Source organism: Sinohyriopsis cumingii, chromosome 7 (genome assembly GCF_028554795.1).
Source record: "Sinohyriopsis cumingii isolate HCF-2022 chromosome 7, ASM2855479v2, whole genome shotgun sequence".
NCBI classification, from domain to species: Eukaryota; Metazoa; Mollusca; class Bivalvia; order Unionida; family Unionidae; genus Sinohyriopsis; species Sinohyriopsis cumingii.
In genome coordinates this window covers 11747256-11819344 of record NC_142967.1, presented here as the reverse complement: position 1 = coordinate 11819344, position 72089 = coordinate 11747256, and the positions used below count along the sequence as shown (strand labels likewise).

General features: G+C 34.6%; 1 protein-coding gene across 1 annotated transcript; it reads left to right on the top strand.

Moving 5' to 3' along the window:
- Positions 1 to 13463: 13463 nt before the first annotated feature.
- On the top strand, positions 13464 to 51753 carry LOC149794739 (ionotropic receptor coreceptor Ir25a-like). The gene is made up of 14 exons (XM_089966229.1): positions 13464 to 13575; positions 14146 to 14406; positions 14951 to 15129; positions 16709 to 16762; positions 17517 to 17657; positions 20742 to 20897; positions 21879 to 21998; positions 22640 to 22738; positions 32255 to 32440; positions 32956 to 33298; positions 48267 to 48516; positions 49978 to 50162; positions 50792 to 50924; positions 51249 to 51753. Exons 1-14 carry the CDS (start codon positions 13464 to 13466, stop codon positions 51640 to 51642), a joined length of 2613 nt encoding a protein of 870 aa, XP_089822355.1. The 3' UTR covers positions 51643 to 51753.
- The last annotated feature ends 20336 nt before the right edge of the window (positions 51754 to 72089 follow it).

The following is a 72089-nucleotide window of genomic DNA, read 5'->3' as shown; positions in this document are numbered from 1 at the left end:
AAGAACAATGTAAGAAAAATCACCGAAACAATGCATTTCTTTAAGTTAAAAAGTTTAAATTTAAGAGACACTTACAGTATAATGAATTAAATCCTAACTAGTCCTGAATGTCCTATAACAAGTCCAAAAGTTTAGAATGTTCCGAATGAATTCCAATAGTCTTGAACCACAATGACTAGATTCAGACGGTTTTTGAAAATGTTATCATTAATTCCATCAAAAACACGTCTTACACCAGTCATTGCACACTTAGCAATTGCAATGAATAATTTAAACAAAATATTACTCGCGAATTATACCTGAACCTGTAAATATGAGCAATGAATTCTACAGAATGATCTTGAAACAGGAATGAATTATTTGTTTACCAAGCACCTATGCATCAATATTTTAACTTAACACTTAGCCTATAACGTAATATAATGTGAAATTTTCGACTGAAAAACCTAGACTAACTGCAAGCAAGATTGACCTTGAACGTTTGATACGTAATCAAGTATGTTTCTAGAATGTTCCGAACTAAAAACGTTATGTCAACATGTTATTTACAACTTACGATATGTAAACATCCTGTTTCCAAATTTGCGTTATCTTAAAGTGTAATCTACAATCATTGATGATCATGATCATCATCATCATCATCATCATCCTTATTAAATTTTTATGATAACATGATCCTATATTTGTTTTAGGCAAGATGAAGGTGAAATGAAGCATAAACCAAATGTGTATACCTGCCCGAAACATATCATTCCCGTTATCACCCCTGTGTTGATATTACGGATGAGTAAGTTTAGCTTCATGTAGATTTATGACTTTATTCTCCATATAAATCATCAGTACATGTCGAGATTGTATATATCCTTCATTTCCCTTCATGCTAGCTTTACGACAGCAAACTTGTAAAAAGGAAACTTAGACCTTTGCGAGAATCACGTTAGAGTCTGGTTGAATGAGATATTTAATTACATAATTAGGTTAAAAGGGATAGTTTCGTAAATAGGTCCCTGGTTGAATGAGATATTTAATTACATAATTAGGTTAAAAGGGATAGTTTCGTAAATAGGTCCCTGGTTGAATGAGATATTTAATTACATAATTAGGTTAAAAGGGATAGTTTCGTAAATAGGTCCCTGGTTGAATGAGATATTTAATTACATAATTAGGTTAAAAGGGATAGTTTCGTAAATAGGTCCCTGGTTGAATGAGATATTTAATTACATAATTAGGTTAAAAGGGATAGTTTCGTAAATAGGTCCCTGGTTGAATGAGATATTTAATTACATAATTAGGTTAAAAGGGATAGTTTCGTAAATAGGTCCCTGGTTGAATGAGATATTTAATTACATAATTAGGTTAAAATGGATAGTTTCGTTAATAGGCCCCTGTCAAATTTCCTATCTTAAGGTTATGATGTGAGTTTTCAGCTATTAATGTTTATTAACTACATTACTTATACATGTATACATATATTTGGTGTATACGGCATGGGAAAGGGCTTGCTTTTGCACTTTGGGCATTACCTGTTGTCAAACATGACCTACAGACGTGAAGATTTCAGGTATAAATTTGTGGTTGGGGTACATACGAATAATATTCTTATACTACGTTTTATTACAGCAATCCAAAAACAATATGGATCTTTGACGTCACTTGTGTATTTCGTATTTTTGAATTAATTTTTATTATTAGGCAGGTGAACGCGGCCTTAAATTTGTGTACAAACGCTGTCTCTTGCACCTTTACACTACGTAGTGTACGAATTCACAAGGGGACATAAATTTTATGATTGATATAGAAATTGCTGTCCACATAAAGAGTTGACTCCCTTCAATGTACTGTTATTATTCTATTAATCTCCTTAGCGAAGATAGATAGACAAGATAGCTCGAAATTTGATAGTGAATTTCATTCAGACAGGCACATTATATTAAATTAGTGATACTGATTAGACGATGCACGCATATTCGTCTATAGTAAATTTAAGAAATTAGCTAAGATTTGATAATTTTGCATTCAGTTATTGCTAAGATTTGATAATTTTGCATTCAGTTATTATCATTATTATTATCATAAGACCTATGTATATGCGCACGTACATACATACATACATACATACATACATACATACATACTTTGGTTCTTTGTGTAATTTCACGCAAATCGATTCTTTTGATTGCTGTTATACAATTTTGTTGGGCTGATGGCAGCATCGAAAGGTACGTAGTTTTCCAGTTTTAAGACAGTTTTACAACTTTAATCTTTTTTCTTTCTTCTAGTTCTTTTTATCCTTTGTATCGTTAACTTCCTGTCACTCAAACATGCAGGAGAAAAGACTTCCTCTACACTTTAGTTTAGTGAATGTAAATAGTTTATTCCTCTGCCGACTTGCATGCTTAGTTCGAGACGTTGAGAATCTGTTTTTATGTTCCCGCCGTTATATTTAGAAGGGCAGCATGATCCTATGAATGACACGCGATAGCATCATCATATCTGTTGACACACACGCACACAACAGGCCACGAATGGTCTTTAATTGAGGAATGACACGGAAAATAGTTATCAGAATATATTGGAACACGTGTCACACAGTCTCATAACCAAAATCCACTCAAAACACAATTGCTAGCGGGAAGTAATTTATCAATTGATATAATACATTATTCATGTACAAGATGAAGCAATCACTACACCTGATCAACATTTTTAATCTCAATGAGCAAGATTTTAAATATTAGTCCCTAGGTAAAATTTATTCTAGTATCATCGGCTAAAAGTCGATACGGTAGGCACTTATTAAACATATTTAAGTCATTAATCACAAATTTTACCAGAAGTGGTCTTAATGCAAATAGCTGAATGTTTCCGAATGTTTCGTACTTAACAAATTACGTTGTGTATTGATATGCTGGGATTCTGATATTTGGATACGCTGGAATGTATTGCACTTGTTTGTATGATGTAAACTGTTTGTCGCAAAAGAATTTAGTTGTATAAAAACACACAGTTGTAACATTTCTTACTTCCAATCCAGTTAATGTCTTGTTAGCAATAACACAGTTCCATTCGGAATGCATCATTGGCGGATTTGAATTTTTCATAGAAGTTTCTGTACAGGACTTTGCTTCTGTTGTTAAGAACGTTAGTTTGTTAAGCAGAAATCCGCATATTAGAGCCTTAAATACTTTCTCAGAATAGGTGACTGATCAATACATCAAAAGCATCTGCCAATAAAAGACATTGACGTATAGGTGCTTCAGTAAAACTTCGAAGAGTCTGCTTTTCCATAGACTAAACTCTCTTGTGACCTTATCAAAAGGATGATGACAGAAGTATAGTGTTATATTTGGAGTGTTTGCACTCAGTGTCCCTGTGAGTAACATTATTCCAAGTCGAATAAACAAAGGCATTGAAAAATAGAGACCTAGAAACTAGTGGAAAAGATTTTGGTTTGGTTTAGTAATTCTTTTCTAAAACAGTGGAAAAGAGAATTCCAACTAATGGAGTAAAATGGAACTCCAACTATTGGATAAATAAGAAGTTTCAACTATTGGAGGAAAAGACGTTCATGGTCAAGGTTTGAGAATAATTATCCAATAGCGTTGAAGTCTTGATGCCATTGCATGCGCCGACATGGGGATCGTGACATTTATTTGGATAGCTGTATTCATAGGAACGCAAGTTCAAGGAGTAAACATCAGTGAGTAAATTATTATTATTATTATTATTACTACTACTACTACTACCATCACCACCACCGTCATCACCTTTGCATGTAGTACTCCGTATAATACATCACTGCTAACACATCAATTCTACTAACACATCAGTAGCATCACGTTATCCGTAGGCTACTACAGTCTCACTAGCAGCATCACATCCCTACCACCATATCACTGTCTGTACGTATTATTTTGATTTTTACGTGGCTTTAACAATTTTAGTAATATCGCTTCGATGTCTGCAGTGTGGCTGTCCTAACACTAACCTCTTAATGATGAGCGCCAATCGAGGCAGTTGCTAGTATATTTTTGTAGGTCTTTGGTATGACTCGGCTGGGGTTAGAACCCGCGACCTCCCGCATCCAAGTCGGGTACTCCAATCACTTAGCTAACCGAAGTGGTCAAACCATATCACTAGCATCACCACAACCAAACTTATTTGTATTATCCTACTACAGTAGCTAACTGTTTTTGCTGCTGTTGCTTCTATTACTACTAACACTAATTTGTACTTCAGTGTCAGAAGTTTGTTGGATGCAGATGAAGGTCATTGCTTGCATGGTTCAGGACAATTGCGTCGAAAATTAGAAAATTTAATGTGATTGTATATTTATATCTCTTACAACTAGCCATGTAGTTTTGTCATTTTACGTTTTGCTGAGTGCGTATACATATCACCTTTATCAGCCTGAGAATTGGTGTAAATTAAAGTTTAAACTGAAAATTTCGGGACTACGAAAATGGAATAAGTATTTAGTAGCCTCACTTACTCGGTTTTTTTGTTGCTTTATTCAAGCTCTTTATATGTTGTAAAATGCCGTAATCTGACATGACTCGGAACATTTCAGTAATACCGTGTTCATATTGCATGCCGTAATCTGTATGACTCGGAACATTTCAGTAATACCGTGTTCATATTGCATGCCGTAATCTGCATGGCTCGGAACATTTTTAGTAATACGGTGTTCATATTGCATGCCGTAATCTGCATGACTCGGAACATTTCAGTAATACCGTGTTCATATTGCATGCCGTAATCTGTATGACTCGGAACATTTTCAGTAATACCGTGTTCATATTGCATGCCGTAATCTGTATGACTCGGAACATTTTCAGTAATACCGTGTTCATATTGCATGCCGTAATTTGCATGACTCGGAACATTTTCAGTAATACCGTGTTCATACTGCATGCCGTAATCTGCATGACTCGGAACATTTCAGTAATACCGTGTTCATATTGCAGGCCGTAATCTGCATGAGCAGATCATACCAGGCAGACTCTATATTTGACAAACATATTTCAAATAGCTTCAGATGAAAACAAAAATGTTTCTTTGCCACAGTTTACGCGGCTGCTGTAAGCAACCCTTTTTAAATGTCGACCTTTTAACAAATGCACGTTCTCTAACAAAAGAAATTTTTCATCCAAAGTTTCACTGATGACGTCAAAAAAGTTGAACTCATTAGTAATGAATATATTAATAACAAGCAAACATTTGTTGTGCATTTACACATGTATTTTGTATTTTAATTGACAAAAGGACAAGGTTGTTCATTGAAAACTCACACATGCAAAAAGCACGGTAAAAGTACAACAATATTTGAACACACTTACACAAAGTCTTTTTGTTCATTTGCTCGTAAAAACAAGAAATAAAACAAAAAAGCTGAATTCAGAAGTTTGTAGACTACAAGCATATAATTGCACATTATACAAAGTCGGGATTGAGTTCTGTATAATAATATTTAAATTTAACTGAAATTTTTAGTACTGGATGATATTAAAATTGATTTTTGTACTGGTGTACATTATCATTTAGCTTTAGTACTGGAAGAGATTGTCGTTAATTTATAGCACTCAAGGAGGACATCATCGATTTATTTTGTACTGGACGAAATTATCATTGATTTATATTACTATATTACTGGGATTACTATATTACTGGGGACGTTATGGTTGATTTTTAGTACTGGAGAAGACTATCATCGATCTGTTGTACTGGGGAAGATTATCATCGATTTTTTTAGTCCTGAAGGAGAGTATTATCGATTTATAGAGTTGGAAGAAATTATCATCAGTTTTTAGTAATGGAGGCGATTATAATCGATTTATTGTACAGGATGAGATTATCACAACTATTTTTCAAATATTCTTTGCATTCGTAGATGTCACCAGAGTCTTCAGATTTCGTAGTGTCAAAACATCTGAAAAACTAAATTCTGAGGTACGAAAGTAAGAAAACAAATACCTATACATTCTAATAACAATACATTTTCTTAAAATGAATAATACTCATTTCAGGAATCGTCCAACAATTAATGTTATTAATTAGGTATCCAACAGTGTAAGCTTTCTGCATGTCACTCCGAAAGCCAGGGGGCGTTGTAAAGATCCATCAGACTTCAAATAATATGACAAGGTCGTATTGCTTTGTTTGGGACGAAGGTATGCATTTACTGTTGTTTGCTGTTGGGAAGTCATTCCAAGAGTTCCTAGGGCTTAGCTCTTTTTTTAGAACTTGTTTTTGCACACACTGTTCGTGGACCACTGAAGTTGTTGCAAGAGAAGCTTCTTTTAGCAGATGTGCAACTTAATAAATAGTTTAATTAGTTTAAAAGGAAAATTTAAGAGGAACTTACACTAACGTGAATTTAAACCGAAATAATCCTAAAAGGTTCCATTACAAGCTCAAAAGAATAGTGTGTTCCGAATGAATTCAAGGTCTCGAATATACAGAGGCAAAATGCCCTTGAAGTGCCAACAGTCTTGATGTATTACACTGGCGTTGTCCAAAATACCTAGAATGAATTCACACTTATCCCTAAATAATATTTTAATCTCAAGTAAATAAGCACATTGTAATTCCAATAAATAATCCAAACAAATGATTCTCCTCAAATTAAATCTTAACATTAAATAAGAATAATACTAGGACATGGTAACTAGTAATCAAAATAATTGTTCAACTTTTTCCTTATTTACCTCTCCAAGACTGTATTACGATTTCATGTCGCAATACCTCCTACATGACTTATGTCGCAACACAACCCACCTGATTTAAATATCTAATGGGAAATCATCCCAAACAGGTTCATTATATAAAACACAAACTCAAATAATAATAAAAACGTATGTATAGCTCATTGTAATATATAGTCATGGACCAAAAGTTAAAAACAGGAAATAGCTATACATAGCATAACGAATAAAAATGCTTAGTGGCCGTGTTATCTGTGTTTACTTTTAGACCCAATCTTTTTTTTCAGCGATCGGATGTAGTACTGCCCCTTTCATCATCGCATCGTGCTTAACATGACATGTCTCATATATTCTCACTTGTTTTACTCATGACCCTTTTAACTAGTTAAGTTAAGGGTTTATCATTACCACGCTAAGAACTTGTGCATTATATAATTACATTACCATACCATGAAGCCTTAAACAGAGACCTTAAATGACACTGCAGTCGATTTAAAACGTAATGTTTCGTCAATTTTTATATCTCTGACGTGTAAATAATATGTAGGGATATATCCTAATCATTTTTTGCTACAGATTTTCTACCCGTCTAAAAACATTAAGGAATCATATTTTACAATTCATTTGCGGCTGACAACCGCCAAAGCTCGTACAATTTTGCTACATTTCTAAAAATTTATACTATAGAGGCGCATGGGACCTTACGCTAAACAAGTTTTATTAACGTATTCATAATTACTACTGTTGTTGTTACAGTGAACATATTTTATATATGTATTCATACATACTGTGTTTCTAGTTACAGTGAACATGTTTTATTCATGTATTCATACATACTGTTTTTGTAATTACAGTGAACATAGTTTATTCATGCATTCATACATACTGTTTTTATAATTACAGTGAACGTAGTTTATTCATGCATTCATACATACTGTTTTTGTAATTACAGTGAACAGTTTATTCATGCATCCATACATACTGTTTTTGTAATTACAGTGAACATAGTTTATTCATGCATTCATACATACTGTTTTTGTAATTATAGTACACATAGTTAATTCATGCATTCATACATATATTGCTTTGTTAGTTATAGTGAACTTGAACGGTGCTACAAAATGAGTGAGACAGGAAAATATTTGCTGATTTTGATTATTGGCCTTTAAAGATTTTCAGTTTGAAACCGTTTCATTCAGAATCATGCAACAAAAATAAGATTCTAACAACATTTGATAATGTTCTTTTAAGTAGGGCTACCAACCTGTATGGGTGACATTAGAAGCTTTATAAGTTTATGACGATTTTAAAGGTTAAACAGAACCCTATAACATCCTTAATATTTTATAGATCGTTGTTAATCATCAATTCAAGTTTGGAAGCCGTCAATTGCTATAAAAAATATAGACTGGCACAAAAACAAGAAAATGTTTGATACAGTAGTCCATATATTTGTAGAATAAATCATTAAGTAGTCTGACTTCACATGATGTTCATTTACATAGCTTGAACCCTCTGAACTCCATAGAGTGTAGAGCACGAACACGGGTAATTTATGATTTGTGTCTCAAACGTTTACGGATTATATATTAGCTAAATATTTTAATGGCGTTACGAAGCCCAACATGGTCGGTCGTAAGTCGTATTTAGAAATAATTTAGTTTGATTCCGTTTCTATTTCATTTTTATTTGTAAATCATATGTCAAGGTAAAAATTGCGATGATGGTGGCCCAGAAAAGGAATATTTTAATAAAAACTTGGTGTCTTTATTTTTACTTGACTAAATGTTTTTCATAATTGATTGCTTTCAGAATTTAGTACACGATTACAGGGCCTAAAAAAGAAGTCATTTTGGGGGGTTTAGAATTTCAGAAAAATAAAATCTCATTCTCGCCTAGCTCAAAACCGCTTTACATTTATGATAATTTTAAGTTCTAAACCTCGCATTGTTACGGTCAAAATAGATCTCATATACAGATAAATTTGATTTCATCTTTCCGATGGAATGGATTAGGTTGGTAATCAAGCCCTATAAAACAGAGTACCGCCAGGTCATATAGAACTTGAAATGAATAGTACCCCGAGGGTCCTTTCATTTGTCTTCTTTTAATTGAACTGCGTACATCCATTGAATTTTCATAACGCTAAACCCGTCATCCTCATCAATAATTTAGTTTTAGGTCTAGAGCATGATCGTTATTCTTTGTCTTCTGTGAAACAAACTTTGTATTAACTGTCGAAGAAGCAACGTGACAAACGGAAACCAATAATTATTCCGAGCGCAGTTTAACAGAAAGGGAAAACAATTATAGTAATATTAACAACCAAATCCATATCTTCATAGCAACTAATGAAAAACAAACACTTAGAAACCATGCCGTATCATAAATGTGCATGTTTTTTTTCGATTTTTGCAAATCAGCGGATGTCATTGGAAGCTGTTTTGGGTGTGTTAGGTGCCAACACATTGGCAATTCGTCCTAAGTCACTCCCATGGAAAGACGCAATGTTTTTAAGTAATAGTGATGGATACCATTTTTGTATTGCTTAAATACGATGACTTCTCAGTCCATTGAAGTCAGAAAGTATAGTATACATTTCTGACAAAACTAAAGCAGAGCAAGTAGCTGTCGAATTCATTCGGTTTCTTAAATTACAGTGGTTGATAGAAAGATTATAGACGGATGAACTGAATCGTTACAGTATTATACTATATTTATCTTATCTTTATCTTGAAATTTCTACATGTATGTGATACACACAATATAAAGACATCTCCTATTTTAATCGTGCTTATTATTTGCTACTGAACATTCGTTAGAACAAATTATATCAGTATTTATAGTGTATAGTGTTAGAAAGACTACTGACAAAAGTATAGCTACTAAACAGACTACTGACAAAGTATAGCTATTAAAAATACTTATCACAAAGTATATTAAATAGACCACTGACAAAGTATAGCTATTAAATATTGTATGGGCAAACTATAACTAGTAAATAGGCTGCTGGCAAAGTATGAATATTAAATAGACTACTGACAAAGAATAGAGATTAAATAGACTACTGACAAAGTATAGCTATCAAAAAGACTAATGACAAAGTATATTAAATAGACCACTGACAAAGTATAGCTATTAAATATTATATGGGCAAACTATAAATATTAAATAGGCTGCTGGCAAAGTATGACTATTAAATAGACTACTGACACAGAATAGAGATTAAATAGACTACTGACAAAGCACAGCTATTGAATAGACTACTGACAAAGTACAGATATTAAATAGACTACTGATATAATACAGATATTAAATAGCATACGGACAAAGTATAGCCATTAAACATACTACTTACAAAGTATAGGTACTAAATAGACTACTGACAGAGTATAGCTATTAAATAGACTACCGATAAAATATAGCTATTAAATAGACTACTGACAAAGTAAATCTATTACATAACATTCGGAGAAAGTATTATCATTAAATTGACTGCTGACAAAGTATACTTATCAAATAGACTACTGACAAAGTATAGTTATTAAATAGTCTACTTACAAAGAACATTTATTAAATAGACTACTTACAAAGTACAGTTATTAAATAGACTACTGACAAAGTACAGTTATTAAATAGACTACTGACAAAGTACAGTTATTAAATAGACTACTGACAAAGTACAGTTATTAAATAGACTACTTACAAAGTATACTTATTAAATCAACATATTTTGCAGATAGTAGTCTAGACATTTATTAGGTTTTTACCTGAACACATATTAATTCCCTAAATATTGTGACGTTATGGCGTATATTTTAAAATAAAAAGTCATTGTTTATTTTTCCATCAGAAATGTTTACTATTCACCTGATTCAAGATTTATGAAGGAGCTATTGTGAAGAAAGCAAGTTTGGTAAAACAATCTTGGTACGATACAAGACAACCGTGGTAAACAAATATTTATGGAGCACATTGTATCGTCAATTATTTATCGAATTATTTACCAACCACCGAGTAATTGAACTTTGTCATGGAAATAATAGCCGTAAGACATATACTAATTCAGGGACAAACGGAGAATCGACTGTCGAGTCTCATAATGTGTAAAGTTTGGTGTTATACCCGTATATGTGTTATACATGTTGGTATCACAAGGACAAAGGTATTATTGATTTAATTTGCATGGGAGTATATCATAATTCTTGTTTGAAAGAGTTGAAACCTTGTTGATTTAAAACATTAACACATTAAGTAGGCCACTGGTACATTCTCTTCCTACTATTGAAATGGCACATTCTTAGAAAGCAACTATTCACTGAATTTGCTATTTAAATGATTATGTCATAAATTTAATTAAACAAAGAACAACTTAACATCCGTAATTGTTCCTTTTTGTTGCTCTGGAATGTTTGCTACATGAGCGTGGGGCGGGGGCTATGTGAGTATTCTCTTTTTGTTGGGATTCGAGGGTGAGTTGGGGAGGGAGAGACTGTAACCAAAAATTCTTGCGAGTTTCACATAATCCGACTGAATTATTAAAATGTTCAAGTCCTTTAATCTTTCACATAATCGGGCAGGTACGTACTATCTGTTTTAGAATAAAGGTTTTTCTAGTCTGATTATCCAACGAACAAATAATAAATAAACCTTATTTTATCTCTTTATAAATCAAAGTGAAGACTCTAATACTTGATAAACCTGCATCAATAAACGTGAGATAAATTTGCCCTATAATATGACTTCCAATTGAAAATTAATTCACTTTGATAAATAAACAAAATGGAAACATAACCGCAGTGGCAAAACATAGATATAAAATTTATTAAATATCATGTGTATAGATTTTACAGTGGTGACAATCAAGATTTGTACGAATATGTCAATGACATCAAACCGTTTAAAATATTATTCGATAAATTCGCAAGATTGGTTTTGTTAAAGTACACAGACTCCATCTGTTTTGATATCTGTTGGAAAGATACAAAAGCAAGGCTCCATCAAGGTTCAGTTTGCGTGTTATCTCAGTTGACAAGAGATCAAAAGAAGACTCCATCAGGGCTCTGATTATGTGTTTGTTTGTTATATCAGTTTACAAGAGCTAAATACAAGACTCCGTGTGGGCTTTGCTTGTATGTAATACCAGTTGACAAGGTATAAAAAAACAAGATTCCACCATGACTGTTTGTATGCTATACCAGTTGACATCGTATAAAACAGGACTCCGTCAGGGCTCTATTTGTATGTTATATCAGCTGACATAGTATAAAACAGGACTCTGTATTTGTAATTTCTGTCAGCTGACAAGAGATAACAGCAATAGTTTACAGACTAATAAATTGTGTCAAATTATCTTACTACACATACGGGAAGATCGCAGACTGGTATAGGAAGAACAGAGGAAGATAACAACTATTTTAATTTAATGATACGTGCCATATTTGTGAGAAAAATAGTTAAATACAAAATTAGAGACTATGGACATTTGACACATGAGTACAGAGGTGACGTACATAGCGAATGCAATTTTAAATATTCAAGCACAAAAAAATTTAACTAATTCGATTTGCTTTGGATTTACAGTATAAGACGTACCTAACTGGTTAATGTAAAAATTGTATTACAAGAAGTTAGAAAAATCAACAACAACTATATATATATATATATATATATATATATATATATATATATATATATATATATATATATATATATATATATATATATATATATATGTGTGTGTGTGTGTGTGTGTATGTATGTATGTATATATGTATGTATATATATGTATGTATGTATGTATATATGTATGTATGTATATATATGTATGTATGTATATATGTATGTATGTATATGTATGTATGTATGTATGTATGTATATGTATGTATGTATGTATGTATGTATGTATGTATGTATGTATGTATATATGTATGTATGTATATATATGTATGTGTGTATGTATATATATATGTATGTATATATGTATGTATATATATATATGTATGTATATATATGTATGTATGTATATATATATGTATGTATATATATCTTTGTATGTATATATATATGTATGTATATATATATGTATGTATGTATATATATATGTATGTATGTATATATATGTATGTATGTATATATATATGTATGTATGTATATATATGTATGTATGTATGTATATATATATGTATATATATATAGTTCAGCTGTGTAGATAAATAGCTTTCTCTTGTAATGTATTCATGAATGAAAGCTATTCAAATTTTCGTATTTGTCATTTACTGGACAAATATGATTTTAAATGTTATTCTAAGTTTAAAATCCCTAGGAAATGCACACACATACAGTGTAACACTAATATTAAGAGTTTACTGAACGACCTTGCGCACATGGACCTCATAGACTTTATTAAAACGCTTACTGACGAACCAGAAAGCATTATTATTTCCTAGAGGCAATACTTATCAAGTTATGAACACTGTTATCTCATACTGCTAGTTGTCACCAAAGAATAACGAAAGTCACCTGAGTACATTACTTAATGGGATTTGGGACGCGTATATTTTAAATAATTATCCCGTAGAACATAATTCAAAACGATTCCAATGATGAAAGAAGGAGAACAGATACTGTATTAGTTTGTTTTATTCAATTTCAATATTACTTAGTGTATATTTATTTTATAAGTTACAATGTAATAAAATATGATGAGACTAATACTTGAAGTTCTCGTGTTTCAATCTGCAGTCACTGTTTTGGACATGGGCATGTACACATGGAGTCCATATGTTGATGATTTACTTCCCCTTACTAGAGCTACTGTCAAGACAATACAAGCCAACGATACAAACGGTTTGCATGTAATTAATCAAGGTATGACGCATTTCATCATCTGTATTCTTTAGTCATTGTAACTGGACAAAAACAAAAATGTAAAATTCAACAATCGAACAAAGTGATGCAGTATTCAAATTTTTTAAGTAATCAATATTTGTACTGATTCTAAATCAAGTGTGCCATAATAATTTACTGTATTACTAAGCTCGGAAGATTGAGAAATTATAGAAACGTCGAAATGTACCAGACTGTATAGTAATACTATTTGATGACATTCATATGTATCATATTTAATAATATTGACTCATTTATGGCGCTTTTATGGATCTTGTTTCGTATAAACAGTGCATAACAATTCTTATATATAATTCAAAATATCTTTATACTATTTTGGGTTAGTTATAAGTAGTTCATTACAATCAGGTACTTGAATTATAAAATCGTTATAAAACTAAACACGTTCAATAATATTAATTCATTGTATTCTACTTTACTTGAGTCAGATGTAATTTATTTACAAAGAATGGGGTAAATCAGTTCCAAAGGGCTAAATTTGTGTATGGTTATCGAAGATAATCTAATACTATTCAACAATCGTGTTTTCAGCTTGCGACTATCTGAAAGAAAATGGAGCAGCTTTGTTGATAGACATGTCGTCTGGTCCGATAGGTCCGATACTGACGTCATTTGCGAGGGAAAATGGACTTGCGGTCCTAAGTTTGAATGCCGAGTCCAAGATCTACAGCAGTGTCTATGATACATATTTATATATACATTCACCGGAAATAGTTTTTCTTGAGGTCATCGCTGATATTGTGGGCTTTGAGAATCTCAGCAACATTGCTGTTTTACATGATGATATATTCAGTTAGTGTGACATTTTATTGCTACTCCGTTTCTAAAAAGACGTCTAATTTTACAAATGAGTGATGAGAGACAGAAATGTTTATGATATATTAATAATATATTAATCTAAAATACGAAATACGAATCTACAAACTTTGGAACATCTACAAATTTAATGAATTGACCGTAACATAGTCGAGGGCTGACAAAAATTTAAAATGGAATGATTTGATATTAAATATAACATTAAGATACTTGTAAAGGTTGACAGAAGAAAAAAGGAACGACACGAAAGGAAGCCATATAGGTATTTAAGATCCACGTAGATCAATAAATAATTATTGATAAATGTTAATTGACTTAAATCAAAGGTTTTTCTTACCTTTGGATGGATATGTTACACCAAAAGCATGTTGATTTTCCCATGAATAAAATCAAATATCTCCATATCAGTCGAGAATTTTTCAATAATGTTCTTGTGTAGTTTTTTTTTTTTAAATTACACTTCTTGTCTCTATTCCTTATGCCTGTTAAACATTTCAACTTTATCCATGTATTGTTGTAGGTTATGAAGAGATTCCGAGACGAATACTTAGCGGGAAAACAGCTTATCATATATACCAGAAAATTAATCTGTCCATAGAAAATATTCGGAATGCGCTTTTCAGAAGGATCAAGGCTCTCGAAATAGAAAATGTCTTCATCATTGGAACGGATCCGAACATCAACAAGGTTTTAAAAGAGGCAAGGAAAAAAGTCATGATTTTTGTCTGCTTTTACATAATTTTGTTTTATAAAAGAAACAGTGATTGATACAACACTAGTGTAATCAAATATAACTTTTAGCAGACGTAGAATGAAAATAGCTTTCTCCAGGCACACGACATAGGAAACATTTCTTCGTGTATATTTTACATAACGTTACCTATAAAGACAAAGCATACACATTAAATTAGTTCATTGTGTATATGGTTGGACGCGATATTTGGATATGTGATATGTTGATGTGATTTTTTTTATATGTGATATTTGGACTGTATTAAAATCCCTTCATCGTATTATTTCATAGTTGTAATTGATAGATTGGAAGAAATCCGTTTTCAATATGACATTCACGAAAAATATGAATTCATCTTAATATTTCTATTAATGGTTGTATAGGGAATTTATGTGGAAAACGCAAGATAGAAATGCATAAGATTTAATTTGAGTACAATTTTCTTCGCTTAGATTTGTTTCATCTGTACGATAACGAGCGCTAACACGAACTGACAGGGTATGTCTCAATCAAAGAGTATCCAATATAATCAACGAATTTTCATTCCCTTGAAAATATGCTGACATTCTATCATATTGTATATTAAAAAAAAACGGATTGACAGTGAATCAAAATATAATTGTAGATGGGAAAAACGATATATATTGTCCGTATGAGCTTAATCTGTCAACATAAATTAAACTTATCCACGTACAAAAGTCATCCTTATGTCAACAATATCTTTCAATGTCAAATTTGACAGTTATATAGAACCCGAAGTCAGTCGTTGAAATTTACAGATTGAGATTTGGACAATCATAAATGTCAAATAAATAACATACTAATGAGACTTTTGTTGTCGAGGTAATCCTATTTGCATAAGTTTTACAATACTGTCTTAAAGGTCTACAAAAGACGGAAATACAACATGCATTTTGTTATGACAATTGGTGTAACTACTTACATGTAAAGACAGTGAGTCAGGGCCCTTTACGCTTATTAAACTTTAGGTTCAAGAGACTTCATGCTTACTGATATTTAGGTTCAAGAGACTTCATGCTTATTGATATTTAGGTTACTGAGACTTTATACTTATTCAAATTTAAGTTCCTGAGACACCGTCTTGTCAAATTCTACACATCTACATTTTCGAATTCTGTCAAAAGGGTATACAGTGGTAACAGTTAGCGATCATATTAATGGACAGAACAGGTAACGAAGGTTTATTAAATCGTAATAGAAATATGCATGTAATTTAAACATTATATGCAAAATAAAACAAATCAGCAATGCATACTTGAGTAATACCCCTGACACAGAATGTAGAAAGGACATATTCATTGATGAATTAAATGTAACAAGACATACACACTAATAGGTTAATCACAGATTTACAATCTCCAGCAACGTAGTGTATGGAAGATAGAAATGTGTCCAGTTTTTAATTATGATATAGAGAGATAAACCACAGGATTGCTGCCTTTCTTCTCATTGATTTTTCTTATTCTGATGAAGTCCTTTTGTCTTAAGTAAAAACTAAACTCGTACACGTTTCTCTTCTGACAGGCATTTTCAGATGGTATGGCTGATAAAAACATCAACTGGTTTGTAATAATTAAGGTAAGATCCGCTCAGTGAAAAACAATAATATCAATTTTATAATTAACCAATGTCTCATTATGCCGGTAAATTAAAAAGAACTAAATTGTGGAAGAGGAACACTTTACTTTTGCTTAAAGTTAAAACTACAACAAATCGTACATTCCCATATTTTTGATTGAAAGCCTGGCAATAGGAAACATATTTTTAATATTTTGTTGTATTTTCAAATTATTACAACATACACATGTTTCGTGTATCTATTTTGCTCTTTTGGTTGCAAAACCACTTGCATATCGGCTGCATCACATATAACGATTGTACAACTATACAAAAATGGAATGCGATTTTAACGTTTCAATAAAAGTAGCATGTTTGATTTTCTCATAATTTTTAATATTAAATAAAGCTTTCAAGAATTTAGCGAAGTTAATTTATTCACTTTCCTAGCATGATCTGTAAAGTTCACAAAGTCGGTTTAGTGTTAATGCGATAAACGTGGATTCTAAGAAAAACTCTCCACACAGCCTTGTCCTGATTGCGGTCTGCTGACAAGGGGTCATGCATGTACAACCTGTATTCCAAAATAAGTTGTCATTATAGCTTCGCAATGACACACACATCTGGTATGACGTGAGGCTAGTTAGAATCAAAACATGATTGGAAATTCAATAACTGTTTTAATTCATTATGTACAATCCTTTTTATAATTTTTTTTTCCTGATACTATTTATTTCGTCTGTCACAGTGATTTTATTTCGAATCTGTTTCATAGGACGATCAGCTGACATGCGATGGATGTAAGCAGACGACAAATATTGTTGTTATTAATGGTCGGACTGATTTCGAAGGAAAAAATAAATTTGTGTCATTCATGAAAAATCTTGATCCCGGCTACACCAGCGCTATGATCAATGTAAGTACAAAATTATTTTAAAAACTACTTGCATGTAAACAAATTATTTGGCATATATGTATCCATCATGAAGTCTTGAAATTGATCATACGTTTTAATTATTGTTTTCATTATTTCTTTAACTACAACCACACTCTGCAAAATCTCATTAAGCGAAGATTGCATTTACTGGCCTATCCTAGAGAAAATTAATTTTTAATATATGTACATTTCAATTAAGTTTCAACCTGGTTTCTTTATCCAAATTAGCCTGGTGATGTGTTCTCTTATTTTAAAGTGCTACTGAAAAAAAATCCATTTGATTCTTTCGTTTGTTTGAAATCTGATTTATTGTTCGATTAATTCACCTGAGGATCTTCTAATATTCCATGATTTTTAGAAATCCAGATACAGACAATAAAAATGATAAGCCCACTCAAATAGTACATGCTTATAAGCCAACTCAAATAGTACATACTTATAAGCCAACTCAAATAATACATCCTGATAAGCCGATTCAAATAGTACATACTGATAAGCCCAATTGAATATTGCATACTAATAAGCTTTCTCAAATAGTACATATTGATAAGCCCTCTTGATTAGTATATAATATCATGTAAGTGTGATTTGCTATATCTCTTTGGTGGTTATCGATGTCTGGAGAATGAACGACCAATCCACCACGGTGTTATAGCCCGGATCGAGAGAATATTAAAAAATATATGAAGTTAAAGGATGGAATAAATGGAGATTTGAACAGAGATCTTGAACAGAACAACACAAGCTCCCGTATACAATATAATTAACTAGATAAACAAAATAAAATTGTACACGACTAATTGTAGGACGCACCTCTATCAGAAAATAAATTATCTCAAAGATCTACACTGTAATTAGCAGTTTCGTTTACATAGATACGGCAAATTTCATCACGAAATCGAGTGAGTGTTTCGAACTGTAATTGTCCGGCATCTCTGCAAAACTGGTTACTGCTTACAATCAGAATCAACATAGCTTGTCTGTTGGGGTCGACTTGCACAGAAACAGTCTTGTTTTCTCTCACCTACTTTTGCGTCGCCACTTTTAGTGGCCGCTGTCGTAGTCCAGTCTCTTATTCGGGTCGTTCACTCTTATGTTCAGTCATTCACGCTTATATCAGATGTGGAGTTATTTTTTTTTATAAAAGATAAATGCAACCTTAAATCTCTTTTCGTTGCTCCCACCCTGAACTGAATATAAATACCTTCTAGTTACCCTTAGAATTATGCAGTATCATTTTCATAAAGACACTCGCTGCTAATTGGCCTCAGGTCATAACCTTGCATTCAGTACAACCAACTATGGAAAGAGAGAATCTAGAAGATGTAGACAACTACGGCATTTGTCTCCATCTTCTCGATTCTCTCTTAACATTGTGTAAGAAACTTAAAGTGTTACTCCAATAAAAATAGTTACCATTACTAATTGATCGATACCATAGCCTGCTCTCGCTTAATGAAAATTAAGACCCTGCAGTGTGAACTATTAATCACTATCTTGGCTAATGCTGTTCCAATAGTAATACAACCTATTCATAGGCTAAAAGAATTCAATCTTAGTTATTCAAATAGATCAAACAAAAATAATTTCTTTGCTTATGCTACCTATTGCTAACTAACAATTAATTAGCATAACGCATCACTCAAAGCTAATAATGATCGACTATTAGCATACATGTTTAAGACAAATCAATTCAAAATCGTATCTTAAGATTAATATTGAAAAACTTATGTATGAAATTAAGACACATTTTCTTTTACTTTGCACTGAATTTCGCTTCTTTTTCCCCCTAGAAGAAAGGTATCCTTATAACCATGTTTACGTGTCTCTTACAAACTATCGACTACACGTCCTTTGACAATCTTTTAGAGGAAGTATCGCAGAAACTAGACTGCCTTTTTTTTCGGTGTAAGATATCACCTGAGAAACACACACAAAACCTGTAATTTACTTAATGGAAAATTAGGTTTATCTAACCGCCGTCATTAACATTCGCCCCTCCAGGGTTTGGAAAATTTTACATTTTTTCTCCCTCTTCGTTTAATATACCGATCTCTGTAAAACTTCACCATGTGACAAATATTTCAACAAGTACAAATGCTGTTTTTGCAACATTTCAACAATTTGCATTTTGACAAACAAAACACACTCTTCAACTCCTTGCCCAGTTTCGCCTGACATAGTTATCAAATGAAACCTCATTCAGAATCGGTCAAGTACCTAACAGACGTACTAAAGAGCCAATATCTTTGAACAGGCCACAGATTCAATCGGGTGCAAAATCGCATACATTGGCTTAAAACTGCATTATATTACAAAGACATATACAAAATTCACTCTTTCATGTGTTATCATGTCATCGGCAAAATTTACACAATAATTTTAAGCCTTGTTAAATAATATATAAAGATAAGCTCTCTCAAATAGAATATAATGATACGCAATTGGGACTATAGAACTATGTGACACCAAAAATTCAACTTTGTTTTAATCATAACACTTTTAAAAGGAAAAACTGATGAAAAACATTATTAAAATATTTAACAACTAGTTAATTGCCAGCATTCAGACATTTATGATTGGATTACAATTTGGTTATTTTACTGAATTCCTGGTTTTATGAGTTTATAAAATGCCCAAAACATCTATGTAAAGTACACACAATGTACTTCGACTTGTCACGACTTGAAAGTTACACTAGACGCAGCGTTGTTAATTTGCTTCAGTCTTGTGTAATTGGTTTCATTGTTCTTAGGGATCCAGTAGCATTACTTACGATATCTAGCGTAATATAAAGGCTTTCAGTGTAGCGAAAATGTCACAGTGAATATTGATAATAGAAACAGACAATTAATTGAAGAAATTAAGAGCTGTTGAAACTTCAGCTCTACTTAAAGACCAAAAATTTCCAGATATATTGATGCATAGAAAATAATAAACATGTCAGATGTAATGCATGGAAAATAACAAACATGTCAGATGTATTGAATAGAAAATAATAAAATATGTCAGATGTAAAGTAATTATTACATAAAATGACATGTTACTTTTCTATCTTTCAAGGTAAATGATGCATTTCTTTTCGATTTGATGAGGACGATAGGAAACGTTTTGCCATCTGACCTCAAAAACATTAAAACCTCTGATTGCTATGCAAGACAATTTACAAACAACGAAACAAGTATTCAGGCGAAAGAAATTATTGATTCTTTTAAAGAGGTAAGTGAGTTTGATTCTAAAATTCAAAATAAAATATGTGAGATACGCAGGCGTTCATTTTGAGATAAATCGATGACATTTGTTTCAAATTGTCTGAGATTTAGCTATCAAATCGCATTCACACATTAAAAAAATAGTCTGATTAACGTGAATATAATTTTAATGAATACTCTGATTAACTTCAATACGATTTTAATGAAGAAACTAATTAACGCCAATTGAAATGTTTTAATACTCTATGCAAGGCCTTCTGAAACTTCATCATAACAGAAAAGACTTAATAACTTACTTTAAATGTAAAGAGAAAAACTAGTCGCATTTTTGTCTTTTTAATTTGAAATCTTTCTTTTAATCTAAACATTTTAAGTTTTCTACCGTTTCATTTCGTGGTGAGTTCTATAATTATGTGTTTGGATGATGTGGTCTTCTGAAGAAGAAAATTTAACACAACGCTTTTTTAAACAATCAGTGAAGTACTGCCATATTCATGCAAAATACACGATGTTATTAATTTCTAACTATTGATTGTTTTATGTATTCTTTCTGGTGTAATTGTGCTCTTATCCAGTATATGTCAAAGTCATTAATTTATTTCATTTATGATCTCATTCATGTAATCTCTCTCTCTCTCTCTCTCTCTGTAACTTGTTTTAAGGCACGAATTCTGTACATTGACAAAACATGTATGAAGTCATAATTTAATTTTGTGTCGCAATTGATGTGAATTCCTAAGCAAATGTTGGGGAAGGTCTTATTTTAAGCTGTGAGAACTTCTGACCCGATCCAATGAGTCAACAAAACGGCAATACAGTTAAAAAAATTACACAAATAAACTTCTCATTGCAATTCTATTTCAAAATACCCAAGTATCAAACTTGACTTCTGTTTACTTTCCTGCGAAACAGAGTCAATGGATTGCCTTTTAAAAAGTTACGCATCCTATGAGGCATGAAAGAAGCATATGAGATATTGTTTTTGCAGGTATCGGTGATGGGTACATACGGTCCAATGTTATTTACAGAAGAAGGTCTAATGCAGCGTGTTAATCTAAAAATCAGCGAATATGAATTCCGATTGGGGTCCAGAACAAATGAAGTACTGGTATGTTCTTTAGCATTGTTCATTTTCCTGATGAAAGGTTCTTTAGAATGATAATAGGGTTCCTTAATATAAAGTCCTTCACTTCACTGCTACCCCTCTTAAAATGATGGTATGATCATAAATCCCTTTCAATTAGTTCATTTAAAAAAACATTATTCCAATTATATTCAGCTGTGGAGCTTAGTTCATAGCTGTCAGGAATGCAATATGATACGGTTCATATGATGAATTTATTTTTGAGTGCTTTGTGTTTTGCACATCTTTTATCGACAGTATCTCAGCATAAGGGACGGGTAACCTTTTTACCTCTCGTAACTAGCGTTATATGAGGGATTACTGGGATTCATATAAAAAAATATATGACGGTGAGCATAGACTTTCTGAGTATAGATGACATATGACAGATATGACATAAAGTATTTATGATAAATGGCAAGCATGGCGTTCATATCTGACGTTAAAGAAATTAAATGACAAATAGTTAGCAACATTAACAAAGTTAGAAAACAATAATTCCAATATCCTAAGTATATCAAACGACACTTAGGCTAATATTTAAATCAGATTTCATTCAAATATTTTCTATTATTTTTCACGATAGTGTTTAATCTACTACCCTTTATTTTAAATATTATTTTTAGCTCGGATTTTGGAGCCATAACACTGGGCTGAATACGACTGGAGGAACACTTATAAAGACAAGGACTCGAAAAAAATACAGCGTTGTTGTTGTACCATACGTATGTTTATTTAATTTTACATATGAAATTGAAATTACAGCGTTGTTGTTGTACCACATGTATGTTTATTTAGTTTTACATGTGAAATTGAAAATACAGCGTTGTTGTTGTACCACATGTATGTTTAGTTAGTTTTACCTGTGAAATTGAAAATACAGCGTTGTTGTTTTACCACATGTATGTTTAGTTAGTTTTTCATGTGAAATTGAAAATACAGCGTTGTTGTTGTACCAGATGAATGTTTATTTAGTTTTGCATATGAAATTGAAATTACAGCGTTGTTGTTGTACCACATGTATGTTTATTTAGTTTTACCTGTGAAATTGAAATTACACCGTTGTTGTTTTACCACATGTATGTTTAGTTAGTTTTTCATGTGAAATTGAAAATACAGCGTTGTTGTTGTACCAGATGAATGTTTATTTAGTTTTACATATGAAATTGAAATTACAGCGTTGTTGTTGTACAACATGTATGTTTATTTAGTTTTACCTGTGAACTTGAAATTACAGCGTTGTTGTTGTACCACATGTATGTTTATTTAGGTTTACCTGTGAAATTGAAAATACAGCTTTGTTGTTGTACCACATGTATGTTTATTTAGTTTTACCTGTGAAATTGAAAATACAGCGTTGTTGTTGTACAACATGTATGTTTATTTAGTTTTATATGTGAAATTGAAAATACAGCGTTGTTATTGTACCACATGTATGTGTATTTAGTTTTACCTGTGAAATTGCCGTCAAGCTCTCATATCTTGGCTTATGGAATTGGAACTTTGAAACACAAATATTAAATTGTATCCAGTACTATTGAAAACATTTTCTGAATATTGCTTAAATGAAAACCCTTCACTTCTGATGCTCACACAATCATTTGGGGACGAATTTTGGATTTTGAAGTCAATATGCCAGTGTAAATGTACTATTTTGCACCTTGTGATGTGTGAATTCGGTATGCCTGTGTATTAGTAAAATGCGGCGATAGGGGACACTACGGAAATTAATATTACGCTGTAGGTTAAATTAATATGGCGATGCGAGGCACTCTGTTATTTAAATCCGAGGGTACAATGTAACGTTCCTATAAGTAGTTTACCTGAAGTGGTCTTACATGGTAACATTGTTAGAAAAGGTTAGCCTTAAATTGGGTTACATGGTAACATTGTTAGAAAAGGTTGGCCTTAAATTGGGTTACATGGTAACACTGTGAGAAGTGGTTGACCTCAATAATAATGGGCACAACGGGAGTTTAGGATGGAAATGACACCTGGAAGGAGGGGGGGGGGGACAACGGAAAATTTAATATTACGCCGTAGGTTTATATTGGGACCGTAATATGCCACTTACAAATTGCAAATAGACCAAAAACAACTGGCAATATGTTTTAGTAGTATATGTCAAGTTCTAACGATCAGGATAATCCTGATAAGGGCCGTTGGGGTTTGTCCTGGATCGCTGATGTTTATCGACACGTGCACTTCCTGGGCAGGGATTGACAACAAGAATACATATCGTGCTATTATTCAGCCGTAAGGTGAATGGAGACAGTGAGGCTAAAAAGAGGCACGTTGACCTCCTTCATCCAATATTCTTCCTCCTCTTCAGGAATCCGGTCTTTTGATCCCATCTGCCGTATCTTTACTTGGATACTCATCAAGTTTGCATTAAGGCGCGGGAATCCCTCCTCGTAGGAGATTGACGCCGTTTCAAGTGTTTGGGTAACCGGTCCTGGAGACTAACAGCGGTTCTCATCCCTCCGATTCGGTACGCTGACAACCGTTGGTGTTTTACACAATAAATGTCAAGAGAAATCTGGCGGACCAAATATAAACTATCCTTCTGATTTTTACATAAGCTTAGGTTTATCATTTTTCAGGACGTTTACTCGATGACAATCGAGTACACAAACAGCAAATTCAGTCTTTCGTTCAATTCAATATGGAAGCAAAAATACTTTTATAATAGGTCGTTTTTGTGAACATGTTTCATTTGAGCAAGGGAGGTGTATCTATCCAGAATAATCAACCAATCGGGAGAAAAGGCAATGGACATCGTTTCATCGTAAGTAAAAATACATTTTAAGACCATGCTCAATTTTATGGTACTCAATCAGTACATATCCGCGAGCTTTCATGAGTGTCTCTCCAAGCAGATCGTTACAGTTAGCTGAAACCGATACAAGATTATAGGACTTCTCGTGGTATAGGGGTATAGGTACTGAACTGAGAATTGACTGGTGATGGTTGTTTGCATTCGTACATGAGAAGATAATTTTATTCAAATATTCTTCGATTGGTTCGTTGAGAATATCGATGATAAAAATGTTTTATCCTTCGTTGATATTGATGGCTTTGGTAGGATGTATGATTTCTACCAGAGCTACTTTCCAGTGAGTTTCTTGATCTGATTATGTGACTTGATATATTTTGACTGTGGATTTTTTAAAAATATTTGTATCCACGCTTCTTGCTTAGAAGTGTGTTGCCTCACCCTTTTTTTAAGAAACGTCTTTGTAAATAGACTTCAGTTAGTTTTCATAGTTGCTTTAAGAGAAAGTTGAGATCCATCGAGACGAATAAAAACGTCATCGGCATACTGACCAAATTTATACTCACTGACATCAAAGATGAGCCCCCGTACATCCAGATTTTGCTTTAAAGTTATAGCTAAAATCTCAGCATCGATTATAAACTAATATGCCGCGTGGGATCCCCTTGAAAACACCGTCTTTCAAGTCTACAAAATTATACCATATTTCAATTGTTGGTAACACAACTTTCATAGCTATTACAAAACAGCCTAAACCACTTAAAAACAGAATCGGCAAAGTCAAAAGATTGTATAGATTTTTCCACTAAGCTACAACTAATTTAGTAGAAGCCATATATATATATATATATATATATATATATATATATATATATATATATATATATATATATATATATTCATTGTCTAGTTGATACATGATATCATATAATAACCTGGTATTTTCTCCAATGAATCTACTTTTTATAAATCATTTCTGAGTACAACTGATGATTGATGGAAGAACCTTTTTTTAATCCTAGCTGCAGTAGTTCCAGAAGCAATCTTATAGTCAATATTTAGAAGAGATATAGGTGTCAAGTTTTTAAAAAAATATCTTCTGTCTTTGTCTTCCTTTGGTATAATTGTGATGACTCAACGAGTCTTAAAATCTGAAAGTTTTGCTGTAGTATAGTATATTCATAATTTTTTGATCTCTTTAGAAATCCTCAAATAGTCTTGTAAAAGAATTTATAGAACTCTGCAGTAAATCCATATAAGCCAGGACTTTTCCCATTTTCCATCCGCCTTAGAGATATACTGTATTTATTAACTGTAAGTAGACTATCGCATAATCTAAGGTGTGATGTTTGCTCCAGAGAAGTATGTCCTGTTTATATTCTTCTTCATATTTTCATTACTCATCCTAATAGAGGTCTATGAATCAATAATAAAAAGGAGCAACCATTTTTAACAAGGGTACAATCAACATATTTTCAGAATATTCGTTGAACGAGCATTTTTCTCTTTCTGAACGCTTAGCATAGTTTTCACCGTTTGACGAAGAAGGTGACAATGTCGTCCTAATCACTGTTTCTGTATCTTGGCCAGGGGCGCCGTTTATTAAAAAAAAATTCAGAGAACATTCACAAACGGTTTCGATGACTTTATTGCTTGGTTTCCTTGAATGATTGGTTTTCGCATCAGAGCAGTTGATTTGGTCATCACTGACAAAGCATCCCCAATGTTTACCTAGAGTGAATCTCTCTTTTCCTTTTTTGAAAGAAGGTTTCTTTGGATGTAGTCGTTGATGGTTTGAACTTTTGACATTTTTGTTACAGGAGGAATAACTGAAGTGAATATTATCTAACAATTCTTCCCTTTTTATAGTGGAATTCGTCTCCACTAATTGTCAGCACGTCGTAACAACTTAATCACTGGTGCTACTTGACTTTAACGTACTAAATCTAGCCAGTTATTTATTTGGATTAATCCAGTAAACTTCGGAAAAAGTCTGTTCTGTCTTGTACTTGGTATTAGGATTGACTGGTGGTTCGATGCGCTTTACCGTGCTGAAAGAAATTATGATTAATGTGAATAATACTTGCATTACGAAGATGTTCTTTTCTTGTATTACATGTTTCATTTCTTTGTCGTCTCCTTCTAACATGTAAATGAAGATGACAAGACGTGTCTCTGACTCGATTTAGAAACGATTCGATACTCTTAACGAGGAATCGCTTACACAATAGAAATTGACTTTTTTGACGTTGTGGAGCAATGCTTTAGCCGATTGTCTCTATTCGTAACACAACACGATATTCTTTGTAAGGCGATCGAATAATGTTTATTTGTGTTCAATGAACCTTTCGAAAAATAGGTTTTTCCTGAACCACTAGATCCAGCAACATGTTAAAGGGATGGCGAAGATAAGGACTTCCAAACTCCGACGATCTTACTTTTAGTCACTTTGAGAATGGAGTCATAATAACTTTAATAAGCCAATACTTTTCCTGTCGCGTCGTTCCAGTTGTAAATCTGTTGGTGTCCAACTAGTGATATTATACTTCTTGGTGTAAGTATAAAGAGTAGATAAAGTACTATAAATCTCTTTTTCACACGAAGGTACACAGCTTCATCACTAATTATGTCTGGAGCATTTAGTTGTCACGTGTTTGCTGCTGTTTACACATTGGCCAAAACTAATCTGCTGGTGAACGAAATTCCAAAAATGTGGCCATTTACATACAAACCACACGTCGTCCAAAATTCAGTGGAATCATGTCGTCTTGTTGAACCAGTTCTTTCAACATAAACGAGTCTTGTACACTGTCATTTACTTCCGGCTATAGAATTAGGGGCAACAGTCATTTTGTGTCGTCCATATATAATGGGCCGGAAACTTCCATGTATTTCGCTCTCTGTTCCAACGTATGACATTGTGGACATTTTCGTTAAAATCATCTTTTCATATCACGATGTCACATGTGAAAAAATCTATTACATTAAGGACATATTTGTTCATACCATTTCATTTGAAAGTTGACAAATGTACATTTTGAAAGTGCTTTTCTAAGCTAGTCATTCACAGGAATGTCTCTTTCTGAGGAAATATTCACACTTTTTATGAACATTATCTACAGGTAATGGCTGTTTCAGTCACCAACTCACAACATATCACGTGCCATGAGGAAGTCTCTTCTTGAGACAATGATTCTCGTAATTCTTTTTTGTAATACTAAATGTCATGGAACCGAATTTTTATTCCCCCCTTCGTGATTCTGCATAAGTTTCTAATCCAAAACAGACAAATCCAGCTCTGGATGAAGTTTTAGTAGAGGATAATCCACCCAGAACAACTTGAGACCATTTTGGGACGAGTTGAATCTACTTTGAAGTCACATTAGTCAGAAAAAGCCACAGGAAACGTGCATTCCTCTTTGATTTGTAAATCTAGATGAGCAAATAAGTGCATAACTGAGATCATTAGGTAGGCATAAGAACGACTAGCAAAGCCAAATGGTTGTGCTGTATCGCTGGTGTCCTTGTGGATGACATCCATATCTAGGCACACGCACTGCATCGCTTTAGATAGTAGGACAGCAACGTCAAGCTGCAAAGTTCATAAATGTTACGCAAATTGCTACGACGATATTGCAAAACTCTCTGCGACTTCTTCATAATTCACTAATATCGAATCTTTACGTATGATGTGCACGTGTTTAATGAGATCTTTTGTTGTCGCCGACGATTTGAAAGTATCGACTTTGATCTGAAAAGTACTCCATTTTTGACAATATTGGACATTGAGTCAATTGTCCCTACAAACAATTCATCATCACGTTGGCAAAGGGGGCAAAGGGTAGTATCCATTCGTTATTTTCCACGTGTTGCAAACCAATGCCTTGTAAGAATCGGTATTTTTGTTTAAACGCCTCTTTGTCGTCTGGAGTGTGGCACCAGGAAGGATAGCAGCTATATTCGTATTTCTGTTTCAGAAACGTTTTTGACGTAGACTGAGAGAAAATCACTGTATTGGAATCGTCATCCTCTTGTTGGCATCGCTTTATGGTAGGAAAGGGTCAAATTCTATATACTTTTAACAGCTTCTTCTGAAATTCTAGGTATGAGAGTACAACATCCAAATGAATATGTTTCTTTTGATTGATACATCCTTGTTCACATTTGTCGTACCAGTAACTATACCAAAGAAATCATCAGTTAGTTGTAATGGCACCGAAATAACCTTGATGATTATAAACATAAATGTATTTCTTCTTGGAAATATGTTCCTCGAATCAAGAGAGCTCTATGATCGACTTGAAGGTATACTTTCAAAGTGTAACGAGGTGCCGTCAGGTCTTCGAGTTTTCTAATGTTCTCCCATTATGCCATTATGTTGCACCATTCTTATCGGAATATCTTCATGGCACTAATATGGCGCGGGATAAAGACATTTGATATTTCGTGGTTGAACGATACATTGTTTGGCTGTACAAATTTTATCCACCGATAAACTTTTTCGGCGTGTCACGTGAATAGTGGCATTTGCATCGGTGATGTAAAATGCGTCATTCGATTGTTTGGTGTGTTTAAATTTTGTCACTAATTTCGGAAACGTTAATTCGGCCGATATACTAAACTCGATCCACACGGGAGCTTTCAAACTCCCCTGAGTAATGAATGGTCTAATACGGTTTTCATATTTGGTTTTGCACTGTAGCTTAAATATCTGTAATAATGATTTACATAAATCTGTACTGAAACCCGCTGCTTTCTCTGTTTGAAACGTGAGACTTGGACTCTATAAGATTTACGGCGTTCGTGTAAGCCGTTGTTTGAAATATTTTAGACGTCACGTTTTGGGTAAGTCGAATTTAAACATAACGTTCAGGAACTACCGAACGACTTTCATTTATCATAACTCTGTCATGTGGTAGAGATCGATGGTTCTGGCTCAGGTTCTTCAGAATTTCGAGCACGCGCTTATGCTAATACTTCTCTTAGCATATGAGGTGACACCGAAAGTCATTATAGTCTCTAAGATTCTTCTGGTCTCTTTTTTTTTGTCTTTTCATCTTGATTTGACTAGGGTATACGCTCTCTCGCACTATAAAAAGAAATCCTCGAACCCTAAGAGAATACACCCATTTAGCTTTAAGTCTGTGAAGATGGTCAGAGATCGAGAGAAAGCAGTTCGAATCGTACACTTCCAGCAAGACATCCGATTACTCAACTCGAGGTAAAAGTCAAAATGCATGTTATGTTTGTCAAGAAAAAGACCATTCCATTGAGATCCAGAATGTCGACAACTTCAAAGAAAAAGAATCACTAAGACTGAAGAAGAAGAAGAAGAAGAGAAAGAGACAGACTGACAAACGTAAATATACCTGTTATCAATGTCGAGAAAAACAACTGGTCTTCAGAGTATCCCAAGAAACAAGAGAACAAGGAGGAGGTATAGGAGCGTCCAGTAGAAATAGAAGAAGAACCCATGTCAGTGAAGAAAGTCAAGAAGGATAAAATAAATAGAAGAAACTGACTTAGAAACGGAACCTATGACTGTGAATAGTTTCAAGAAATTTTTTTCATTATGATTTCTATTCAGTTATTCGGTCGTTACGAGAAGTTTGCGGAGAACTGTGAAGAGGCGTGGTGTGTGTTAACCATCTTTGGTTAATAACTCCAACGGCCATTTACATGGCGACCCAGATCTCTTAAAAGCTTAAAAAGAAAGAGAGTTCTAAAAATTATTGCAAAAATTTGTGTTTGTATGTTTCGGTATGTTTAAGTTTGTATTCAGACAACTCAGCTAAAATGTAAAGCTCTTCCCGTCTGTAATGATTGTGGGTCTGTGTGTCTATAAATACTATCTGCCCTTGCTTGTGTTTCATAGTGTATAGCTGATTGACACTTCTAACACTATTGCAATGTAAGCCCATGTAACCATGTTTAAGGTGATCAACTTCTAACAATGTTACCATATAACCCTATTTGAGGTCAAGCACTTCTAACAATACTACAATGTACCATTAACTTTAAATTTCTGTTGTGCCCCGCGTCGCTTTATTAATATAAACATACGGTGTAACGTTATTTATCGCAGTGACCCAAATTACCAAATATTATGACTCAATGTACATGTAAAATTCGGAACATTTTGTTGATTATGCTGTGTGAACTAAACATGCCAGAGTAAACATAACATTTTGCTCATTGTGATGTGTAAATTCAATCAAAACGAATGAATTAGCCGTGTAATATTTGGTTTAAAAATGAATCTAGCTTTTATATTGCAAGACATTTTGAAAAGTGAAATTTATTCGTTTTTTTGATCAAACGAGCATGAAAATTGTATAATAAAATTAATGAAACTTATATGCAATAAAAGTTTAAAGAAAACAATATTTCCAAAAGCAGAACACAGTTGAAACCAAAACAAATTATTCTTGACTATAATCATTAATAATTTATCATTTATCTGGATAACGTTTGCATTAATTGTATGAAACGTTTCCATTTGTACACAGTTTTGAGAACAAGTACTTGACAGAGTGATGACGTTTACATCATAGAAACGTTTAAAAGTTCGGAATTTGTGCGAGTAGAGTAAAGAAAATAAAATTTTCCTAGCCAAGAGGGAATGATTGGGTATCTTTTATCTTCCATCTTGTGAATGAAAGATGGCTTCAAAAACAAGTCTTATTATTTACTCATTTAATTCTACATGGCTGACCTGGTATTTGATACAGGTGTTCAATCCGTAAATCAGTATCGCACACCCGAACTTAAACTTTTAAGGTGTTTAACTATCAATCAAGCGTTGACATTATTCGATTCATCAAATCGAACTGGGGCCCCGAGTGGCCGAGTGGTCTAAAGCGCTCTTCGTTACGGATCACTGCCATCTCACCTCTGTCTGCGGCGGTTCGAGTCTAAGATTCAGCCAATGTGGGCATGTGAGAAAGCCTGCCAGTAGCTTCTCGTGGGTCGGTGGTTCTTTCCGGGGTTTTCCGGGTTCTTCCTCCACCATTAATACTGGCCGCCATGTATAGCCTATCGTGCTGAAAAATGGCGTTAAACCCCACAACAACAACATCAAATCGAACTTGATGAATTCCAATTCGCTTTGAATTTCGTTTATTCAAAAGAATTAGAATTTGGGTCACAATTCATTCTTAACCATAAATTTTCATACCAAAATGAAATTGGTTTATTTTGGGATAGAGTGAGTGGTAATTTTCTTTATTTGAACTGTCACTTAAAATAATGATTTGGTTCTTTTCATATAAAATTACAGTATAAAAAATCTAAATAGGATCCCTAGATGTGATTCCAATAACGTTTGATGAAGTTTGCAATAAAAATAATATGTACATAAATTAAAACTCTATCGATGCTAAGGTTTACTTTTCTGTAAGTGGTCGAAGATGTTATTAATGTCATGTTCTGTTGAAGTGTACACAGGTGACTCGTATATTTACAGGACCCCCCGTATGTATACAAGGCTAGTAACAGCACAACATATCAAGGTTTCTGCATAGATTTATTGCAAAACATTGCCGACCGAGTCGGCTTTGACTACGATATTTACGAAGTGAATGATAGTCACTTTGGTTCCCTCCAAGAGGATGGGTCGTGGGATGGACTCGTGAACGAAGTACTGCAAAAGGTAACACCAATTTTTTTGACCCTGTTAACTTTAAACTTCTACATTTTACGTTAATACTACATCACCTACTGACAACATACACCGTTTAATTTTATAACCGTCTATGGCAGAATGAAATGGCCATTGAAGTCAGATTCTAAGGAATAGGAAGAAAATCACAGACGTTGATACCCTTCTCTCTCTCTCTCTCTCTCTCTCTCTCTCTCTCTCTCTCTATATATATATATATATATATATATATATATATATATGCACAGTAAGTATGTAATCACTGAGCTTGGCAGGCCCATCAGCTCATACCAGCATGAAGAGAGACAGAGAGACAGACAGAGAGACAGACAGAGAATGGTGATGATTCTTGTTTGATCGTACAATTACATTATGCAATCAGAAAAAAGAATGCTGACATGTATTTAAATATTTAGCATACTATGATACATTTTAAGTAAAACACAATGAAACCATGGAAACTCCCCTTATATCCGGCCCTTGCAGTTTTATATATTACTTTGCAGAGAGCGGACATAGCTGTCGGTCCTATTTCCGTCATGGCTGAAAGAGAAAACGTGGTGGATTTCACAGTGCCATTCTCTGATCCAGTCGGGTTGACAATTCTCATGAAAAAGCCTGCGTTTGAATATTCTCTGGTGAAATTCCTGACTGTTTTAGAAGGAGAAGTGTGGGGCCTTATTGTGGCCTCGTTTTTCTTGTTCAGCATCCTGTTGTGGCTGTTTGATAAATTCAGCCCCTTCAGCTATCAGAATAATCCAGAAAGAAGGAACGACAAAGGACCAGCAAAAAGAATCTTCACGCTAAAGGAAGGAATATGGTTCTGCATGACATCGCTAACCCCTCAAGGCAGGATTTGTGTAATTCGTAGATTTAGACCACGTTATCATGCTGGGCAATCTCTAGATGTGCGATGCGTTTTAATGTTTAATTAGAAAGCTGTGTGTGTGTGTGTGTGTGTGTGTGTGTGTCTGCGCGCTTGGGTCTTTTAACATAGCTTTAATAATGTTTCAGTCATATCGCTTGGATGTCTGCAGTGTGGCAGTTTATAGTGATGTCTAGCACTGGGTCATCATGCAGCAGACATGTAGCATGATGTCCCACCCAGTCCCATTATCAAGACACCAGGCAGACCAGTCCTAACACTAACCTCTTAATGCTGAGCGCCAAGCGAGGCAGCTGACAGTACCATTTTTATAAGCTTTTGGTATCACTCGGCCAGTGTTTGAACCTGCGACCACCTTAGAAAGCTGTATTTGACAATATTCAAGTTATCTGTACAAAAGAAACTTGTTTACTTTTGAGGAATATATCAAAGTAAATGATTTTGTTCTTATGCAAAGATTGGTTCTTTATCCGGGTGAGTTAGTAGAAACATATGCCTGACATTGGGGCAAGATGCCCAACAATGGTATCCATGAAATAACAGAAACCACAAGTGTATATGTTACATATACAGGGTGGAGGAGGATGGGATTGGGGTCCGACAAACTAGGATTGTAAATGTTTCGGAAAAATGGATACTATTTTGGTATTCTGTCTCGCTGAGGGAGGTAAACGTAAGTCACTTACCTAGGCACTAAAAGTCACTTAGGTGGGCAGTATAAGTTACTTTCTGGCACTAAAGTCGCTAAGTCACCATTAGTTCGTCATTTTCAGTAAGTTTTGATTGTTAATGTTTCTTCATGGATTCCTGAAGGGAATTTTTTGATAACTAGTCGAAAACCAGTAGACATAAATATCTATCATAGAAAGCCACTGAGGCAACTAGTGCAGATTAGTTATATTACATATCTATCATAGAAAGATACTGAGGGAACTAATGCAAATTAGTTATATTACATATCTATCATAGAAAACCACTGCGAATTAGTTATATTACATAGCTATCATAGAAAGCCACTGAGGGAACTAATGCAAATTAGTTATATTACATATCTATCATAGAAAGCCACTGAGGGAACTAATACAAATTAGTTATATTACATATCTATCATAGAAAGCCACTGAGGCAACTAGTGCAGATTAGTTATATTACATATCTATCATAGAAAGCCACTGAGGGAACTAATGCAAATTAGTTATATTACATATCTATCATAGAAAACCACTGCGAATTAGTTATATTACATAGCTATCATAGAAATCCACTGAGGGAACTAATGCAAATTAGTTATATTACATATCTATCATAGAAAGCCACTGAGGGAACTAATACAAATTAGTTATATTACATATCTATCATAGAAAGCCACTGAGGGAACTAGTGCAGATTAGTTATATTACATATCTAGCATAAAAAGCCACTGAGGGAACTAATGCAAATTAGTTATATTACACATCTATCATAGAAATCCACTGAGGGAACTAATGCAAATTAGTTATATTACATATCTATCATAGAAAGCCACTGCGAATTAGTTATATTACATAGCTATCATAGAAAGCCACTGAGGCAACTAGTGCAGATTAGTTATATTACATATCTAGCATAAAAAGCCACTGAGGGAACTAATGCAAATTAGTTATATTACACATCTATCATAGAAATCCACTGAGGGAACTAATGCAAATTAGTTATATTACATATCTATCATAGAAAGCCACTGAGGGAACTAATGCAAATTAGTTATATTACATATCTATCATAGAAAGCCACTGAGGCAACTAGTGCAAATTAGTTATATTACATGTCCGTCATAGAAAGCCACTGAGGCAATTAGTGCAAATTAGTTATATTACATATCTATCATAGAAAGCCACTTAGGGAACTAATGCAAATTAGTTATATTACATATCTATCATAGAAAGCCACTGAGGCAATTAGTGCAAATTAGTTATATTACATATCTATCATAGAAAGCCACTGAGGGAACTGATGCAAATTAGTTATATTACATATCTATCATAGAAAGCCACTGAGGCAACTAGTGCAGATTAGTTATATTACATATCTATCATAGAAAGCCACTGAGGGAACTAATGCAAATTAGTTATAATACATATCTATCATAGAAAGCCACTGAGGGAACTAATGCAAATTAGTTATTTTACATATCCATCATAGAAAGCCACTGAGGGAACTGATGCAAATTAGTTATAATACATATCTATCATAGAAAGCCACTGAGGGAACTGATACAAATTAGTTATATTACATATTTTGCATATCTATCGTAAAAAGCCACTGAGTGAACTGATACAAATTAGATACCTATCGTAGAAAGCCTATTAGTGAACTCGTGAAAATTACATATCTATCGTAGAGAGCCATTTAGTGAAATCATAAAAATATATCTATAAATGGAAAGATAATTAATGAAATTGCGAAAATTACATATCTGTGGTAGAAAGACACTGAGTTAAATCATGAAAAGTACTTGTAGAAAGTGCCATGGGAAAATCTCTTAGCTCAAATTTGAGATAAAGAGATTGATAGTTGACGCGTTATAAATGTGCAATTGTTTGTGAAATAAAATTCGAACACCAAGAGGCAACAATACAATAATAGTAGAATGTGAATGAGGACAGTCGTTAAAACTATTTTTAATGAAAGAATACTTAAAATCAAAAGTATATTATAAAATATTGGTCTAATCAAACTAATGACTCAAGCGAAATCATGCACATAATTAAAGTTTAAATATTCAACTGAATCTTACGGTAACATAGTAAAACAATTGTCCACAGGATAGATGAGTAGATTTAGCATGAGCTATAGATTATAGGATCGAAAGTTCGAAAAATTCTAACGAGAATGAAAGCCTCGTGAAAGACTCGGCAGATCGCATAGCTAGAGCTACTGCAGCGCGGAGAAGAAACTAAAACGAGAATAAGAGGAATACCAAAAATGGTCGAAACAATGATGACCTGAAAATAAATTAAGATAAGAACTGAATTAAAACACCTAAATTTTAGCTGGTTGTTTTTTCAACATCTTACTGATGAGTCAACAAATGGTAGGAAGATCACAAAAAGAATCAGAGCTCAAAGTTTTGGATCCCGAAACAGGACTCAAAAGCATAGACGAAAACGTCTCGGTTTTTTAAAGAACAGCGTCTTAGACTAAAAAGCATGATATCACATCAAAGAGAAGGAAGACAAGACGAATTCCAGCTTGAAAGACCTATTAGAAGCCTCACTGAGAATGGAATACAGTATGACATTCGAAAAGCTCAATGAAAATAGCATACAGTATATCATGCACAAAGCACAATCGAAATGGAATACATTTTTGTATACCAAAAGCACAAAATCTGCAACAAAGGCAATGCTTTAGACAGCAACGTAGCCTAAAGAAATTGGGACAAGCTCCAATTATGATTAAAGGAAACGATCATTTGGTAACAGAGTCAATGAATAAAAAATTTCCGGTCACAATGACTAGGACTTGTCTGAGCTGGTGGAGTAACACGCGAAGTAAATTGGAAAGAAACTAAAACATTTGATTCAGTACTAGTTCAACTGATACTGGCTGTTATACTGTGACGATTGCCTTCACTAGACGAGAATATTCATTTAATAGAAACCAGGAAATTTTTCCATGCAATTTTAAGGATATTGTGAATTGAGAAATTTATTATCGACACTCAGTATGATGAAATTCACACGCAGTTTGACCAAAAGATCAGATAGCACTAAATGGGCATTCGATAGAATATAATACCTAACTATGAACATCCGATAAATACGAACCTCTAGAGGGAAACTCTTCCATTTATTTATCCGATTGGGTGAAGAATGGGATGGCTTCCATCATGCAAAAAGTGTCGTTGACACGAGCTTCTGTTATGTTATTGAATCAATTTTAAATATTGTCCAGACTAATTCTTCAGACGTCAATATAATACCGTTAGACAATTACAGTCTTATGGTTTTGATAGATCTCCAGGTAAAACTAGCATCCATAGACGCCCTGGTCAAAACGATTGTAATTTAAATTTCAAATATTTAAATTCCTCCCAAGCTGCATTCATAACTTGTCAGGTTGTGATAGTCATTTGTTCCTCAAGTTGTTTTAAACTTGACTGTCAGAATTTAACAAATTTCTTGTAACACTACCTGAGACAGTTACGGAAATTATTGATAATTATTGAGCAGTCACGACTCTTCTTTTGAACAGGCTGTATTAATAGACATGAATGCAAACAAATATCTCATGCAAACACTCTCTCTGCCATACACACAAACACACACACACACGTGCAATCAGACGAAAATGAAGACTACACACGAGTCTTTACATGAATGAAGAAAAACAAGGTGCGACCCAGACTAGGAGCAATAACATAAAAGTACACACTCAGTAGTAGATGCATGATCAACTGTAGTATTAAACAAGCTGCTAAAACTCGTTAATCGGTTTATCTGACAAAAAGATACATGCTCAACTGCATATTCCACAAGCTGCTAAAACTCGTTAAAGGGTTTATTTGACAAGTAGATGCATGATCAACTGTAGTATTCCACAAGCTGATAACACTCGTTAATGGGTTTATTTGACAAGAAGATACATGATCAACTGTAGTATTCCATAAGCTGCTAAAACTCGTTAATGGGTTTATTTGACAAGACGTAGTAGATGCATGATCAACTGTAGTATTCCACAAGCTGCTAAAACTCGTTAATGGGTTTATTTGACAAGACGTAGTAGATGCTTGATCAACTGTAGTATTCCACAAGCTGCTAAAACTCGTTAAAGGGTTTATTTGACAAGAAGATGAATGATCAGGTGTAGTATTCCACAAGCTGCTAAAACTCGTTAATGGGTTTATTTGACAAGAAGATCCATGATCAACTGTAGCATTCCACAAGCTGCTAAAACTCGTTAATGGGTTTATTTGACAAGACGTAGTAGATGCATGATCAACTGTAGTATTCCACAAGCTGCTAAAACTCGTTAAAGGGTTTATTTGACAAGAAGATGAATGATCAGGTGTAGTATTCCACAAGCTGCTAAACTCGTTAATGGGTTTATTTGACAAGAAGATACATGATCAACTGTAGTATTCCACAAGATGCTAAAACTCGTTAATGGGTTTATTTGACAAGACGTAGTAGATGCATGATCAACTGTAGCATTCCACAAGCTGCTAAAACTCGTTAAAGGGTTTATTTGACAAGAAGATGAATGATCAGGTGTAGTATTCCACAAGCTGCTAAAACTCGTTAATGGGTTTAATTGACAAGACGTAGTAGATGCATGATCAACTGTAGTATTCCACAAGCTGCTAAAACTAGTTAATAGGTTTATTTGATAAAATGTAGTAACTGCATGATCAACTATAGTATTCCACAAGATGCTAAAACTCGTTAAGGGGTTTATTTGACAAGAAGATCCATGATCAACTGTAGTATTGCACAAGCTGCTAAAACTCGTTAAAGGGTTTATTTGACAAGAAGACGAATGGTCAACTGTATATTCTACAAGCTGCTAAAACTCGTTAATGGGTTTATTTGACAAGACGTAGTAGATGCATGATCAACTGTATATGCCACAAGCTGTTAAAACTCGTTAATGGGTTTATTTGACAAGTAGATGCATGATCAACTGTAGTATTCCACAAGCTGCTGAACTCGTTATGGGGTTTATTTGACAAGAAGATTAATGATCAACTGTATATTCCACAAGCTGCTAAAACTCGCTAATGGGTTTATTTGACAAGACGTAGTAGATGCATGATCAACTGTAGTATTCCACAAGCTGCTAAAACTCGTTAATCGGTTTATTTGACAAGACGTAGTAGATGCATGATCAACTGTAGTATTCCACAAGCTGCTAAAACTCGTTAAGGGGTTTATTTGAAAAGAAGATGCATGAGCAACTGTAGTATTCCACAAGCTGCTAACACTCGTTAATGGGTTTATTTGACAAGACGTAGTAGATGCATGATCAACTGTAGTATTCCACAAGCTGCTAAAACTCGTTAATGGGTTTATTTGACAAGACGTAGTAGATGCATGATCAACTGTAGTATTCCACAAGCTGCTAAAACTCGTTAATCGGTTTATTTGACAAGACGTAGTAGATGCATGAGCAACTGTAGTATTCCACAAGCTGCTAAAACTCGTTAATGGGTTTGTTTGACAAGACGTAGTAGATGCATGAGCAACTGTAGTATTCCACAAGCTGCTAAAACTCGTTAAGGGGTTTATTTGAAAAGAAGATGCATGAGCAACTGTAGTATTCCACAAGCTGCTAAAACTCGTTAATGGGTTTATTTGACAAGACGTAGTAGATGCATGATCAACTGTAGTATTCCACAAGCTGCTAAAACTCGTTAAAGGGTTTATTTGACAAGAAGATGCATGAGCAACTGTAGTATTCCACAAGCTGCTAACACTCTTTAATGGGTTTATTTGACAAGACGTAGTAGATGCATGATCAACTGTAGTATTCCACAAGCTGCTAAAACTCGTTAATGGGTTTGTTTGACAAGACGTAGTAGATGCATGATCAACTGTAGTATTCCACAAGCTGCTAAAACTCGTTAAGGGGTTTATTTGAAAAGAAGATGCATGATCAACTGTAGTATTCCACAAGCTGCTAAAACTCGTTAATGGGTTTATTTGACAAGACGTAGTAGATGCATGATCAACTGTAGTATTCCACAAGCTGCTAAAACTCGTTAAGGGGTTTATTTGAAAAGAAGATCCATGAGCAACTGTAGTATTCCACAAGCTGCTAAAACTCGTTAAAGGGTTTATTTGACAAGAAGATACATGATCAACTGTATATTCCACAAGCTGCTAAAACTCGCTAATGGGTTTATTTGACAAGACGTAGTAGATGCATGATCAACTGTAGTATTCCACAAGCTGCTAAAACTCGTTAAAGGGTTTATTTGAAAAGAAGATGCATGATCAACTGTAGTATTCCACAAGCTGCTAAAACTCGTTAAAGGGTTTATTTGACAAGACGTAGTAAATGCATGATCTAATGTAGTATTCCACAAGCTGCTAAAACTCGTTATGGGGTTTATTTGACAAGAAGATACATGATCAACTTTAGTATTCCACAAGCTGCTAAAACTCGTTAAAGGGTTTATTTGACAAGAAGATGAATGATCAGGTGTAGTATTCCACAAGCTGCTAAAACTCGTTAATGGGTTTATTTGACAAGACGTAGTAGATGCATGATCAACTGTAGTATTCCACAAGCTGCTAAAACTCGTTAATGGGTTTATTTGACAAGATGTAGTAGATGCATGATCAACTGTAGTATTCCACATGCTGCTAAAACTCGTTAATGGGTTTGTTTGACAAGACGTAGTAGACGCATGATCAATTGTAGTATTCCACAAGCTGCTAAAACTCGTTAAAGGATTTATTTGAGAAGAAGATGAATTATCAACTGTATATTCCACAAGCTGCTAAAACTCGTTAATGGGTTTGTTTGAAAAGAGGTGGTAGATGCATAATCAATTGTAGTATTCCACAAGCTGCTAAAACTCGTTAATGAGTTTATTTGACAGGAAGATAAATAATCAACTCTATATTCCAAAAGCTGCTAAAACTCGTTAATGGGTTTGTTTGACAAGAAGATACATGATCAACTGTAGTATTCCCCAAGCTGCTAGAACTCGTTAATGGGTTTATTTGACAAGAGGTAGTAGATGGATGATCAACTGTAGTATTCCACAAGCTGCTAAAGCTCGTTAATGGGGTTTTTTGACAAGAAGATCCATGATCAACTGTTATATTCCACAAGCTGCTAAAACTCTTTAAAGGGTTTATTTGACAAGAAGATACATGATCAACTGTAGTATTCCACAAGCTGCTAAAACTCGTTAAAGGGTTTATTTTACAAGATCCTAATCATGATATTAATATCATGAGGGGCAAAGACGATACATATATATCATTTAGAAAGGATTCGTAGTCAACAGGTTCGTGGAAAAGGGAGAGGAAATAACGGTGGCCGGACAAAATGGTAGCGGACAAAATGGTACGGACAAAATGGTATGGACAAAATGTTAAGTGGACATAATGGTATTGGACAAATTGGTATGGATAAAATGGTGCAGACAAAATGGTACGGACAAAATGGTACTAGGATTAAATGGTATAGACAAATTGGTACGACTGCAATTTTATTCATACGAAATGTAAAAAAAAAACCCAGACCAATTCATTTTTGAAAGCAAGGAAGAGCATGGAAGCGTGACACAAACACTAGATCAAGTTATTCCTAGGCTTCATGGTAAATGCTTAATTTCAATGCCAGAAAGCCAGTTTGATGAAGGTCATCATAAAGTTAATTTTAGTTGTCTGATTTAAAAATGAGACCAACATAATCTCTATCTCAGATGATATGAATAACCATTGTCCATTAGTTTATGTCTGGGTTGAATGCACAGGTATATTGACATAAATTGCTTTTAGGTAATGGAAGACTGATTTTACTGATTCAAAATTGTTGCGAATTTTTTCAGTCATTAAAATTGCATTGAATTACTATTTGGTAGCGTTGCATTTTGTAGATTCGGCATAAATTATTGCAGTTTCACTTGATTTTTTTAAAAATAAAATGCAATTGACATTTCCGAAGTTACACGAATTTAATAAAATTCATTTGTATTGGTTTCTTTTTCAGTTAGTTTATGGATGTGTGAATATTTTAATATAATAATAAAATTTAAATTTTATTATGATTTTATGTAATTATTATTTTCATTAGTAAGCGAAATTCTAATATATGTACCATATGTCCCATACCATTTTGTAAGCAACATTTTATCCATACCATTTTGTCTATACCATTTAATCCTAGTACCATTTTGTCCCATACCATTTTGTCCGTACCATTTTGTCTGCATCATTTTATCCATACCAATTTGTCCAATACCATTATGTCCACTTAACATTTTGTCCATGCCATTTTGGCCGTTCCATTTTGTCCGCTACCATTTTGTCCTAGTACCGAAATAACATATAAACGACATCAGGTTGTGTTTATGGCTTTAGATTTATGAGACAAATGTTGTAAAAGTCGGCTAAGAATTTAGTCGACGTGAAGCTAACGGAACAGCTGCATGTTTTCTATGTATGCAACCGATTATCTGAGAGGAAAAAAAATGTACCCATGCGAATACGTGGATTTCTTTAAAAGGTTCAACAAAACACTTATGCCATTGAAAGAAAAGATTTACTGAATACTTTTCAACTCTAAGATGTCAAATGAGGAGATTCAATGTCAATATATTCAGAATGTAATGGAATCTTTACGGTTTACTATGTGACGAACGACGCCAATGGCACGCCATACATCTGGGAAGTCTAGAAATGTTTGCTTGAAACATTACAGCTTGTTCATGCTAACTATTGCAGTCGTCCTCGTTTAGCCCATGGCGATAGTATGAGGCTCATTGTTTTTTAATTTTACTGGTAAGTGAATGTATCTTCCTCATCATAAAGAGGGCAATAAAAGGAAGATTTAGCATGACACTGCGTCGATATACGGATGTCAGACATGAATATTACGATGATGTCAACGAGACAATTAGAAAATAAATTGAACAGAACCAGTCCACGCCGATGTCCACCTTCATATACCTAGACGGTAGGAACAGGACTAGTCAAAACATAAGTCCTTCTTCATGTACCAAGAGGTTTGGAACATAACCAGTCCAAGCCGAAGTCCTTCTTTATGTCCCTAGATGGTAGGAACCTTTATGATGGATAATATGTCATATATGGTACATATTAGAAATCGAATACTTCTGCTGCACTTCAAATTCTCGTGCATAGCATGGATGATCTCTTCGATCCCCAGCAACTATTCGTAGAGGAACAAAAGGGAAGAAACGAACGACATTGAAAATGTCCGTGCCCATTGAAAAAGAAAGAGTAATACGTTAATCACAGCATAATTTTGAAGTTGTACGTTACGTACAAGTGGAGGTAAAACTGAAAAAGATTCATAGAGTTATATGGTTGATCAACTTCTGTGGCTGAAAACATACACAGAGCTCAACACCTGTATGAGGTAATAAATCACAAACGGTTTCAAAAAGGATGTTTTTAAACTAATGAATAACAGTGTATTCGACAATGGGTAATCTTTTTTAAACCAATTGTTAAAGCCTTTGGAGTGTTATTTTATAAAAATTCGTACAACGAGAATTGAGAATATTAATGACCGCTGAAGATTCATTATATACTTATAAAGGAATTGAATGCAGTTCTGCGCTGCGACCTGTTCCATTATCTGTTGGGATCCTACGGCGTTTTGGCGCTGACCCACAACGCTCACCAAGTCTGCGCCGACTGAATTTATCTGTCTCAGCCCAAAACCGGTTCGCTTTTCCACGGCTCCTTTTTCTTCCATCAAATCCAATGCGAGGCTTTCACCCCCTGTTTACCAACCTTGGTAACTAAATTCCTGCGACTAAGTCCTGTAAACCTGATGACTCCCAAGGCACACCAAAAGTAATGTGCTGAACGACATGATATCCTGGTTCCACCGGTAGGTTCGATGTCTTCCATCTATGTTGCTGGCTTTCGTGAAAGAGTGGCTGATACTTGGCCAATTTTTTTCTAGTGGGTCTCCACCATTCCAGTCTCCCCTAGTACTATCAGCTCCAACAAAATTACCTGCATGATATATCTTGAGCATATTTCAATATCAGACGTGAAGCTGGTATTAAAGATTTCCCTTGGGTATGTCACCTGTCTTTTAACATCTATTTACATTTCCCAATCCTGCGCTGCTGCCAATATGCCTCTATCTTCAGTCTTTTGCCTTTGTGGCTCGCCTGTTATATCAAAGTTCATGATATTAAAACCGATTTTCACTTCATGTTACTCCTGGTTATATATATATATATATATATATATATATATATATATATATATATATATATATATATATATATATATATATATATATATATATATACATATATATACTGACAGCAATCTCAACAAACATTTACCGTCTGTCAGAGCTGCATTGCAGGATGAGAGCACGTGGTCTAAATTGCAAATCTCCCACAAAGTTTACTGTTAGGGACATCAGTTACTCCACATATTTTGAGGTTTGCTGATGCAGGGGTAACATCCTACACTAATCCTAGGAAGTTGATTTTATGGGCATCAACTCTCTAAATGTCGCTCCAAGACGACATAAAGGACCATGCAGCTCTCAGCGCAGCCATTCCTCCTGCATCTCCATATCGACTGTTTAAACATTCCTCTTCTGCGACACGTACATCATTCAGGACCATCGCACGCTTTCTTTGGTGCTTGCTGCTTGCCACGCAGCTCTTCTCGGGCTTCCTAACCCAAGCCTTCCTGTGTATGCTGTGCTTAACATGTCACTGTGTCTTAGTCTGGAATCTGCCTTTCCACCTGTCTTTGGTACCACTCACTTTCTGCATGTCCGTATCTCCACTGCTGCTTCTCTCACTCTCTTATTTGCACTGTCTTTCAACATCATCGCTGTTGGCTTCCTCAGTCACTGAATTTGGTAACTAAATACAGATAATACAGACGCTTCTTGGCACTCCCATCCATGATCGCAGATATTTATTGAACATTCTCCCGCCTGCTTCTACAGCCGTCAATAGTACTTGATACAACAGAAGTGGCCCAAGGATCACTGGTAGAATACAATGCTCGTAACACTAGGTTTTGTACTTCTCTTGTTAACTCACTCTTGCCTTGGGATCCCATCCTGTGTATGACTTATCACTTCATATCTGCCACAATCTCCCTATCATTCACGATGTGCTTAAATAATCACTTGCCGATACTCTTAACCGGTTGATCCCTCAGTGTTGGCGTTACTTTTTCACCTATTTTCAACCTGTATCTATCTTGCATCTTCAATTTTTTCAGGACCAGACTTATTGGCTGAGATGACTTGAATTTCATTCTCACCCAGTTAATCGAGCCTCTAACATCGTTTAAAATCTATCAACCTTCTGGAACTGACTTGGAGTTAATTGCTTGGATATAATTGCCATATCATTCTTGAGCTCTTGGTCTTACTATAACCTATGATATGTATCACGGTCAATCTCCTCTTCCATCTCACCAGGTTGACCCGTGTTATGTACTAGATTCAGGATCGGAAGACAGTCCATCTTGGTATGGTGCAATAAAGACCCCCCCACATACACACACACACCGTTTTTACATGTTCTGCCACAACTGCAGCTCGATATGTACGCGTGTATTATGAATCGTTGCCCGCTAATCAGGTGTGTTTGTCTCTATGGTCTTGCCGTTTCGTTGATCTGGGGATATCCCACAGAATACCTATCCATAACGAGGCTATAGATTACGATCCTTGTTATTACGCACAGGACAGCATACAAACATAAACATACTAGGCGTTTTCAAGGATGAGCTATATGGCACAATGATTAAAGATTTTTTGTGGTTTCAGGTAAACACTCTATTCGCTTATGATTTATCTAAAGAAGTACGCAGCTTCTAATGCATCATTATTGTTTATTTAATCATGCTGAATATTGCCATGAAATAAATCTCATCAAGTTAAATCACAACAATACTACGTGACGATGAAGGATATGGCCTTATCAATTCATGGCAATAAAAGATTTATGGTTGACAGCATAACACACACCTATTTAAAATGGGACATTTTTAACATTAAATGGAAAAAATATATATTAAAAAATATCTCAGAAAAACAAATATTTCACTAGTCTGGGTTTGTATTAAAATGAGATAACTTAAGGGAAAATATATATAAGATATCGTAACAAAATATAAACACTCACTATTTTTTTAAACTCTAAACGAAATTAAAAAAAGAACAAGACCATAAAGAGAGCGTGTAAAAATAAGAGTGTCCCAGGGAGAACATACTGCAAAAGTACAATTGAGTTTTTAATGCCATCCCCATTTAGGTAACAAACAAAACCTTAAAAATGAAAACGATGATGTCCTTATGAAAAACCTAGCCTTGCCAGAACATATTCCGCCGCCGCTGCGCCTTCAGATCAAGCGGATGAATTTTAAAGAAAAGGGAATAAACAACAAACTGAAAATGAAATAACTAATGAAGAAATACGTGGCTGCCTTTTAGAAAGAAAAATATCTCCAAAATATTTGAAACAGTTTTTATGATATTGCAGAAAATGAGATGAAAATGCTAAAATACTACCGAATTAGTGCAAATTTCGAACGGGAAGACTAGAGTTAGTCTGCTGAACATCAATACATGGTACATAAGAGAAAATATATTTTAACTGGTGCTGTCCTATCAAGATTAAGTCTGCAAATATATATGTAACGTTTTTGGATGAGGCTTTGTAAACTCAGTGAATGTAGTAGAAAATTCGAAAGACAAATAAAAGTTAGCGAACAACAGATCGAAAGGGTTCAAGCATTCGATGAAAAGGCAAACGAATCATTGAACACAATAGTAAAGACATAAGAGCTATTAGATCATGAAAAAATCATTTTTTTTTATTAGATTATATTTTGTCCTTATCATTTTGGTCAGTCGTTTGGGTACTGTAAATTGTAGTATAGTCCGAGGCAGCTTCTGACCTCTAGACTTTTCGCTTCAAATCATATGAAATATACATTTCAAATGTTAGAAGTGGATATGTTAATTTTTTAAACTCTCAAAACTTGCAGCGTCAAAGTGTACTAGAACTCTCATTGGATATACTACTTGCAAACTTTTATAATTTAGTACATATTTCAAGCATGAAATCTAAGATCTCAACAGTTTCAAGCAAAATCTTTTTGCTATTGAACTACAGACCCTGAAAATGTAATTCGAAATACGTGATTAATACTTGCAGGTGACAATTGCAAACTTCACACCATCCACATCTATATAACTATGAAACATTGTTCTGAAAATAAGCTTTTCGGGTTTTTATTGCAATTCTCACAGCAAATTTTAATTCTAATAACTTTTGTTCACTAAAACGAATTAAGGAAATTTTAGTATTATGTGTCACACTATATATTCTACTTAGTTTTGTTATCACCCTCTTTTCTCAAAATCTCAAATTCAGGAATGTTTTGAGACCACAGTGGTTAGTTATATATTTGGCCCATAATTAAACAAAGCATTAGAATTTACGTACTTTATAGTTTGTTTTAAATTCTTTGTCGCCTATAACTACTTTATGATTAATGATCGCTATTAGTTTGCAAGAAGTCTTCTAACACGCCAATTTTGATTTCAAACAGTTGCGTATACCTATGAGATTGTTTATGGTCCTAGAACAGGAACAGACAATACAGAAAAATACCACCTCATTCTCGAACTGTCAGGCAGCACGTACAGTAAATGGATTGAGTCATAAGCCAATTATCTTCATTAGTCGAAAAGCTTCATTAGTCGAACTTCTTTGCCTTTTTTGTTCATGCTTGGTTTTGATTGCAAACGCATACGTTCATTTGTACAAATTTTTAATCGCAAAGTGTACATTTCACAAGTCATATTATAATGTAAAACGTTTCACAATTTTGTGTTTGAATTTGCACGATTTATTTTTCAGTGGACCCCTTTTAGTGTCACATGTGCACGTGTAAAATGCACTCACTTGCCCTACTAGCTGGGAAAAACATATATCTGTTAGTCAGAGATCATAATCGGCTGTAGAGAAAATTCAGCTTACGTTGACTGAAATCTTAAAATAAATGATAAAAATATTAAACATTTCTGGAATAATTAAGTACGCAAATCGCAATAACTACGATACTATTTGTGGTTTGTTTTGAGAAAAAAAAAAGAGTTTTTAAAATAAAATAAATATATGTACAAAGCTGGGTTTTCATTGGAAACAAATTGACTATATCTGATACAAACTTTACCTTATAGGTGGTGGAGAAGCACCAGGGGCGCTGTCAGGACGGTTAGTCGCTGCAACCTGGTGGTTGTATGGATTTCTTTTAATTGCATTTTACACGGCCAACCTGGCTGCCTTTTTGACCGTCAACAGGATGGAGACTACAATCTCCTCCTTGGATGATCTCAGTAAGCAGCAAAACATAGAGTACGCTCCGTTGAATGGTTCGGCGGCACTAATTTATTTTCAAAGAATGAAACACATCGAGCAGAAATTTTATGAGTAAGTTGTCGCATAGTTGTCTTTTCTATATAAAATACGTTTTATTATTAGTACTGTAATATTTTTTAATACGTTCTCAATAAATGACTCATGTGTCCATGCAATTCTGTTATTGCATTACGTTCTGGTGAGACCTCAAATGTCCAGTTTAAATAAAATAAATCCAAAATTATGAGGTAATTATGTCATAAAATAGACAGAAGTCTTATAATTGTTTGACGGGTTCACTCGGGCGCATACGTTTTAGGTTGTAAAATATTAGACTATCATTTTACTTTGCACACCAGATCCTGGTCTAAAGATATACAGTAAGAGACCGACCATTTGATTGGGGGAGGGTTTTTTCTTTCGAGCCGGGAGAAAAATATTTCCCCTCAAGGTAATTACTTTTTAAATTATTATAACGCATGTAATAGTTTATTTTCCATAAATCAGAACGAGAATATTTCGTTGCAAGTTATATAACGTCCATATCCATATAATGTCATAAAATTAAATAGTCGGTCCCTAATATGTTTCGATCATTACTGATGACGCAGATTTTTCATATCCTAACAATCGTCTTACGGCTGAAATGAAGTTAGTTTGAAGTTGCGCATATTGATAGTTTGTGGAATATTGTAAACACGCTTTCAGTTTATGTGATTCTGAGAAGGAATATCACATGTTGGTGGTATATAAAATTATGAAAGGTTGAGCCTTAAATATTTGCAGAATTCATGGTTCATCATATGATTATTCATTTAGGTAATGGGAGATGGTAATACATTAACAAACAATGGCCTGGACTTGTTTGTATTTCAGTTTTTACATATTAGGAAGTGTCAACATTGAGATATAGACTGTACTTTTTTTAAATTGCGAATGGAACTCAAAAGTTATTGTGTAAGCTGCATGTTGCATAGAAATAGTCTAGCAGCTAGAAAAAAGCAGAAACAAAGACTAATTGATTGATGATTGACCCAGCTCATAAATTAGAAACATGTTTGAAACAAATATTTTCACGTAGATAAACGCAATACCAGATGAAACAGAAAATCAGATCGAGTTGCACATCCATGGAACCTGACCAACTAGTACGGATCCAACAGATTCTGTAGTGTTATTATGGAATAGCAATTATCAGTCTATGCTATAAAATAACACCCATTACAGACAGGAGGCTAAGATTAAGAAACCTGCTTTACAATTCAACCAAAATACACGTCTTTCTTCGATGTTTTTATACGTTGATTTCGGTACTTACATGGAGATTCAAATTTTAGTATTATACACAGTGACAAACACGCAGGTTGTGACAATGACAAACATACTAACACGCATACACACATACACACACTGTGACACACACACACACGCACACACATACACACACACACACACATTCATAGTGACAAATATCCTTGTGATAAATTACCTTTACACTAATAATATATGAGGATGAACCATTTTGAATATCAGGATCTGGCGAAAGATGAGCCTTAACGACAGTCTGGACCCTGTCCAGCGTGCTCAACTGGCGGTTTGGGACTATCCAGTAAGTGATAAGTTTGAGAAGCTATGGGAAGCAATGAACAACTCCGGAATACCCAACACTCAAGAAGAGGCTATCAGCAGAGTCATGACTGGAAGATTTGCTTTCATAGGTGGGGTCATTTAAGGGACAAAATCATACTGCATGCAGGTGTCCACGGGTAGACCATTCATATTATTAATAGCCAGACCCATCTACCTTAGTTGGATTAAATCTATTTTATGTGGTTCTTTCTTCACCTTTGTAAATAAATGACGCGATGAATCGTGATCAAGTCCGCATCTTCATTCGCCAATGCGATAAACATTTAAAGAACGTATGAATCTCCCTCGTTATTTTTCTTTGCTTTATCCCCCACCCCAAATGAAATATACAGTCTATTTTTTTATTAACAAGTCTCGATTAGAATTGCGATTGTATACCCTACTGCTTTCAGTAAGTAACAAAATGTGATTTCAGGGTCTGAAAGCACTGTCAGTCATTTAAAATAATAATACTACAAAATGACAATGGCAAAACGTAAAACTTTGAATATATGGTGAGCCTCCATGCTTTCTTGAATTATAATAATCATATTAATATTTATGAGGACCTTTAAATCCTGTGCAGACACGCTTGAAGAAAAATAATATTTAATTATATACGTAACCCCGTATTGACCACTATTTGTAATTTAGCAATTCGTCGTATAATTGCGATTCCACTGACTTTCTTAATTATTATAGCTATTCAACATTGCAGGGGATTCCACAGAAAACAGATACCAGGCACTGATAAACTGTGAAGTTGAGGAGGTCGGTGAAGAATTCAGTAGAAAGCCATTTGCTTTTTTTGTTGAAGAAGGATCATCACTACGAACACAGCTCTCAAACGCGTAGGTTCATCGTTAATTATATTTCCGTATGACTTTGGGATGCAAGTAATCTTAGGAATACAATATTACGATTTTTGAGCAATTTTTAATTACGTAACTATGCTTTAAGGTGTTTGTATCGTCAGATGTTTTGTACCTAGCATGATTGAAGTCCATTAGGTAAGTATAGTATAACCTCGTAATATTTGTGATATCGATCGAAGGCTAGAAACTACGTCAGCGCCAAAATAGTATTTAAAGGAAGATGTAACAAACTGTTCAAATGATAACTTACACTTTTGTGGAGAGAATTTTAACATGTTTCATTTTTATAATCTATTTCAGTATTCTTGAACTGGCCAATGAAAGAGTAATAGAAGCTTTAGATGCACATTGGTGGTCTGAAAACGAATATCGCCTGGAGTGTCCGTCCATTACCAATGAAAGTGATGGCATTAGCATCCTAAACATAGGGGGCGTGTTTTTGGTGATAGCCATAGGTACAGGGATGTCTCTGATCACCCTGGCATTTGAATATTACTGGTACAGATACAAGCCATCTAAACAGTCAACCAAGTACAGTATTAATACTAAAGTGGGCAAAGATGGCGGCACAAATACCGGAAACGGCTCTGATATAGAGGAGAGTCAAAGTGGTCAAAGTGAGGAGAATGGATTTCGAAACAGACACGCAGGACATACCAATGATGCATTCGTAGACATTTCTACAGGTCTTTAATCAATAGGTATCGTGTATCAGTCTTCTTATGCTGGGTATTATTTTATACTCCTTTTTTCATTGTTAACTTTACAGTGTCAGAATGGTGCAGTATTCTGCAATACTGAACATCTTGATGTTGCATGCACGTGCACTACGCGTGTGCCCAAAATAGTATGTGTATTAGGAACTAATTTGTCAGCTCATGCAGTAGACTTTACGTTTTAATTTATTAGATTTGTATGTTAATGAACTAAAGCAAATGTTTCGTCTATTTGAAAGTAGAGATGATAAAGTGAACAATGTGAACGAGTTTACTGAGTCACAAATGAAACTTTCAAACAAGCAAATGAATAAACGTGATTTCGCAATTCCCTCAACAAACGTGAGAGCCGCAATATTGAAAGTCCCATTTTGATCATTTAAGCAGTTATTTAGGAGAAACGTTCGTAACTTTACGTTAATGAAATGGTTAAGACTTTGACCAGATTACATGAGCTATGTCCTGGGTTCTAAATCTCGATTACAAATTTCGAAATTGTACTGTAATTTTGACTACATTCCAACTCCAATAACATTCTCCTTAGTGTACTCAAAATGAAATGATCGTGATATTTCATAGCGTCTTTTTGATATTTAAAATTGAACGAGTTCATTTTTTTCCCACATTATGGTTCCAAAGGTTCAATGACTGAACAGAAACATACATGCAGCTGAGTCTAGACGCGTCCGTCCCTGCTCAAATCACATGTACTTCATGTAAAATCGACACATGTAAATCTAGTCCAAAATCAGCGGAATTGAGTAGAATCGACAAAAATCCATTCATTCCAGATCAAGTGGGAAAGCTGTTGCAATACGCATTCATTTACAATATGGCTCTAAATTTCAATATTGAGTAGACCGAAACTTCAATTCTTTTTTAAAGTCATGTCGAGCGCGTGACTAAGTTCAGATTTCTCTGGGAGGTGTATTGTGCGCATTAATATTGTTGTTGTGTTTCGATGAATCTACGGTTATGTATATATTTTGGAATGCAGCATTAATTCAATTACTTTGTTTCTTTTAGTGTATTTTTTATAATTAAGCCTAAGGTAGAATAAGAAAATGAATATATGATAAAAAGGTTACAGCATTTTATGGGAAAATATGAACTCCTTTTCTCAAATGGATACTGTCCCAAAGGTCTTGCAGTATCCGTTCGAAAAAAATCGTTCATATTTTCCCATATAAATTCAGTAACCAATAATTTTGATATTGCTTTGGCGTCTGTTGAAGGGTTACAGAGAAAATTAATTTTGCCTAATCATTTTGACCGTAAGTGTGTGACAAAATAGCTCTCGTTTCTTATTTTTCAAAATTGTTTGGTAAGCTTTTCGTCGTTTAACGGGTTGTATATAAATTGTGATACAGTAGCATTAGTCGTATAAATCATGGACAATTTAAGAACTATGGTGCAATGACACTGAACAGATGCGGAAAATTCAAACAGTAAATCTAGAACCATGCCAAATATATGAAATTTCCACATTTGATTTTGTTTTTCTGAAAATATTTTGATATTCTTACGCTATTAAAGATTGCAAAGTATGCAGAGTGAATGATGGAAGAGTATTCGGTGTATGTTTAGCATAGTGTTCAGTGTACAGCAGTGTGTATGTTGCAAACGTGTTCAAATGAGCAAGCACCCCGTGTTATGGCAAACGTATTATTTTTGCAACAGATAATTATTATACTGGAATGTGTTTCTGAACAGACTTTTTTGTTTGTAAAACTATGGTTTTGTGTGGGGTAGGAAATCAAAAACGTAATGCACGGTACTATCTATTTTATTACTTTCTATTTACAACATCTTACCAGTTTTCAACAAAGAGATCACAAATGGACAGAACGGAAATTAAATTACCAATACAACTGGCGTTTCATATAACATTTGTTACGGATATCGGATTTAATTCATATCTATTTTAATTTTATTGTTTGTTTGTGAGCTTTAAAAATTTGTATTCTATTACATGCTATTATAACATAATCTTGTTTAAAAGATTTGGAATTTTTTCAGAAAATAGTTTGACCTTGACACTTAAAGCTGACATAGTTCCCGACCTTAATTCAAAATTAGTAACATTCACCTGAACAAGTTCTTTTTTAATTTATTTTTATTGTGGGAGTAATAAGAGTGAGATCGATGCTGTATTGAATAAGTGACCCTAGGTATGTAAATAGTTTTATTGAAGTAAACAACTTTTTTATCGGAGTCAAATGATTGTTTTTTTTATATCAAGATCATACTGGGGCTACGTGATTTTGTATAAGTAAACATGATCACTTGATCCTCTATTTCGCAACTCAGGCGTTTCCGAAATTGCGCATTAGTTAGTTTTAGTAAGTGATGCTTAGAGAGAATTTAGTCAGTCTGGGCTTAAAAACGCTTGATGTCAAGTCGCTTCCTTCTGTGCAGTCAGTTTTCGAGTTATATGTTAATTTTTCTTCAGATTATTTGGATTCTAAAAGATTAATTCGTTTCTCTGGAAATATTGTTGTGCTCATACATAATTCTTGAACAAAGACATTTCTTAAAATTTTTATTTGAATTTCCAAAAGCGGAGGATTTTTTATTGTGTTTCTACAAGGAACTGTAGACATTGAACAGGATACAGCATATGTCATCGCCTTCCATCTTGGATTCTTCGTCGGGACTTGAACTTGAAATCATGAGAACATTTCAATATTAGGACTTCTAAAATTATATTCGTGGATTATTCTTGGATTATATTTGGATTTGATTCTTAAAACCGTAAGTTCTTATTTGTTCCATTTTTACAGTAATACATAATTTGTTATATTTATCAAAGCTTGTTGTTTTCACAAGGGAGGTAACTATGAAATTCAATAGACGTCGCTAGGACAAAGAACTGAATGGGTAGCTAAGAGTTTGTGTTGGTTTGTTATTGTTGTGTGCAGATATATTAATATATAAACAAAGGAAACAAGTTCACGTTTCATATATATCGGGAGCTTGTTATACAGTAGATTGATAATGGCAGATTTGAATTGTGTTACTAATCTAGGTCACAACCTCTATCCCCATGACATTTTCTCAGTGAAAGTGAGTTACCAAACAAGAGGAAAGAGTCAAGGGGCATGGAGGATGTGGCCTAGATCAGTAACTAAAAACAACCTCTATTTCACACTAATATGGTAAACGTCGTTGTGATTGTGGAGTGATAAATTCTTTTATGGAATCTACATATTTTTGTTTTACTCGATTTTTATTTTATGTACATTAGCTACATGCCGATTTTTATTTGTGCTATCATGATCTCTAACTCGGTCGTACTAATCATTTTATCCCCATAAGCACCAAATGTAGCTTTACTAAGCGTACAGGGACTGCTTTGTGCTGCTGCGAGAAGTTCTGAGTAAATAAGTATTCGTGAAAGTGTTCGTATCGAAGTTAATTTGCAAGCACCACTAGAGACAGCAGTTACTATTGATATAGCCCCGACAAAAATTACGAATGGTGCACCTGTGATTGTTCTTGTTGCCAGATTTCCTGCCACGCCAAGACCAATGGGTGTTGTCGCGGAAAGCCCGCAAAAAAATCTACGACCAAGCAAACATGTTTTTGTTTCCTGATCAACGCGGTACTCTTGGTGTTTTTCTTTTGTAGTTGTTGTTCCGCATCAATTATTTTTCACGATAACATTAATGGTATAGTATGGTTCTTCTATTAATAATGTGATCTAGTAGTATAATTGTTCGACAGGCCGACATAGATTAGGTGCAAAACGAACGTGCACTTCTTTCCAATTACCTATTTTCACTGATACAACTGCGATACAATCATAGAAAATATCTACTAGAGGAATATGTAAATTTCCGGCAATTGTGCGTTCTGTGGGCAAATCATTCTTTCAATTTAAATCCCATTGCACCACTGAATAATGTCTGAAACGATCGCTCTCGTCTTCGCCCAAGAACTGTTACACGAAACAAGTGTGGCATAGTTGAATAACAGTCGAGCTCTTTTTTTGTTTTAACTGACTGTAGGTGTGACCTATTCGTTGGAAAATATAACCGAGGTGTGGTCAGCGCTGAATTCCACATCTTCGTTGTAAAAATAATTCCAGAGTAGTTCGCGCCTATTTGTACAGACAGCAATTGGCCATTTTCACGTGCTAGTGCTGTAACACCAAGTTGATCTCTAGTTGGTATTGCTACATTACGGCGACCCAACTGTCGGTTTCTATTTAACTCTTAACAAGGTTTAATTTAGTGAATACAGGACTTTTAACGCCACTCTCACGCAAATATTCGTCAACAAGTGGAACAAAATCACCATCATTGTTAGCAATCGCTGTCAATCGCTCTAACACCCTGATACTAAATTTCGCAACTTCATTACCGTATCAGAATCCATTACTTAGATGTAAATTCAATCTTAGAAACGGCAAAGACTGTTAAGTATCCATAGGGATAGATGTGAAATATTTCAAACTATTGATGTTGATGAACGCTCTAGTGCATGCAGCGCTTTAACAACGAGATTAACAAATATTGGCCCATCAAACCTAGTTTGCTTCGGTAAGTCGAATACAATAAAGGCAGACGCCTTTGTCCACCTCCGGTTAAAGATGTGATGCAAGTCCATATTTGTCGAAATACAATAAATGATTAGGGATCACCATATATGTCAAATCCAGGTTCAACATGTCGATTTTACGTGTGAGTGGTACCATCGGTACGTGTTCATTTCGATTAAACACCTCGGAAATGCTTGACCGATCTTTGGTTAATCGAAGACCTCTGCCTGATTGTACTCAAATACTTGTTCCTGGCAATCGAATCTCTTTTCCTTTCTTTAGTCGTATGCAATCCCTACCGTATATGTTAAATCCATTCCTGATGATGTTCTGTTAGCCCCTAACTCCATCGCTTTTGAAACAACTGGAGCCGCTGCAAGCCAAGAACCTACCACGGTGCTGAAACTGGTTTGTTTCTTTCACCGTGTATAATCATATCAGCTCACAGTGTTCAATAATTATTAGACTTGTATTTGTCGCTCCACAATCTCAGAGACATATGTCATAGTAGTATGAGAATAACGGTTTTGTTATATATATATATATATATATATATATATATATATATATATATATATATATATATATATAGATATAGATATATAATGTTGCAGGTAGCTTAGCCAGGAGTGACAATAAAAAATGTTTCCACTTCAAGAGCGAAATATTTCCGTATAAGACGCATGTTTTCTTCTATACTATGTTTTTAAAGGCACAATATTCGACTCGAATCGATTTTATCCATTCTGTGCTAATGTGATTAACAGCTGCATTACTGCATCGCAAAAGTTTGTTCCTAAATTTGCAAAAATTTTGGAAAGCGAAGTCTTAGGAATTTAGCTCGTACATGTCATACTTCAAATTGTGTATTTTGTCACATTTATGACTTTTCATAAGTAAATTAAGAGATTGATTTATTTTGGTTAACACATTTAATGCGTGAATTGATACTGTTGCGGACGGTGTAGTGCGCAGAATAAAGTACCATATGTATGCATATATATGCATGTATGCTTTTTTTGTTGAAGGGTTTAACGCCATTTTTGAGCACACGATAGGCTATACATGGCGGCCAGTATTAATGGTGGAGGAAGAACCCGGGAAATCCCCAGAAAGAACCACCGACCCACGAGAAGCTACTGGCAAGCTTTCTCACATACCCACGTTGGCCGAATCCGAGACTCGAACCCACTATGTATGTATGTATATATGTATGTATGTATGTATGTATGTAAATCACCTAAATACACCAAGAATCAATGTAATACATATATTCTGCATTTTCAAAAACACGTATAATGAAATTATTGGTGTAACTGCATGACAATATTGGTGTAATTGCATGGAAATGTGTAAATAACATTTCAAAAATGAACATTGAATGATACACCACTGTGCCTCAGTGGTTGGTATGCAGGACTCGCAACCGAAATAGTGCAGATTCATTTGTATCATCTGATCAGCCCTCGTCGGTTGTCATGGTGACTGGACAAAGCAGTTTACTCCAACAGCCCCAGTACAAATTAACCTTCATGTGTTGTTCTGTTCTAAAACACTGAGCCAACACAATCTCTTGTTAGCCTACATCTGTAAAACTGTATAGCTGAGCTGCTCTCTCTCTCTCTCTCTCTCTCTCTCTCTCACATGACCATTCATATTTACCTCAATGTATATTATTTATGGTATATATAAATGTAAAGTGAGACAATGGGGCTGCTAAAGAGATAATTCTGAACGAGCCATTTTCAGCTATGGAAAAGTAGACGAATATTTAATGAAATGAGTCCACACCGTAGTTGGTATTAACTCTACACTACTCTATGATAGTGACACTCTGGAAGTTGGAAAAGAGTTTGGTTAAAGAACGTAGGAGCTACTTACAGACCTTTATCTATTAGCTCTGAAAACGCCATCTATTGTCAGTATTAGAAATCAGTACATTCGGAACGACGACGCCAGCTATAATCAACATTATATATATATATATATATATATATATATATATATATATATATATATATATATATATATATATATATATATATATATATATATAGTGTTTAATTTTTGTTCTTAATTGTAGATTAATATTTTAAGATAATATTTGCAAGCATGTTTACTTGAATTTGAGTTCAAGACATTGGTTTTCCCCTTGAAAAAAACATGGTCTACCTGATCTTTACTAAAATATAGGTTAACAGACCTGACCCTATTTACGAATTTGATGAAATTTTCATTGTGTCATAAGTCAGATAACAGTCTGTATATAAGGTTTTTATATAAAGATTCTTCATTCCTATTTTAACATATGTATATCCATCCATTTGTTGTATTCAGTTATAATTTGAGAGGATTTATTTATTTACATTATTCATTGGAAATTACAAAGTGTTTACTAAATTTTGCACTAAAACACTATTTTGAAATTATTGTGCACATTTCATGGACATTCTGGTTTATATTGTTGTGATACATCAAGACTGTTGGCACTTCAGCTCATCCAAGACTACTGGCACATCAGCATATTCAATATTGGAATTCATTCGGAATACTCTATACTTTTGGACTAGAGATTGAATATTTGGGATTTAATTCACAATACGGTAGGTTGATTTTAAATTTTCACTTTGTATTCTAGAGACATAAATTATTTATTGAAGTTTACTAAATTTGTTGTTTTCTGATGTGTATTGTATGACCAAAGAGTCGTCAAGAAATCAAGTATATCTGGAATGAAGACGCCAGCTGTCATCAGCATTTACCATCAATCAACAACGCATTACGAAAAGCAAAGGTGTTATTCACAATTTAATTTTCAAAGAACAACGACATGACAAATAAATAATGATAATGAATAATAATAATAGTTTCGATCATAAAGCACTTGACAAGTACTAGCAAGCTCGGAATCTTTTGGGATACATATTTATCCCTATAAACAGGATCCGGAGTTTTTGGTACAGTGAAATTGCTGGTAGATTCTTATTGATTTTTTAACAATATTAACGAATTTATGTGCATTTTGTGCGTAGAAATAGACAGGATGGAAGCCGTGAAAACCTCTCATTATAAAAGTATAATCTTTGTGAATTGCGTATGATGTTTTGGTTGCATTTTGTATCAAGACCAGTTAATAATATAAAAGCACAGAGCTTCCAAAATTCAGACAGAAAGAAGACACTTGCGCACACGACATCCAAATGTTGACCAATGCGCACCTATTCGCATTCAGCAACACGTAGACACTTTTTACTCTTTATTCTTGTGGGACGAAGGAGTTTTACTAATATAGAATGATCAAAGTCTATCCTTATGGACTGGTTGCAAACACAACATCTTTTGCAAAAGATCACGTGGTTGTATTACAACTAACCGTAACGGAATCGATCCATTTTGAAGCATAGGCAACTAACCCACAGAAGACATTGAAATTATATACATCGATTGATGATGCAATCACACGATGATCTATAAATGAAATGACAAGATCCGTGATGTGAGGAAGAAGCCAAAAATGAGTCACACGAGTAAAATATCACACTCTCTAAAAGTTGTAAATCTTGCTTTTGTAGTCATCGAAAAAATCATCAGGAATACAGCGAAAAAACTTCAGCTGAAAATGAGAAAAGTGACATGTGTAAATGTGCAACTTTAAACTGCCCACATGCATTACAAATACATTTTGTTAAACACATGGGGAATTTTAGATCCATAAACTTGTAATGATGATGTATTTGGCACACGGCGCGCGCTTCTAAGATAGTAAACAATATCCGAATTCCTTATTCCGGTATGCAACTTAATAGGACTGATCCTCGTACTACAGTCATGCGTCAATCCACTCTTATCATATGCTCATATATAAAGATCGTTGACCAACACAAACGCTAGAATAGGTGTGAGACATGTCATAACAAGTACATTGAAAACTTTTCGGATATTTAGTGCTGATATCCGTCACCAAGCTAACTAGCATTATGCATCATATACAAACTAAATTTCATAAAACTTCTCTTTTCAAATGTTCAGGACAACCTCAAAAATGAATATTAATTTATCTGGGGGTTAATGGTCATTTTATATGACGTTATATGCCAATGAGCAGGCGTGGATATCTTCGTTATGGCGATAACATATTTGCAAGCTTTCCTACGTCTATGCTTTCATCCATTCAATTCAACGCGGAGGGGGGGGGAGACAGACAGACAGAGACAGACAGACAGATAGACAGACAGATTAATTTTCAAAATATACAGCTTATGGAATGGTGATAGAAGCAATCTGCGTTGTGAGCTGATAATTATTTGCTCAAGATAACATTGAAAAATTACATTTAAAAAAATATGTGAATGAACGAACGAAAGCATTTTAAAGGGCTACGGTACTCCGACGGATGAAAGCAAATGATCAAGCTGGCGTAGGAAATAGATCAGGGATTTCATACAGAAAGATAAAATTATCTTCCCATCGGCTGCTAACCTACCTCGACGAGAAAGCTTAACAAATTTAATATAATGGGTACGTGTGTACCTTATTAATCAACTGTTATCTCTGACAAAGAACTGCCGTCGTTGCTCTATCGGTTTGTATGTTAGGCAAGATAAACTAATTTTTGAGTTTAAAAAATCTACCAGTGTAATAAGCTCTCTTATTTATAGAGAAAATTATCAGCACTTTTTATTGATAATATCACAAACTTCCACATAGTAATATAATAAAGTTTTTTAGGCAAAAGTAGACCATGGTGTATTGATTTCATGCAATGCATGAATTCTAATTTGATTCAGTTCTAAAGAGTTGGTTTCATTAATTAATTTTTTTATTTACGATCCAAAATTTTGAAAACATGATTTAATGGAAACCTCCATCCAGTGCCCCTTTTATTAGCAGTTGCGTCATCTTTATCTAAGCGGTAAAGTCGAAGATTCCTTTTGATGTGACCAGTATGCAGCAAACTCCCAAGAAAAGGTTTAATAGTTGGTAACTCATATATATCATGAATGCCAATTTAACAGTGTGTTATCAGTCTTCTTATCCCAAAAATAAAGCTCGAAAACGGCAAAGAAGAAACAACATATCTACCATAAATTAAGTATACAACAGCAATTTAACAGAAGTCAATGTATATTGTAGGCGAGGAGTGTTGAAAACATTCTCGATCTTTTACAAAAGGAAATAAATCAGCTAGTCTCTTTTATCGTTAGTTTTTTCTGCATTCTACTGACGTAGATGAGGATGTTCTGAAGAGGAGTTTCCATACATTTGACACGTGTACGTATACACAAAAGTGTCCATTTAGACATGTGTACGTATACATGAGAGTGTCCGTCTATTTGACGTGTGTATTTATCCACAAGTTTCCAATTATTTGACGTGTGTACGTATACATGAGTGTCCATCTATTTTGACGTGTGTACGTATACCCAAGATTTTTCATATATTTGTCGTGTGTACTTATACACAAGAGTTTTCATAAATTTGACGTGTGTAAGTATACATAAGAGTTTCCATATATATAACGTGTAGGTATACACAAGATTTCACATATATTTGACGTGTATATATATATACACAAGACATTCCATATATTTAAAGTGTGTATGTATACACAAGAGTGTCCATATATATGACGTGTATACGTATACACAAAAGTTTTCATATATTTGACGTGTGTACGTATACACAATAGTGTCCATATATATGACGTGTGTACGTTTACACAAGAGTTTCCATATATATGATGTGTGTATGTATGCACAAGAATTTCCATATACTTGACGTGTGTACGCATACACAGTAGTATCCATATATATGACGTGTGTACGTATGCACAAGAGTGTCCATATATATGACGTAAGTACGTATACACAAGAGTTTCCAATTATTTGACGTGTGTACGTATACACAATAGTGTCCATATATATGACGTGTGTACGTATACACAAGAGATTCCATTTATTTTGACGTGTGTATGTATACACAAGAATTTCCATATACTTGACGTGTGTACGTATACACAAGCAGTGTCCATATATATGACGTGTGTACGTATACACAAGAGTGTCGATATATATGACGCGTGTACGTATACAGAAGAGTTTTCATATATTTGGCGTGTGTACGTAAACACAAGCGATTCCATATATTCGACACGTGTACGTATACACAAGAGTTTCCCTATATTTGACATTTGTACGTATACACTTTGAAAGAAGATAAAGCAAACAGTTGAGAAAGATTGATTCCAGACTTATTACCTCATCAAAGAAACCTTCAAATCCCTCACAATCGTTTGCCGCTCCAATCACCATTGGATTCTTTGTCGGTGCTACTCCAGATTCTATGTTAAGAAAGAAGAAACGATTTTTTAAAAAAAAGTATCTTAACTATAATATTGTTCAATACACAGGATTATTTAGAGCAAGGATATAATAATTCTAAAAGTGGCAGGCTGCTTTTACTTCCCAAGCAAGTATAGAATTTAAAAATTATATACTTGCATGGTTTCGAAGGGCACTACATGTACCATTCGAAGGAAATTATGTACGCTGAACTTTTCTGTTTGACTTATAACTGTAGGACAATACATGTATAAAATGTGTAACAAGATAGCTTTCAAAATATGAATATTGAATAATCGAATGGCATTAATGATTGTATTTAGTCTTATAATATTCATGGACAATTTATAAAGTGACATGTACTTTATGATTTTTTGTAAGTAAATTTACAGATGATGTATTCCGTGCGTACCATGTTAGTGAGTTCTGAACACTTGTCATGGCACTGACCACTAAAAACAACAACGATTGTCCGATTTGTTTCTTTCTATTTCCTAGAAAATCTTCAACATTTGACTCGTCGACACAATAGCTACACTGAAGTCTATGGAAAACAATTGTATCTGTATTATTCTGTCAACATGATCTTCGAACTTTAATTAAACTTGAAAGTTCTTACTTGTTAGAACTGCTGCAGGCGCTGTATTATCAACTCGCATTTTTAATTTTGGTCCGATTTTCGCCACACGGAGAAAATGTGGAAGACTGGGATCCTGGAAGTGGTTTCAATTAGATACGGATAAACACAAGCTCATAAAATTACATAACGTATTTGCCAGCCAATAATGAGAATCCTTTTACCAAAAACTCCCGTCATGCAATGGGCTGGCAAATCAAGATCTACATTGCTATATTTTTGCAACAGCATATCTGGGTTTTCTATTTTGCTGTTGGTTGCCAGATACAAAGTGGTAGTACGGTTAATTGAATCATACAGTATGCGCCAATCAATCAATCAATCAATCAATCAATAATAATAATAATAATATTGTTCGCATACGTACTTACATATATTTAAAATGAATTAATGTATGTATTTAACCATAGTGGTCGAAAATACATGTATGAGCTCTATATTATACAAAAAGGTATACTCATGTCATAAATTTGTATGTACATAAATCGAGAAGAACATGCGCATATTATTTCTGGACACGATGATAAACTGCTCTATTGGGAGGTTTAAATATATCAATCCAGCTGGTCAAGAAAGAATTTCTTTAATGAAGTTATAAAGAAAGCAATGGTTAACTCCACACCGTTTCACTTCAACCCTTGGTATAGTGTAACTACCAAAAAACTGTTCTTTAACAAGAGCCTTCTTGCGGATTTACTGCCACTAGCAAATCTAAACCTATTGACCGAAGAGAGAATTCGTTACACAAGCTTGGTGTTTAATGGAATGACCTTCATATTGTTCACATGCCTTGACTCAGATGAGAATCATTAATGTGAACAGTTTGAACTGGAGAAAATGCGACTTATGCCATTGTCAGTATAGGTTACGATGATTAATCACGTGCTATTCTTAGGCTGATATAACGAGTTATCTGATTGGATCAGTTTTTTCCAGCAACAACCAATGAGACAGCGAAGCAGTATTCACTCTTTCGGGTAGCAACGTCCACGTAGAACGAAGTGGATCGATGACACTTTGCTAAAGAAGATGAAACACGTTATGAGATCCATGCTTCTTCAATTGAATGAAGAGAAAACAGACTGGTTATGTTTTGTATCAAGGAAATTAGTTAATCAGACGGAATTAAGAAGGAAATAGAAATTAGATTTTATTTTCGTCTGGGATGAAACGTTGCTCTAACAATAAATGTAGACAGGAAAATTACAAAATAATATAGACTGATAGTTCAGGCCATCTTCATTCGTTTTGTCAGAAACAAACTATGTCCTGTGGGTGGAGCTATTTGGCAATAACACTGTACAGCTATGAATCGTAATCCGAAACACAAAATACTCACAACTCCAACAATGGTAAGGTCAGCAATACTGTCATCTTTCATTCTAAAGTAACCCTTGACGAGCGCCTTTTCTGGAATATATGTAATTTTGTACGTGAATCCTTTACCCGTCCAGTCATTTGACAATAGCGCCACCTCTCCGCTGTATATATGTGCCATGAACTCGAAGCACATTGCCCACTCGCTGTCCATGTCAAGGTCATTCATCATCCAGATGACAATACGGCCACCCTTGGTAAAGCGCGCTGATCTCTGGTATATGGTCACCTGTGTGTTCGGATCTTGTGGCACTTTGTTAGAATCTTCTAAAAAGCTTTTGTCGTAACTAAAGCTAAACATTGGCTGACATACTGCAGATAAAACGAAGAAGACACACATTTTGTCATTTCAAAACAGTCCATGGAAATGCGTAATACTAGTATAATAGTAAAGATTTTAAAGGATTATTGTTATGTTTGTGATCTTATAATCACTATAAATGAGTGTAGTAAAGACTGCAGATTACATTAGGGAAAAGAACCAGTCTGTGTCACACAAATGTAAATTTGTGCTGTTAAAGACACTGAAATTGTAAGAATGAGTTTAGGAATGAAATCTTAAAACACTTTAATCGAATGGTCTGCGATGTATACTGAAGTAAGTTTGTCAAAGGTCATCAGTGCGAGATTACTGAGGAAAGACTTAAATAAATTACATGAAAACTGAAAGTATGATGAAGAAAATTATATTTTCAGGGGCACTGCTGCCTCCTGTTAGCAGGCTCTGCATGGGCTAAAGCAATCCCTTTTTGTGGTACTCCGGAAATTAAACACGAAATTTATTGGTGGTTTGGCATATTATATCACCTATTCATTAAACACTACAGTTATTGCAGACAGACTTGTCAGCAACACATCAATTCAGAGGACTTTAGGCAATCTGTATCAAATCAGATTCTGGACAACTTGTAAATCCACATAGAATCACTCAAACCTACCACCAATCTCCATTTAGAATTACCGGACAATATTGGGAGGCAATTGGCTGTTATGTCAATATTGAGCTACCAATCAGATGCAACTTTAGCTAGTTTGGCTGAGCGTCCATATATATTTTCATGGACTGTTTCTTTGTTGAACCGTGCTAATGAAACATTTAATGCAAATAAAACGTTAAATTTACATCAGCCAGGAAAACTATTGTAAGAACAACTTAGTATCGGTGATGTAAAAACACTCTCAAGAGATGAGATCAAAATGTATGCGCCTGCCGCAAACAAACTGCAACGAAGTTGGGGGCTTGGGGAGGGGGTATTGTTTTTTAATTTTTGTTGCTGTTTTTTCTACAAATTGTCTGGGCATATACAGTCTGGGCAGGCCTCTACAAAGCAAAGGAGACTCATTTTTGATTTAGATGTCACGGGATGGGATGTAAATTAGTCCGTGTCCAATTTCTTAACTAAGGCTATGCGGAGACCTTTATCAGATAGTATTGTTTAATGCTTAAAGATAAGGACATATTCGTGAATTAGGTGTTTCTGGCTTGTGTTGTTCTTGAAATTGACGTGAGGCAAATACACGTACCTCCCAAAGTTATTTTACAGTTTGTAGACAATGAAATACAAGCAGTCTGCTAGGAAGAAATGCTAGCCACCCATTACAGTTGACATTTGGGTTCAAGGCAAGTAGAATATCTCAAAAACTGTCTTGATGGCAACTATTTTGAATTGTATCAAGCTGCTGAGCACACAATATTTCTCAGAATAATCACTTGGGAAAGGGGTTTGTGTTTGCACAGTGATCATCACTTGGTGTCAAAACTTGCAAGCATAAATTTGGGTTGTGATACGCTTTGTTTTGAACTGTCATTCACATGTCATGTTATGTGAATAATATTCCTTATTCTTTTTTATAATAAGGCAGCCCAATTATGTTGACCTTTGTGACCTTATTGTGTATTTTATTTCGTATAATTTTTTAAAATTAGGCAGGTGGATGCGGAAATAAATTTGTGCATAAAATTGCCCCAGTTACCCTTACTTAAAATTGTTTGTGATATTACATACTATTCAGAATATTACGCTAATGGGTGAAAAGAATTTAAAAAGCAGAGGAAAGAATGAGGAAGAGATTAAAACGATGAAACAAAACAATCGAGGGAGAAAAGTCATGCCAGGTTCAAGTTTGATTTTATGGGTTTCTTGTGTGTGTGTGTGTGTGTGTGTATGTGTATGTGTGTGTGTGTGATGCAGAGAGAAAATGTTATATTGAACGCAACTGATGAATCCTTGTTATGACTAAGAAATTTTCAAGCATAACTAACTGATCGATGATTAATTGATAATAGCGACGTTGAGTTCCAAGACCCTATTGAGTATTGGAGTATATCAGAGCGTTATAAACATACCGATATGGATTGCACTTAAGATTAAAAGAAACTTATACTCGTCTTATATTATATGAATGAGGTCTTATATGCAGATCCGTTTTAAGGCATAGGCACGCGAGGCACGTGCCTAGGGCCCCGCGGCGGCCCAAAAACAAAATTTCGGTGTCGGTTTCGGTATCGGTGCAGAAAGTGACCGAATTGTTGCTTTCGGTGTAGTCTCGGTTTCGGCCGAAAGTTAAATTGCATCTTTCGGCAGACTCCTATGTATGTCTGGATATAATGACTGGCAGTAACCTGTAGACACAAGACTTGTATGCAGATTCAGTTCGTAATTGTCAGTTGTCACCGATTTGCCATTTTGTCAATTTTCACTAACTACGATCTATTAAACGAACCATTAGACAACCCACCAAGAATGAGTAGAAGTTATGTGAGTGGTGCTGCAAAGAGAAAGAAGGAAGCAGCAGAATTGGAAGGTTGGACTAACATCCAAAAGTATCGTCTTTTTTTTTTCAAAGTCACAAAGCACAATCATCATTGCAGTCCGACATTGTTGAGTCGCAAAATACTCTTAAGTCGTCTTGCTCGTCTACTGATGTCATTGTCTGTAATAAAGATGAACACTTAGTGTCGCTGCAAGTACAAGATGATAGTCTACCCGTTGAAAGTTCAGATATTGTCATAACACCGACAATTGAAACAATTCCACAAGATGTCAGCTCGGCCGGCTATTGAACAAATGCAGCCTTATGGAGTCCAATCACTGAGGAATTACGATCTTATTGGATTCGTAGAGGTCCTGCTAGTTGCCAGCATAAAGAGTCTGATTTTAGTACGACTCAGCGCGTGTATGGAACTGGAGATAAGTTGCAGAGACGTTGTTTAACTGATTCCTGTTTCCGCCGTGAACTGCGAAATGGTGAATCAGTTTGTCGCGAGTGGCTACTCTATTCTCCATCGCAGAAGTCCGTGTATTGCTTTGTCTGTCGCTTGTTTTTAACAACTACAGTGGGTCATCAATCTGCTCTATGCACATCTGGCTTTAACGATTGGAGGAATGCAATGACACGTCTCAGCGAACATGTTAATGGCGAGGGTCATCGAAAATGCATGCTTATTTACACTGGGCGTGTTAGATAAGCTGGTCACATTGATACACAATTAATGAGGCAATTAAAAGTGGAACAGAAATATTGGCGTGATGTCCTGCAGCGGGTTATGCCTGTAGTGAAGTTTTTGACATTCAGGGGCTTGTCTTTTAGAGGTGACAATCAGATTCTAGGTTCACAGCACAATGGAAATTATTTGGAAGCTTGGAATTAAATAGCAAATTCGATCCATTTCTCAGTGAACATTTGAAGAGATACAGTAATGCTGGAAAAGGTAACCCCTCCTATATATCGGCAAATATATGCGAAGAGTTTATCGCATTGATTGGCACCAAAAGTTGTATGATCAATCCTTTCAGAACTAAGACAAGCAAAATATTTCTCTCTTAGTGTGGACTCCACCTCGGATGTGAGTCACACCGATCAATTGACATTGACCGTGAGATATGTGAAAGATTTATCATCCGTGGAACGGTTCTTAGGATTAGTATGTATCCGCGGTCATGGAGCAGAGTATCTTGCGGACACCATCGTGAACGTTTTGGAAGAAAACAATATCAGCATAGCAGACTGCTGTGGAAGTCCTATGATAATGCCTCTAACACGTCCGGTCAATACTCAGGCGTGCAAGCTATAGTAAAAGGAATAAACGAATTAGCTGTATATGTTCCGTGTGCGGGCCATTCCCTGAATTTAGTTGCCATGAAGGCTGTTGAATGTTGCACGCAAGTCATACCCTACTTCGACTTTCTTCAAAAAACTATATACCTTTTTCGTGGCATCAACGCATCTTTAGCATGTCCTGGAGGCATCTTTAGGACATGAACACAAAGCAGTGAAACGCTTAAGAGATACGCGATGGTCCGTTCATGCTGATGCTGTTAAGGCTGTGTCATGGGTACAAAGAAGTTCAAGCAGCTCTTGATAGGATTGCCAGGACAAAGACCAACCTAGAGGCGCTTCCTATGATGCATCATCTCTAAGCCAAAAGATGGATAAGTTGGAAATTGCATTCCTCACCATTCTCTGGAATGATATTCTTGGACGCTTCAACGAAACAAGCAAGACTCTACAAAAAGCAGACATGGATTTATCAATCGCCGTCAGTCTGATTCACTTAGAGACAATAATTATTTTGAAAAATATGAACGCAGAGCCAAAACATTTCTGGAAGGTCCTGTAATTGACAGTTATGGATGCGAGCACAATTTTTTAAAACTCAAACCTACTTGCCAATCATCGACCCATTGATCACTGAACTAAACAAACGTGGAGAAGCTTATGAAGAAAGCAGAAGCATATTTACATTCTTAATCAAACTGGACCATTTGAATGTTGAACAAATACATTGAAAAGCTTGCAAAGTTCTATCCTCAAGATCGTGACCAACACGAACTAATTTCAGAATGTGTACACCTGAAACACTATATGTCAGTGTTATGTGCAAAAATATCAGTGCCATCTATGTCAGTAATCTATGCCCTGATAAAGAATGACAATCTGGAATCAACGTTTCCAAACGTTGATATTGTAATAAGAATGTTTATGTCAATGATGGTGACAAATTGTACCGGTGAACGTTCTTTCTCAAAACTTAAAGTAATCAAGAATGAGCCTCGCAGCCGTATGATGCAACAACAACTCAACTGCCTGTCTGTCATGAGCATAGAATCAGATGTGTTGGAGTCTTTGAATTTCGATGATATTATCAGAGACTTTGCTGAGAGCAAAACACGAAAGAGATGTTTGTAAGAAAATATCCTGACAATGTATAGTAAAGTAAGCAAACATTTACTCATTACAATAATACAATCTCGCTTTAAATTTAATTAACAATATGTTTAACTAAACTTTTATTTGTTTTACACTCGTAGGAAGCCTACGCAGTTTGCTGTGTTAGCTGGGTTATCAGTTTAGTACTATATTAATAAATTTAACAAACTGACACACATGCACAAGGAAATGCAATGCAATACTCTATATCTGAGATTGAGAGATTGAGGCGGAAATCGGGTTACGTTTAAGGTTAGAGTTTGTTCCTAGGGCCCCCAAACTCCTTAAAACGGCTCTGCTTATATGAAAATGTCCATTTTATCGATCGTGCTTCGATGAGAAACGTTCATTGGCTCATTCAAACAACAAGTCGGGTCACAATGGCGGCCTATAAGATTTTACTCACGCTTGCAGGGACAAGAATTTGCATATTCATGTGAAACGAGTTAATATTCCGTATATGCAATCATGGGCGATGATGGAACGTAGCGGATTGTCTCCTGTTGATGAAGTCCCATTGGTTTCGCCCATTTTCCCAATGTTGACTCACTGACTTGACGGGGTGGGGAGTCATGAATTTATAACTTAGTGTGTCAGCTATTATAATGGATAAATTAGGTTTTTTTCCCAAACACCTAGCAAGAATATTTGTTATAGACACATCGTCCCGAAATTTAAATAGTCTAACTTGGGGTCTAAAACGACGCTAAAATGAAAAATAGTATTTATTACAATGAAATTTCAAGTCCACCGATTCTATTAGCATTATTGTGTTGTAATAAAGTTATGGTGACGTTGTGATAACCGTGTTCCGTTACTTGCCACTATACACATTCTTTCCCGGAATAATCCAGTCACACGAGCAAATGATGGGGTTGTACCACAGCCCTTTGGGGCATTTCATAGGTGTCAGACTGTTAGCACCATTCCACAAATAGAACATGGTTGGCTCTTCTGGGATCGGTTTTGTCGTTCCAGGGAAGCAGGCTGAAAACATATATATAATACAACTACTACTGCTATTGATGCTGGTGACGATGATGTAAGCACATAATACCTTGAGGATATAAAAATGTTCTACTACTATTACTATTGATGATGATGATGATGATGATGATGATGATGATACGATTTTATTAATATTACTGCAAGTACATCTTATACTGCAGTATATTGGTGTTGTGACAACTAATAGTACTGCAATAACTGTCACTACTATACCGTTACTTCTGCTATAACTGTCACTACTACACCAATACAACTGCTGGAGTTGATTAAAAATAAAAATAAAGGAAGAACTATTTTCAAGGCTAACGATGGCAAATGACGCATATCCCTGCCCCTCCCAAGTTCTGACATTGAACCAAAGAGTCGATGTCAAAAATTCATTGCATATATTACGTGACCTCCTGCCATGCTTACGTGTAATTATTTAAAAAAAATAAAATGTCACCGTAAGTGCAAACGGTTGTGGATTTGATCCTTCACTCTTCACTTTGGACCCAAATACAATACCCTTTATGCAAATTTTGGATCTTATAAGTGTCATTGTGAATTTTACTCAGCGATCTATGTACATATAGTATTATGAAGAGACGAGTAGAAGGAAGGACAGACTCGTGGTATCACAACAGATAACGCGTATGAATATTAATTTACCACCTGTAATAAGACTACGACAACTACTACAATCACGCTCAGACTCTGTCTCTGTTCAATTTCTGACTTGAAAATTCTATAGATGAAATACATACCCAAATTTTCTATCCAAATATTTGTTGAATGTATTTGACATTCGGATAGGACTTGAATTTTCGTCGAAGTTAACGAAGTTATCAAATTTATCTTCGTTTCTTGGTCTCATTTGGTATTTATTCACACACACACACACACACACACACACACACACACACACACTCTCTCTCTCTCTCTCTCTCCCTCTCTCTCTCTCTCTTCAGGCTACATTAAAAACACTATGAATTAAATCTGATTAAATGGCATTTTTGGGGTTCTAAGTTCATTATTTGAGGTTCCAAGCTAAAACTCCAATGAATGTACGCTGGGATGCTGGGATTTGTTTTTCTTCCCTATTTTATCTTCAAAGTCACTATAGCCATGAACAATCCTTTTGTACTATTGACATCTGGTTAAAAAAGGGACAGTAATTCCAATACCTGTTTAGTTAAATGAGAAAACTGTTTAGTTAAATGAGAAAACTGCATCCCAAATATTTCTCTGAAAAAGTATTGATTCACAATGAAAAGTACACTGATAATGACCTCATGTTATATGTAAAATGCAAATAGCAATATAAAC

Bases quoted from the DNA above. Each gene is read 5' to 3' on its own strand.
- LOC149794739 (XM_089966229.1), top strand. From the start codon at position 13,464: ATGGGCATGTACACATGGAGTCCATATGTTGATGATTTACTTCCCCTT. The intron at 33,299-48,266 runs GCAGGATTTGTG...TTTACCTTATAG, and splicing joins GACATCGCTAACCCCTCAAG to GTGGTGGAGAAGCACCAGGG. The intron at 50,163-50,791 runs GTGGGGTCATTT...TCAACATTGCAG, and splicing joins TGGAAGATTTGCTTTCATAG to GGGATTCCACAGAAAACAGA.